The following is a 56,808-nucleotide window of genomic DNA, read 5'->3' on the forward strand; positions in this document are numbered from 1 at the left end:
CCTTTGCTGTTCACTTACACAGTGACCACACAAGAGAGAAACTCGGTTTATCGATTGTGTGTAGTGGTGATACTCGTAAAAGTGTTTGTGCACGTTTATTGAAACCTGTATAGCTGGAGTGGGTTTGTGCTTCAGCCCTTGATCATTTCTTAATAGGCCCATGGCTTCTGGAAATTAAAAGATACTCTACACAGAAAGTGTGTATGGTTATCTTGCCCAACTTACTAGTGGCTTTCTTAACATTCTTGTCCCAGCATTAACACCCGGCTTTACAAATGGTCATCTAAAACAATGTAAACATATAAAATACACAAAACATACATACACAACAGATACTAAAGTACTAAGACTTCCCATAACATTGACTTTGTGGTATCTTCTCCATCTACCTTGAGAACATTAATTTTCAACAATCTCTCACTCATAGTATTGTGTACAGTACTGGAGACCGTATCTCCAGAAGGACATAGATATGTTGGAGAAAGTTCAGAGAAGGGCTACTAAAATGGTTTATGCATTAAAGGATAAACCTTACCAGGACAGGTTAAATGATCTTCACCTATATAGCCTGGAAAAAAGACGTGACAGGGGGATATGATGGAAACATTAAAATACTTAAATATCAACAAGAGAAATGCTTTTGACTTGATAAAGGGAGGACTCTCGAAAGCTTGTCTATTATTTTAAACAGTTAGTCCAATAACAAAGGTATTACTAGATTCTGTAACGTTCAGTTTCTTTTTGCATTCTTATACACTGGACTAATACGGCTACTCCAAACTACAGTATCTGTGTCTGTAAACTCATGCGCTTCATAGTGTACCGCTGAATGGAAGAAATAAAACATGCATGTTAAGGGCAGAGTACTGAAGTTCAGCAAAGGATCGCCCAGCTCTTTTATGGGCACGCTTACAACAGCAATTGCTCGAAATAGCCCTCTTCACTTGGTCACCGGACCGGTCTATTTTGTGGCCCTCAGAATTGTTACTTTAAATCTGGCATAATGTTCAACCGCTCCACAGGGTATATTTTCATTTGACAAATAACCCCACCAAGTACACTGAATACTGTTCCTCAAGCCTGCTTGTGGTGCGCTGTATGGTTATCTTATCTCTCCCTCCCAGCTTAGTCTGGGCCTTAAATCTGTCCCTCTTGTATGAGTTGTGGCTGAGTTACACCCCCCCACACACACTTTCTACCTTTGGCGCACTCCAGTTGTATCCCTCCTCAATTCTTAGTCCTGGCATTAGTGCACTCCAGTTCTAGCTTTTTCTACTCCCTACTCCTGGCTTTTGTGCACTTCAGTGTTATCCCTCACTTACTCCATAGCCCTAGCTATACTATACTCTAGTGTTATCCCTCACTCACTCCTTAGTCCTACCTAACTATACTATAGTCTAGTGTTATCCCTCACTCACTCCTTGGTCCTAACTATACTCTAGTGTTGTCCCTCACTCACCCACTCCTTAGCCCTGGATTTGGTGTGCTCTAGTGTTATCCCTCCCCTCTCCTTAGCCCTAAGTATACTACACTCCAGCGTTATCCCTCCCCACTCCATAGCCCCTCTCCGCGTTATCTTCCTCACTCCCTAGCCCTGTATGCGTGCTCCGGTCTCTTTCGGTGTCCCCGGTGTCTTTCGTCTCCCATCACCGGCTTTAGGACATGACCCGGACCGCTGCCCCCTGCCTCTGGAGCACCCGGCTTTCCTCCACGCTCGCGGTCTCCAGCCCCCCCCCGGCCTCCTCGCAGCCAGCAGGCGCCTCCCCTCGGCCCCAGTGTGCTGTCTGTGTCTGCCTGGGCCTCCTCTCGTCATTCCTCACACGGCAGCTGCAGCAGCGGATGGGAGGACGCGGCGCGGATCCCGCAGCGCAGACCCCGCCGCACGGTGAGTAACGGGGGGACGCGAAATAAACTTCCCCTCACACTCCAGTTCATTACGAGGGGCCAAGCGAGCAGCTGCAGCGTTTAACCCCTTCAGCAGGGGAGGTAACGGACCGCGTACCTGTTACTCAAAGAGTTAATGAAGCGCTGGCATTGTCTTTCACCTTTAAGATGTACCGAGAAGCCGACATCAATGTATCTTGTGCTTTGGCATTTCAGGGGTTAATGAAGCAGCTCCTCGGCACGTTTTTCGTTGACATTACTTTTTGGGCAGCATAGGGGCCTCTATATGTCCCTCTATATGCGCCCTATTTACATGCTCTCCATTGTGAAGCCCGGGTGGGTTGGAGCGGGTCTGGTCTGCCCCCTGGGGCATTATCGGCCCTGCGGGACCCCCTTCCCCCGGGCCGGGCCGGTATTGGGTTCGGGTTCTCTGTGGAAGTTAAACGCGCCGTGAGGGAGGCTTTTCTGTTATTTCTTCACCCTTTGTGTGCCGGAGAAGAGTCGCATGAATGGGGTCAGAGCTCAGGACCTTTCAGACTCTGTATAATGATAATCGCAACATGGGTTTTCTAACAACCGGTTAGCCTTTTAAACTTGGATCAGCGAACACTACTTGATAAATCGAGTGAGTGATAAAGAGCCTCTGTACACCTATGAAGAGATTCCATTAAAAATCAGCTGTTTCCAGCTACACTACTCATTTACAACATTAATCCCATCTGCGCTGGATTTCTGATCCATTTCATGTTATTTTAATGGACAGAAATTAGCTTTTCTTTCAAAAACAAGAACATTTCTAATTTCAGCATTTACAACAAAAGTAGAATTTGGAGACTGACGGGTGAGTGTGTGTGCGCTTGTGTGTGTGTATATAATATATATATATATATAATTTACAGATAATATATATTGAGGGAGGTTGAGTTAGAAACCACACTGCACACTCAGTATAGAAGAGTGGCTGTTGAGTGTCACTAAATATAATCTGACAGCTCAGGGCTTCCTAATTTTAAAGTGCTACAGGTTTGAGGTTAACCCTTTGCGTGCCCACAGATGGGAATGTTGGTGTTTTTGTTAAATACCGTGTTGTACCACATTCCCCAATCCTATTTCAGGTGTCCTGATTTGTACGATGCTGTTAGAGAGGTTAATGTTTAACTAAGGCAACTTATATGCAAAGCAGCCTAATGCCTCACGTAGGAGACCCATATGAACTGGGATCTAGAGGTCAGTTGCAAGGACTTGACATGTTTCATTATATGCTGAATTTATAGCGCTTACATACTCTGTAGCAAAGTATTTTGTGTGGGTATCGCACTTCTGTCGTCTGATGCTAAGTCGCGTTTTGTTTCTTGAAGCAGAACAGCAGGGACTTTTTGGTAAAGCTCTGTGTGGTTGTCCAGTTTACCCGCGATAAATCCAGTTTTCGCTAGAGCCGAGGGTAACCTTTCCCAGCAGGGTTTTGGGCGCTAAGAGGAGGCACCAGCCTGAACTGACGTCAGAATCATTGCGTGTGAAGTCATCCGGTTATTGTTAATAGACACATTTCACTGTTTTTGCGATTGCGCTGTTCTTTGGTGCCGTTTGTTGCTTAAATGGTTCACGTGTGACGCGATCAGTGCCGTGTTCCGATCTCTGAGAGGCTTTCATGTCGTGTGACCGTGAGAAGATGAAATAAGTGACAAGGTTACTGTTTCATGAGACTTTTTTGTGACCGTTATATTTATAAATAGCTAAAGGCTATACAAGTTTGTATATATATATATATATATATATATATATATATAGCTCTTGTTTGATTAGCAGTTGAATAGATTGTACGCCTGGAAGAGCAGAGCCCTCTTCTACTTTTGTACCACTTTATTATTGTGTGATTTTTATTTTTTATTTTATAATTTCAGTGACTTTGTAGTAACAGCGCTACGGTGTCTGCTGGTGCTACATAAATAAACGTAATGTCGTTGGCCTTGCGGCTGCACTTAAAGGACGTTGGCGTCTTATGTCTCCAAGTATGCATCGTACCCACACGCGCAGAGCGATACATGGGCGATCCGACAACGAACAAAGCTGAACGATGGCTCAGAATCTGAAGGCCATGTGCACGTAGGATAGAGAGCGGGCCATATCCTTACTAAATGTTTTTGGAACTGCCCCTATTTACACTATGTTTTAAGAACCGGATCTCTATAGGGGGCTGTGGGATCGCCTGCAATGTCAAGGTGGTCCCCAGATATATAAAAAAAAAAAAAAAAAAAAAAAGAAGTCAAGAAACCACTGATCTGCAGCGGCGTTATATTGTCTTTCCAATGACTTTTTGGTCCTCTGTGTGTTTGTTGTTCTATACGTTTAAATGGATAAGGACAGAGAACGCCTTTTAACATCCGTTAGTGTTGCGCTGATTAGGCCTGGTGGCTGCTCACCCGCTCCCCATCATTATTTCCTTAATGCCGCGTGATGAATGGACTGATAATTTTGTACATGTGACTCTGGAATTTGGCCGAGTTCAGGGAGCTATAGCTCAGAGATTTCCATTCCCGGCGGACGGACGAGGGGTTTTAGTGTTTTAGCTTATTGTGTCTGAATGAAGGAAAATGGAGAAGTCAACTGATTTACGGGAACAGAACATGAAACACTTCTAAATGAACAGACAATTCTGATTTCAATCTGCTTTTTTTTAAAAAAATTGATTAGAGATTGTAACAAACTGACCCGATTTCTACAGTATAATTGTTTATTTTTGTTAATGTAAAAAAGAAGTTAATATTGGATTTTTATCCTGGACGACAGAAACAGATTTCTTGAATTGCTGATCCCAAAGGCTGCCAGCCAGATCTAAACAGATCTACTCAAGGGATATGCAGAGTAGGCCCTCTAGCTTCTGCGGAACTACAACTCCCAGCATGCTCTACCAAATGTATCCTGCTGAGACTTGCCTATACCTGGAGCGCGTGTGCCTTTAACCGTTTAGTTACTATATGTGTTGATTTGCCTCTGTCCCGAGACCCCGCGCTCTGCGTACATATGTTGTGTTGTATTAAAAGTGCATAGAGAGGCAGGAGTAAAACTCAATAGAGTCAGGATGTTGAATATTCTTTTTTAACCCCTTAATGACAACGCCTGTACATGTACGGGCTCAAAATGCATTGTTTTGAATGGGATTAGGGACCGCCCATTGTCCTTAAGAAATTAGCTGCACAGAGGGCTTGATATTATTACTTAAATTATACCATGGATCAAAACTCTTACAGGGACCAATCAATCTTTATATATAATAAAGGGTTAACTGGAATGACGTTTTACGATCGCTAAGTGCTTTGGGATGCCGATTCTCAGCAGGGTTAGTTTAGTTAATAGAGTGGCTGATGAGACTTCTGCAACAAACTATTATTAACCCTTTGCGGCCCTTGCACATGTAACTTTCTGTTTATTGGGAGTTTGTTAAAGCTGGTGCGCTCCGCGTACTTTGTCCATTTAAGTATTAATATAAGGAGGAACCCCCGTGTTTTGCTGTGTCGAATGAGCAAGCTGCTGTCTTGTAGATGTCACATGTTAAATGAGTGCCCGTAGCTTTAAGAAGGATCTGCACGCCGGAGCTAGCGGCTAAAACCGCGCATGCAGAGTCCAGGCAGCGGGGATAATTCAGTAAACTGTAGATCCTAGAAATCAATCTAGATGAGCCTGTGTTGCAGGAAGCACCTGCCTGGCCATGGATAATGTATAGTTTAATCATGAGATGTCTTCAACGTCTGGGAGCTCTGCGGATTTTGCCCCCCATCCCACCTACTTCCCCTCCTACAATGTCGTGTGTCTTGCAACATCAGCATCCTGCAAGCGTGAGCTCCAGCAAGTTCCCGCACCCATTGAATTATACACTATACAGGGCCAGCTGTCCGTGTCCACCCTTCTTAATGAGTAGTGCAGCGGGGGAGTTGGATCCACAGCTCTTCCTTTAGTGAATAGACCCTGGTGCTGTAAGGCTTTTTTCTTGGGCTTGTGAATCGGGGAAGAGGCGGAAAGTCCTAAAATCTTGATGCTTTAGTGAGCGTGGATATCTGGTGACTGTGTACGTGTAACACGTATGTGTTAAACCTGTGACTATTAACTATTGGTTTTCTTGGGCTAATAGGATTTCAGTGCGGGCTGAGGGGTCATGGGAAATAAAGGGCAAATATCCCATAAACAGGTAACTGAAAGTAGCTATAAAATGGCTTTTACGTGTTTTTGGCAGAGTAAAGGCTGCAGAGAGCAAAGGAAACCCAGACATATTTCCTTCCTTTTGTGTTTGCAGCATCAGCGTAACTTGTATTTTGCGGTAATTTGCAGCTCTCAGCACTCGGGCAGAATGTGTTAGAGGTGACAGGAGGCAGCCGTTTGTCTCGCGTCCGCTTTGGGGCCGAATCAGGGATTTGCACTACACCAGTTGGAAGTGAAATTTGGGGTGAAACCCTTTTAAATGTCTCGCCCTTCGCTTCTTTTCATGCTGGTATTAGATAACATGACAGCCGCACTTAACACAAAGACATATTGATCTAGAGGGAGACGAAGGCTCTTACAATCCTTTATGCATTTTTTTTTGTATTGTATATGAGCGTTGTATAAAGTATGAGCCCCATAGAAAATCCTTGGACACATGGAAGGTTGCAGTGTAGTAAATTGCCCCCCCGTCTATGTGGTGACCTACAGGCAAGATGCAATGCCCTGGGGGTTTTAATAGTCTGTACCCTTTCTGAAAAAGAGCAGCTTATTTACTTTTAAACCATGGTAGGTGATGGTATGTGTCACTTGACACGTGCTACGTGATGGTATATGTCACCAGACACGTGCTACGGGATGGTATATGTCACCCGACATGTGCTAAGGGATGTTTGGTAGGCCTCGTATTACACATTTGTATTATTTGAGCCTGTGACTAGCTTAGCGCACCGACATTTTTTCTTTTCCCTGTGCTAAGGGATGTGTCCGCCTTTGCTATATATCAGGCAGCCCATTGTGTTCATGATTCAAAAAACTCAAACCTAGTCTTTGGTCCTGTGGATATACACAGTAGCCTTGTCCCTGTCCCATGCATTTTTAAATGAACACAGATGCTACCCTGTACAACTTCTGCTGGGAGGCTGTTCCACATATCTATCACCCCCTCAGTCAAGTAAAACCTCCTTATGTTAAAGCGTATAACACTTAGTTTTATCTTATTGCCTTTTGAATATTCTCTGGGAATAGAACTTGATCCCTTATGCTGTTTTATATAAAATAAACTGTAAACTAATAGAAAATTATGATTTTAATCAACTTTTATTGATTACACCTAGGATCGGTTGATGAACTAGCCTGGTTTTAAAGTGTGTGTGTGTGTGTGTATATATATATATATATATATATACACATAATGTGTGTGTGTGTGTGTGTTATTTTATGTAAAAGCAGCTGCCAACAAAGGGGCACAGAAACTAAACAAAAATGGAGAAAGGAAATACCTAATTGGGGATTAATTAGAGTACAGAAGGTGCCGGAGATCCTTGATCTTCCGATACCGACGGCTGTCTTTTGTTTTGTTATAAACAGAAAGCTGAGGACACAAACACAGAAACCGCGAATAGCTTAAATCGGACAATAGGATGGTGTCGTCGCTGGCGTGCGTAGGAATTGCACATATTGATTAGGGTGACTGTGTGTGAGATTTGACCATTTGTCCCAGGAAGCGTCTACTGAAGTGTTAAGTGACCCAACGGTCAGGGGTGGAAGTCGCTACGCGGTGCTTTGGGGCTGGACGGAAATCTTTAGGAAGGACAGTGTGTAGCTGGGAGCGTTTCGGAACCATCGCACCTTGTCCTCGGCGCTTATTACAGGTGAGGGTATTTATTCTAACGGTATCGCTGCTCCTGTTACTGCCACTCTTCAGGTTCTAGGTCTCTCCTGTGATTATTCCTCAAAGTACCGTAATCCCGGCCAAGTCTGTATGTCTGATGAGTCCATGGCTTTGTGAAAGGCGCTTTTTAGAACAAATATGTTTTTTTTTTTTGGATGGAAATTCAAGACTTATTGGTATTTATCCCCATCCTGCAGTATAGGGCAGTCTAGGCGAATAATGCACGTTTTAGGTAGACGTTTGTTCTGTCGTCGTGAAAGTCGCCCACTTTGTTTCCTCTCTCAGAATGTCGGCCTTAGAGGTTTTGCAGAGAGCCGTGTTGTAATGAAGTGTAGTTACGTATATAGTGGTTTACATCTCCCACATAGATCATATGTGAGTGGTAGTTACGCGGTTGATAGATGCCCTCACACATTTATTTTACATAGACCTTTGGTCTGAAAGTGCAATGCTCTTGTGGCCATAATTGCGAAACGTGAGCACCGAGGTCCGGGGGGGGCTATGTATGTGAGTGCTCACTGTGTGAAGGCCGGTTGGGACACTCACCTCTGCCCTTATCTAGGTAATGTAAGTACATTCACTGAAATTGTGAGGTCGTCTGTCTGCCAGCAGACAAGCAACTTAACTTTTTGTTGTTGAAACAGTCACGCAGACAGGCTTTATCTATAGATCCCTGCAAATAAAGCTGGTGCCCGATTGCCCTTTTAAGGGGCACCCAGTATCCCAGACATGCTCGTCTCCAGTGAACGTTGTAACTACTTTAACATGCATTCATGAAGCCAGTAGAAAAAATAAATCACTTACCTTCAGCAGAAGCTGCAGCTCCAGAGCTGCACTGTACCGCCTCCTTATTGGTCAATAAGTGGCAGAAAAGCACTCTAAAATATAAAAGGGCCACTCGGCTATCGTATGCATTAAAGTGCATATGATTCCTGGGTTGTCCCTTTTAAGCCCGGCCTTGCAGATGCCTCCATTGCTGGTGGGGCCGCCCTCTGTCCTGATTACATCATAGTTTCAATGTCTTTTACAACAGTAAAAATGATGTATATTTTGTTGGAGCCAATAGGAATTACGCTCTATATCAGGACTTGATGAATAGGCTTCATGATATCTTGCAGTTAGTGTGGTGGTTATACATGCATGCGCCGTCTTGTGTAATTTATTTTTGGCGAAGAAGCCCTCGATTACAGGCTTAGATAACACGGACGCTCCGTAATGTAGACGAAACGCGCGGGGAAACCCGCTGAGAGAGCACCGGCGACAACCACCATGTAAAGATCTAAGAACTCGTGCCTGTGAAGCTCTTAACACAACTGCATTAAACTACCTATAGCAAATGTTTGGACATGGTCTTAACCCTTTCATGACCATATTGGTTTTTTGGTGGGGGTATTTTTTTTTGCTATTTTTACTATTTGTTTATTCAATCACAATTGCCCTTTGTCATGTTTTTTGTACTCATAGAAGTTATGTTGTTTTTCTGAAAAAGGCTTTCTTTTGATGCCATGTTTATGGCCTTAGGCCGTACTATTACATCTTTGGATTGGTTGGGCCACATTCCTTATGATGTAATAGTGAGCCCTAGGGGTATTAAGAAGTTACTTTAGGGAAGTGGAGGGGAAGCTTGTCTATCTGATACATTTCTAGTTCTAGACATTTGGCTGATGGAGCGTCACAATATCATTTTGTGTACTTGGCACTGTCTCTGCGTTCTAAAAGTTTCCGTCCTAAATCTTAATCCGCCTGGCGGTGGTTGGCACAAGGTTCTTACGGCAAATTTTAGCTGGTAACACTCCACCCTGTTTCAAACCACAACTCCCAGCCGTGTGTGTCTACGGACCGGCTAGGAATAATGGGAGTTATATTTTATGAACTCTGTGTTACACATAATTGGCTTTTGCTGCTTTGGGAAACTGAAGAACTTTAACAAAAGAATAATAATTGAAACAAGAGGTTTGATGGTTAAATATCCAGTTGCAGCACCGACCCTTGTTTATGGCTTCATTCATTTATCGAAATCCAGTGTGTGTGTGTATATGTGTGTGTGTGTATATATATATATATATATATATATATATATATATATATAATGCGCCATAGCCTTTTGGCACAAATAAAAGAACGGCCACGACTTAGTGAGTCATTAATTACCGGAGAAATACTTCTATAAGGGTGGGATAGTCTGGTTGAAGTTTAGCTATTTGGCACATATACAATAAAAGTAACGTGAAGGGTATAAAAGGCAGTTTCATATCACAAATATCAGAAATCCCGATGAGACAATTGCTATAAATACAACATTACGCAACCGTAATGTACAGATACTTATTAACTGGATTACTTCCCAGGAGGTACTGTTACGCCACGAAGATCGTCTGCTAGGTGACAATGAGAACATAGTAGCCAAAAGTCTATTAAGACACCCAAAGGGATCTCTAGTTGAAAAGAAAAAAAAAAGATGCCAACCCCCCTTACCCCTCCAACAAAATTAGAAATTCTTCTGCCCCACATCCCGAAAGTTTTTAAAACTTGTTTGGTGCCCTTATCAACTTAAACAGAAAGAAAAGAAAAAACTATGAAGGTTATTATTTTCCTTGGAGGATGTTGCTGAACATAAATGGGTTTTTATCTCGTCAGTCTAACCTTTGGGAAAACCCTAAGTAAAATTCCAAGTGTGGGGGTTTTCTATTTTTCACATATGACTAAAACTAAATAATAATGGGCTATATTATATATATAAAAAAAAACAAAAAAAACCTATTTTTCTCTTGTAAAGGAAATATATAAATTGTATGTGTACGTTACACATTAAAAAGTGGAATTGTGGTTAGAAAATATAAGGCAAAAAATCTTTGCTTATGAATGGAATTAAGTGTTAAAGGGGGAAATCCCACCATTTTTTTTTTTTTACTACTATCAGATTTTTTTTCTCCAAACGTTTTTGAAACCGTTGTAGTTTTTATATAATATAATGTGTATTAGCCGTTTGTATGTGTTCTAGCTCCATTATCTTAGCCCAACCGACTCGATAACCACCCGGTTCCTTATCGCGCTGCTTGTGGGGCGCAATAGAATCGCTCGTTGTTAGTCCCCCAACCTGACTTATAAGTCCATGGAGCAGCAGACTTCATTAGCATTGCCATAAAGCATTAGCTCAGTGTGGTGTCCGAGCAGGGAAAGTCACCCGAAATGTCACATGACTGACACCTGTGGCAGCCTCCCGGTTTGCAGATAGAGGACATTTATTGGAAATAAAAACACAGATTGGTGAAAAACCAGGTTTTTGCTAACCTTAGGGCGTCCTCATTGGCCAGGTTTTCCAGGCCGCGTATAATTTTCCGGTATCCGCCCTGCAGTGTGGGGGGGTATGTAACGGAGTACTTGGCTTATTAAGTTGATCAGTCCCACCCACGGCAGGGCAGCGCTTTACGTGTGCTGGTCAGCAATACCGGAAAATGACCGTGGCCGCCGCGCTCCCCCTGGCTACCCTACGTCAGCGTACGTAACACTGTATTTAATGGTCAAGGAGGGGAATATTTGTTAACCGCGTGTTTATTCCATAGCAGACGTGATGTTTATACATCATGACAGGTCTAAGCATGCCCGATAATACTGTGAGCAGTCCTGCCGGGTGCTGCAGGAGCAGGCACAGCCGTCTCCAGAGAAAAGACTTCTAGAAAAGGGTGTTTTCTAAAGAGGATTTCCTCTGGAAAAAGAAATGCTTTATTTGATAATGCGGTTCAGCTTCACACACGTTGAGTTTCATTCTGTTTTCTTGCTATAAACGTCGCTTTCTCCGCTTTCCTGCCATTTACTAATTAATTTCATCTCTACCCATTGTGTATTAGCTTTACATTTTAACGGGGTACCCCTGTGTGCCAGGGAGCCCCCTAACCAAACAACACATATGGAAAGTACTCTTTAAGTACCTTCTTATGCATCTTTTAAATAGGAATACCACTGGTTAACTCAGGGAGAAGCTGCAGCTCCCCATCCTCCTCTGTGGCCACTGATTGGCTGCTTCGTGCTTTCGCCAAGCCTATGCTGGAGCTAATTGGAGGTAATTATATCACGCAGCTTGCTATTACTTCTGCTTTATAGTCTTTAATGCTGTAAATCAGCCATGATTGGATCCATTACTTGTGTCAGGGGGGACAATATTTTCTTCCCATCTTTGGAGAAGGACAACAAGAGGACCATAGAGGGGCAAAGGTTTAAAAGTAATATCAGGAAATGCCAGGAGGGGTGTTAATCTTACCATGTCACGGGGCTATGGTGATGGCGCAATTTATAATGCATTCATCTTTAAACAAATTCACTCTGTAAATCTGTCGACGGTGATAATCTGTGCTTGCGAATAGCCAGAAAACCTCTCGACGTAGATATACGTAGAATTCGATGGCCCATAAGATCCATTTGGCCCATCTATTCTGACCCATGAAACAAAATCAAATTGTTATGTGATCTACTCCGTGTTGTGACCCGTTTACACTTTGTACAGCGCTGCGGAATCTGATGGCGCTATATAAATAATAATTACGTTTGTGACGTTAACACTCAGCATCTGTAGGCTCTCCGTGGGATAACAGCTTTTCCACCCGCAAAGATCAGTCGTAGTTATTGTCCGTCGTGTTTCTGTGTAACAATGTTCCTTATTTGTATAGTGCCCTGCGGTTCTCTTCCGGCAGCTGGCTTCGGTGGAAGAGTTTTGGGCTCTGCCTGCGCATGCAGACGTTCACTTCTAATCTCGTGTGCATTGTTCTGCTAGTTACTTCTATTAATGTTTCACGATTTAAATACGCTTAAAGTAAGAATTATCACTAGCAGAATAAACGGTCTCCGCTGCTAATGAAACCGTTACCTTATTATTATGCAGACTGGATGCTGCGAGATGTTTGATAGGGAATCGTTTACAAAGAGATGCTCGAGTAGATCAGAAAACAAAGCTTCAATTACCTTTACTTTCTTCTAGCAACACAAAAAAAAACCAGAATCCAAATCATTGGCACGAACCCCATGAATGCAATGGGTTAATTCACTCCTATGCAAGAAAGACGTGGCTCGCTGGACAAATGTATACGAATCCCAGGGATTAGAGTTTTTCTATGGGATGTTTAAAAAAAGAGAACCCCCTTAACAAGTGTGTGTATCGGTAGGAGAATGTGTGTGTGTATATATATATATATGTGTATATGTGTGTGTGTGTGTGTGTGTGTATATATATATATATATTTATATACACACGCACACATACATACACTACTGTTCAAGACTTTGGGATCACTTGTTGATGTTTTTGAAAGAAAAGCACATTATGTCCATTAACATGAAATGGATGAGAAATACAGCACAGACGGGGTTAATGTTGTGACTATTGTAGTTTTATCACTCCCTTTATCACTTTTTTTATATTATCTAGATGTGAGAGGCAGGTTTCCCCATTATATGTATCATGCACTTGCTGTATTGCTGTATCTTTCAGCAGCGCTGCTAGCGATACGTTAAAGCTACAAACTCACGATTTAGTGAATACAATGTTAACAAATTTTACAAAAAGAATCCCCTGGAATGATTAAACGCAGCCTGGTTATTGTGGATCATTCGCACCCACGGCTCTGGCGTGTGGTGAGACAAAATCCCAAGGGGGCTCGTGTAATATTGCGGTCCGCGTATACTTATTTTATTTATGAAGGGCCGTCGGCTGGCGGTACAATAATCATGGAGATACAGAGAGAGAATAGGAGTAATGCTAGGTCTGTAATCATCTCCCTGTCACTTCTACATACTTAAATTACTGGATACCTTCCTTTTAATAATCATCTCTCTAAGGAGAAATAGTCAGTGTGTTCAGGCTGAAAGCTCGCTGCCGGGCCGGCAGCTTCCCCAGAGAATTCATTCGCATCAGCGCAGCCTGAGCAATCCATTCCCATACATGTGTGTGTTCCAGCACTGACGTAGGACTACATCTCCCACAATGCTCTTTCAGCTAAGGCAGAGGACTATGGGAGATGAAGTCCTGCAGCAGCTGGAGGGCTGCAGGTTGGACACCCCTGCCCTGTAATCCTCTTGCTTCTCACCTTCTCAGTGAAGGAAATAACTCTTAATGCCAAACTTTCACCTCCTAGCAGGCATGGGATGGCACCGAGTAGCAACTAGAGGGGGGGGGGTGTTATGTTCCCTTTATAAATCCACAAGATGAGAGTTCCCAAGAAGAATGCCTGCTCTGTATCCATGTAATAACTACGTGTGTGTCTGATATGTAAATATGTATATTGGCAGGGTGATATTTGCATATTTCATTTGTTCCCGAGTTGTTTGCTTTTTGTGTTGTAGTTTCGATCACTAAAGGTGAATTACATAATAGTCCTTTTTTCTTGAATTAATCTGAAGTGTTATCGTGGTTTGGCTCAGCTTTGATATTACATTTATTTATATTACATTTATTTATATAGCTCCAGCAGATTCCGTAGCGCTGTTACAATCTATGAAATAAATCAGTCACACAGAATAACAAGTTGCTACTAAAGCAGAAGAGGATCCGGTTCTTGTGAGTTTACAATCTAGTGGAGGAGGGAAGTGAAACACTAGGAGAGGACATCTTGGATGGGGTTTGAAGGAAGCCCAAATATAAAGCATTGAACGACATGCGCTGTGGGTTTCATATGAGATACTCAGGGTTTGTTTTTGTTTTTTTTTGTTTTTTTTTTATGTGTGAGTTATAAAGATGCTTCACAGTCCCCATAATTGACATGATACGTCACACGCGCATGTTTCTGGAAAGGGAATGGGCAGGCAGGTCAGGCCATGGATGTGTAAAGCATTGATAACCTGGCTATCACAGGGTTAATTTACTCAAGCAAAGGCAAATGGGCCCATTAGGCAGCTGCTCATATGTTGGGAAATGAGCGGATTCTTGACGTTGTCCTTCTCTTGTTGACATCTAAGAGCAGCACCACGGCAGAGGTTGGAGTTTCTCCTCGGGGAGACATCCGAGGAGGTTGTTTAGAAAGCCGTTTCCCGTGGGATTCCTTTGAACAGAAAGATGTTTTGAGACGGCTGCAGTCACTGAACGGGTCGCAGAGTTGTGAAAAGTTGGGCCGTGAACGATATACATCACATCCTTCCAAGGATATCGGCCCATTTGCTGCTGAACGTAATACTTGGTGCTCCTCACTTTGCAGCCCTTTAAATCTTACAAACGTATCTGTCCCCAGATTTTAGTACTCTGAATAAAGCTATGAGTAAAAAATAACCATTTTTACAAAAGCATAGAAATAGAGAATTTAACAGTATTCCATTATATGTATTTCATTATAATTATATTTTTTACAGCAGAAGAATAACGTGTTCTAGGGTTAGGATCAGGTCCGATCCTTAAAATGTGTAACTTGGGAGCATCTAAGACTAGATTTAAAGAGACAAATCACTTTTCATGTGTCCCCTTTAAATCACTGCACCCCTGAGCCCCCCACATTAACTGCTCTGTGGAGGGGCATGCACGCACACTCTACTCTGCGAGTGCCCGGGGGCCTAAAGCATGAACGCACCGAAAAGAAAGAACAGAGCCACGCAGGGGGGCACTGCAGCTCTGGAACTGCAACTGCACCTAAAGGAACCTAAAGCAGGTATATAATGTGTATTAAAGTTATATTTCTAAATTTTGGCTGGAATAACACACAGAAGCAAGACTCAAAGTGCCCTTTCTGTTGGCTGAGACATGAGCTCATGATTTACTAAGTAATCTGACTTCTCGGGTACTCGGTAATGAGAGTCCGAAACAGACGACGTTAATCTTTCAGCAGCTGAATGAAGTCTCTGTTCTGCATGCAGGGACTGAGCAAACAATATCAATTACACCCTCTCCTCCACACCTAACCGTTTATACGGGACAGAGGGGGGGTATTAATTCACTCTCCTCCACACCTAACCGTTTATACGGGACAGGGGGGGATTAATTCACTCTCCTCCACACCTAACCATTTATACGGGGGTGGGGGGATTAATTCGCTCTCCTCCACACCTAACCGTTTATACGGGACAGAGGGGGGGTATTAATTCACGCTCCTCCACACCTAACCATTTATACGGGACAGAGGGGGGGGGATTAATTTTCTCCCCTCCACACCTAACCATTTATACAGGGGGGGGATTAATTTGCTCTTCTCCACACCTAACCATTTATACGGGGGGGGGGGCGGGAGATTAATTCACTCTCCTCCACACCTAACCGTTTATACGGGACAGAGGGGGGATTAATTCGCTCTCCTCCACACCTAACCGTTTATACGGGACGGGGGGGGGGATTAATTCGCTCTCCTCCACACCTAACCGTTTATACGGGACGGGGGGGGATTAATTCGCTCTCCTCCACACCTAACCGTTTATACGGGACAGAGGGGGGATTCATTCGCTCCCCTCCACACCTAGCCATTTATATGGGGGGGGAGATTCATTCGCTCTCCTCCACACCTAACCATTTATAAGGGGGGGGATTAATTTGCTCTTCTCCACACCTAACCATTTATACGGGGAGGGGGAGATTAATTTGCTCTCCTCCACACCTAACCATTTATACGGGGGGGGGATTAATTTGCTCTTCTCCACACCTAACCATTTATACGGGGAGGGGGAGATTAATTTGCTCTCCTCCACACCTAGCCATTTATATGGGGGGGGAGATTAATTCGCTCTCCTCCACACCTAACCATTTATACGGGACAGAGGGGGGGATTAATTCACTCTCCTCCACACCTAACCATTTATACGGGGGTGGGGGGATTAATTCACTCTCCTCCACACCTAACCATTTATACGGGACAGAGGGGGGATTAATTCGCTCCCCTCCACACCTAGCCATTTATACGGGACGGGGGGGCGATTAATTCACTCGTCAGGGGTTTATAATTCTTTTTTTTTTTTTTTTTTTTTTAATGATGAAGCAGGAACACCTCTACCTTCCCTGTGTTACAATAAAATATCACAGAACTAAAAAGTTTGAAGTTGCTCTTTACGTTAAGGATACTTGGCTCTGGCGCTTACGATATGCCACGACTACATCTGATTTTATCTGTGTTTGCAGAACAAAAGGGCGCCTGGATTTACACAGCCTTTTAAATAATGTGATCTCTGTCACACGGATCCGGTCCTCCTGGCACTCTTTAAATGTGAAGCTTTCGCCTCCCGCAGCGTCCTCTCGCTGTATTGTGCTCCGTGGAGAAAAGAGGACGCAGCGTAGATACGAGGATCCTTTGGCTTCTGAGGTTTTCACGGTTGAACTTTTTGAGCTTGTTAGAATTATTATGTTTGAATTATTTGGAGGGAATTTATTTGCCTCCATTCAAGATCAACTACTGTTTATCTAAAACTACCTTGTCTCGGACATTATAGGTTAATATGCTGTGCCTTTGGTATACTTATATATAAGAATTATAATGTGTATATATAATATGTTGTAGCTATACAAGGAAGGCATTCTGGAGTACAGATTTCCATATGGAAATGCTGAAAATTTGTATATCCAATATCACAAAAACTATATGTAAAGTAGTGTCATTTTAATGCAAATTTCAGCATTCGTTGCTATTATCTCTGTGAGCAGCTACACGTTAAATGCTACTTTCTGCATCACAAACAGGCTTCGATTTACTCTCTACATGACTGCAAAAGGAAAAATGGGAAATAACGGGAAAGTGTCTCTGCATTAATTACTGCAGCGATAGAAAAACTGCATTAATAAAAGAAAAATAAAATAGGGGATTTCTCCTTTAAGAATGCAGCCAGTCATACAGACAGAACGGGTACGATGCAAACATAAATTACTGTAATGTTTATCTACAAACAAGATTGCGCTTATTTACAGCCGGCATCCTGTCCAAACGCTCTGCTTAGTCGATCTGTTTGATTTGGTACTTGTCTGTCCGTCATTTTGTTAAACTTGTCATATAATTAGGGTGCTGGATTTATATCCGCTGTTAAATGTTCCAGACCAAAGTACACTGTGCATACTTCAAAATATCTTCTTACACACACACACATGCATACATCTACACACACACACACGTACACACATGCATACATCTACACACACACACACGTACACACATCTACACACACACACGTACACACGCATTACACACATTACACATACATGCATACATCTACACACACACATGCATACATATGCACACGCATATGCACATACATACATGCATACACACACAAATATATACATTAAACTCCAACACACTAGAGGCTGCCCCCTCCTTCATGGAATATTCTTGCTACTGATTTGAGCAGCCAGTCGCTTGCAGGAAAGTGCTGTCCGTGAAATCAATGGCAGCCTTTTCCGCATACGCACAAAGTAGTCTGAACACTCCCTGTTCCCCAAGGCAGCGCAAGGAGATGGCATCTAGCTGGGGAGTGAGGGGTTAAAGGGGCAAATGCGTATGGGGCGTTGGGCAGAATCCCCTCCTGCATTGGAAGAGAGGAGAGACGGCAGAGCTGTCCATGCATTAAAGTGCATACGGTGGCCTCTGTCCCTTTAAACGCGTTTTCCCTGTTAGTACACCAGCGTCACGGGTCTGTTTTCTGTCTGCTTTGCCAGGTGAACGTTTTGGAAAAACGCTGTAATATCCGTATTTTAAAAAACCTAATTTTCCCATTTCGGTTTTCTTGTGAACGAGCGCATTTTATCAGCGTTCAGCAGGTTATAGTTCTGCTAAATGTCACGTGTGTGCGTGTCATATCCATGGAGGAGAGAAAACATATGAAAAAGACGAGAAACCCGTTCTGGTCACCCCATTTGTAAGCAGCTCTGTTGTGCCCAATATACTATTTTCATTGATATTATATTATTTTAGATATATAATGTTTTTATTAAACAAACTATACATAGCGTTTCAGCAAGGTGTGTTATGACGTGTTTTTTGATCACATCGGGAGAGCAAAAACAATTTCTATTTTGTTGCAAGCCCGTTGCAGTTGGCAAAAACATGAAGCCACTAAAATACATGTAAAAAGAGGGATAGATGTGTTTTAACTGTTGAGGTTAAGAACAAGAAGCAAATGTAACACATTTATAATTAAACCAACACATGGAACGGCACCGGCAGATCTGTTCTGTTCCACGTAATTCTCCCATTAACTGTCCATTTCATAATGTTTGGTGTCGCGTTGGCGTCGGGGGAATGCGCTTGCTTAATACTTAGAACCTGCTTTGCTGTTTGAAAAAGGGCTGAGTGGTTTCTACGCAAATATTCTTTTCAAGGAAAACTCATCAAAATCGCGTAGTCTTTGGTTGAGGCCGATACTTTTTTTTTTTGAGGCGGCCCTAAAAGCTTTTAGCACTTAACTTTTTTGGGTCAATCGTGGAAATTGCCTTCAAGAGCTGGGCTTATTCCTTTTCCTTTCTGTAATGTCTTTTTAAATTTCTTTTCAGGCTCTTTTCTCTTATTATTCCATTTCCCATCATCGCACGGCGTCTCCATTGTACATGTTACGTATTGTATGAACTTCAAATGCCTCCTCTGCCGAGGGGTAGAATTGGTTACAATTTGGGATCTTTTTTTTTGTTAATAAAAAAAATATTTTGTCCTTTTAGCAAAAAGGTATTACCTTCGACAAGCAACCCCCATCTTCTCTCAGCGCAATACGACTAAATAAAAAAATCGTATATAAGGGGGAATTTTCCCAACTCTTAGCTCTTTCCATAAAAGACTATTACTTATTCTATTTCTCTCTTTTTTTTCTAGGATTCTAGAACATTGGGCTGTAGTGGAAAAGAATGAGGAGTGTTTTGGGGATTTCTCTATTGAGGTATTTTCTTTAGGAATATAAAATACTCCTCCTATGTTGTTAAAGTAAAGCTTTTGAAATGTAGTCAAGTCGTAAAGTAAGCATATTAGAACGATTGGTTGACTTAGTAGATGTATCCCTATTTTGTGTGTGCGATCAGTTAATAGAATAGCTTCATAAAAAAACATATAAGAGATTGTAAGCTCTTTCCAGCAGGGCCCTCCCCACCTCTTGTCGAATTATTATATTATACACTACTGTTTACCCACTGTACAGCGCTACGGAATATGATGGCACTACACAAAACCATAAATAGAAAAGCATTTCTGATATAAAGACTCGGACGTTAATCGATCTTTGGTCTCTTCATAGATTCAGAAAAGCTTTATGCCTATCCTATGCAAGTTTAAATTCCACGGATTAGCTTTTACCACATTTGCTGAGAGGCAGCTCCAATTATCCACCACCCTCTCAGGAAAGAAAACATCCTAACATAGCATCTAAGCGTAATTTTTATTCATTTTTCATCTGCAATACATTTTTAAGTACTTTTTGACAGTACCTTAGCGCAGGAGAATGCCTAGCGTATAGATGCAGAGGCTGTATGGACGGACGTAGGATCGTTTCATATGCCTGGCTGATTTTCCTACATGCACGCTATACTAGGAACAGGGAAACCTTGTTCTTTCTTTGATTAAATGGCTTTTTCTTATGTTTTTTGATTGATTTTCTTTGCTTTTTTTCTTCAGCTATGTAGTAAAATGAGCCAGACTAACGCATTCAGTTACCTCTGCATGCAATGTAAATGTTATCTATACTTCTGTGCAAATAAGTGCCTGTTTTTATTGCTTCGCACAATAGATTTTTATGGCATGAAACAGATAAGCAAGTTATAGCATGAGTTTGCTTTCGATTATATTATCTTCTTAAAGTTTGTGTTCCCTTAAAGGGCAGCATAACATACTTATAGATCCCTTTTTGTTGCCCTGTGGTTGTGAGAAAAAAAAAAGAGAAGTAATAATTTTATTTCTGCATTTTGCAGTGTACTTTTTTTAACCGTTATAATAATATTAAATTCAATTTATGGTGAAATAACAGACATATTTCTATTTCTACCAATATACCCAGTGAGAGCAAAAAAAGAGTTAAACTTTTTTTTATTACCTAGTATTCTTTGAATTAATTGTTCTTGTGAGAGCATCATGTAATAATGTCCCATTTGTAATAATGTACACATATAATATTTTGTGTCCAAGCGAAAGCCATTCACTAAACACTTTGTGAATTAATATTAAAATAATTTATTATGAGCTTGCAATTGAATGTCGCCAATTTATTTTTTAGGAGTTTAAAGGGACAGTTCAATGTGGTTATTTCAATCTCCGAAACGCAGACCCCCACATTTCTGTGAATGTTTGATCGTTTCGGGTTTTGTTCTGTTCTGGTACCGGTAGGCAGTACCATGTATCAAGGTAAGATCTGCTACAAGTTTTCGCAGGATAACTACTAATAGTCAAGAAACCTCATAGTCCTGATGAGCCAAACTTACAATATATTCTTAGGTCCCAAACCGTCCGCTTTCCCTTGAAAGAAAAGTATGACTTTGAATATTTTCATATTTTTTTTTTCAATTAAATAACACATATCATTAAATATGTATCACTATTGTTTTTCAATAACTTTATTGACTCAGGACACAAATTTAGTTACAGGGCAGTTGACAGCTTGGCAGATATCTAATATGTGATGGTATCTGTAGCAATAATAATAGTATATGTTCGTTATATTGGGTGCTACTCTTGTGCCAGAGCTTCTGTGAATACTAATATTCAGTATGTTTTTGGAAAGATTATAGAATACTCTTTTGTGTAATATTATATGTAACCCCAGGTAAGTAATGAAAAAAGAATGAATGTTTGTGTAAGAGAGTAGAGAAGCAGGGCATTGGGAGTGAGTGAGTGAGTGTGAGTGTGTGTGTGTTTTATACCCATTTCAGTTGGTGCTCCTTTGACCAAGAATAATGAAGGGAACAAACGCACCATTTTCTGCAACAATACTTGCCTCCTGTGGCTTTTAGTAGGAAATTACAGCAGGGTATATGTTACCCCCTCTATATAGTAGAGTCTTTATTTTTGGTCTCTTGATAAATCCCTGTGAGATGGTAGAACTCTGCCCCTTCTTAAAATTGTTATTATTATTATTGTTTTATATAGTGCCATCATATTCCATAGCGCTGTACAGTGGGTAGACAGGACGTAGTATATACCATCATTTGACTTACGGAAACAACTGGTGGTGAAAGAAGCTGTAAATCTGTCTCTTCTGTATTTAGTGGTGTTTCTGTCCTGGCTATAGTTATAGATGATGTTTGGCGCACATCATCTGGGTTGGCCTTTGCAGGTGGAGTCTGAGACTTGAAGTCCCGGTTTGACAATGATATTTATCATCATATGATTAGCTGCACACGTTGCGTGTATAGACTGTAAGCTTGCAGGACCAGGGCCCTCCTCTCCTATATCCGTATGTCTTATGTTAATGTTACTGGTATAGGAAATACCTATTTGACTTATAAATATTTCTCTTTTTTTGAGGGGGAGGGTGTCAAAGAAACACATAGATGACACTTTGTATAACCTGAACATTAACAATACAATAAACTGCTATTCTATCAAAAATAACCTTCTAACTACCAATATAGTTTACAGCAATCTGCTACAAAAAGGACATGGCAGCCGCGCATTAAACCCCGAGGGATTACCCCTATTGCCTGTTGGGATCTGTGACTCCGGGAAGGAGATCGGCAGTCATTGTAAGCCTTTATCGACGTCTCTGTGCCGATCGGGTTCCCCTTAAGAGTCTTATGCAGCTGGGGCCTGGTCTGTTCAGAACAGGGACTGCTGATCATCCGGGGGGCTCGGTCCTGCCTGGTCCCTCCATAGAGAGGATCGTTTAAATACATTGCTGACTCTAGGGTGGTCACCGTGCAATACGACCACCCGACTCCTTATTTCACTATCCAACTAGTTGTTATAAAACAATTTCCAAATGTCATTATCCGGGTTCTTGTTCTCGCTGTAACCATTTATGTGTCTTTTGATGCCATGGATGGTCTCTCCGCTGTGGCTCTGTAGACCGCTTTGTTCTATGGGCGTTGGGTCTGACGGCTCAACGTTTTGTATTTTTCTGTAATCAGTAGCAGAGTTTGTCTATAAGGTCAGTTTTTCGGTTATTCTTTAACCAGGGACCTTGGTGTCCTGCTTGTTTACTTTTTTCCCTGCTGGCCCCAGCAGATCTTTATGTATTTACATGCGGGTTGTTTTGGGTCCTTTTATCAGGGAATCCACAAGAAGGTGTTGCTTGTCCGTATGGCTGGACAGGTAGGTGAACGTCTTCTATAAAGAGAAGCCCAGCAGGGTAATTGTGGACACTTAGTGAGTGGCAGTTAATTGCTTGTATTATTATTGTTGTGCTGATTGTTCTTGCTTTGTCCCGTATGGGTATACATATTACACGCAGGCAAATAAAATATCCAAACAGTGCGTACTCTGAAAATACCCGGCAATTAATGGGTTAATGATAAATAAAAGGTCACAAATGGCTCTGATGTCTTGGCCAATCTTTTATAACACACTCTGTGTTTCTGATACATAAGATAATTAAACCCTGATGGGAGTTGTAGTATTTTTGATGAATGTAGAATAAACATCCCCTGAGCTTATGCAAAACGGAGCATTTAAATGTTTGTATGGGGGGGGGGTTAAGATTAAAAGAAAAACACAGTTGTTAATTAGTTTGGTGACCAGATGACTCCCCATCCTTAAGATTGATTACCATCTAAACTTCCCTACCCTGTGCTTTAACTAACAGATGTCTCCATCTTTAATTATACGTCCTCTTCTGCAAAAAGGGAGGATGCGATGCCTTGAACGAGTTCTTGTGAACGGTATTTATTTTAAGACCACAGATAAATAAGGAGGTAAACCATTGAAAGAGTGTTTGTGACCCCAAATTACGTAATTCATTCCTGCTGTGCTGTAATAAGCATAACCTTTTAGTTTTTGTTTAATTAAAGGGACACTGCCGGCGTCGGGCTCTTTACGACATATGATGGCCGTGTAACCCCTTTGAATTTTTGTGGTCTTGCTTTGGCCGCTAATGAGGCAGGACCTAAGAAATATGAGGATTTCCCAGCCGGACATTATATATCGTTATTATTATGTACGTTTGCACGTTTTCAACAGATAGCCCCCGGTTTTTGTACCACGTATCGATGTGATGATTAAAAAACCTGCCGCACAAGTTATAGCTGTCTTAAATAGATGGTTTTAGTAATGAGACGCTGACTGTCCTCCGGATCGCTCCTAATGAAGCTATTTATTCCATAACTTTGTTTGATAAATTGAGATCTTGTAGCAAACATGGGAGCGGGGCGGCCGTGCGCTCGATTTCAGCTCTGCCTAGTGGCGGCTCGCTAGTGCGAAGCTATCAGGGAGTCAAGTCTTGGGCAGCGGAAGCCGCCTGTAAATCTACCATGGAAAGGAAGGGCCGCTTCCCGTTTGCTTCCTTTTAGAGCTGGGATATGATGGAAACATTTAAATTCGTAAACAGGATTTAGCAAAGAAAAAGATAGAAATGTATTTCAAAGGAAGAGAAGTGTTACGGTAAGCGGTCGTCGGCTAAAATTAGAGGGTCAAGGGCTGAAAAGTTTTACTTAACTGATTATATATAAATAAAATACACTCACATGTGTATATGTGTGTGTATACAAACAAAAGAAGTATGCTAAAGCATTTAAAACGGGTCCAAGGGAGCGTAAAGAGGAAAAAACAGAAGGAGCAACTGAAAGTGCTTGTCCGCATGTGATTGGCATCTCCATATTTTAAACGTTACTTTTGTAACAAAAGAATAAAAATGTGCATACTAACAATAATTTTGGCTTGCCCCCATTGATTTTACTGCTCCTTGGACTGGCGGGGGCGATCAGATAATCTCCCCACCTGGCCCATGATCCTTTCTGCCTGCAGAGTAGAAAGCTACTCAGGACTGTTTTGTATAAAAAGGGACACTTAAGAGGTATGGTTTTAGTAGGATATCTGATCAGTGCAAAAAACGGTTGGTGACAGGTGTGTTTAATTTTGGTGTCTTGTAGAAGGTAATGTCATATATAATGCTAGAGGTGCATTGTACAGTCTGGTACAGAGCAAACAGAGTTATTACTGAATCATAATTTATTAATACAGCTGGGGGCAGAATCCAGGGCGGTTTTCACTTATGGATCAACCTAAATTTGCATATATATATATATATATCTCTATAAATGTGATGTCATAGTTGGAAAATATAAATTTGAAGATTTTTTTAATTAAAAAAAAATGAATAAAACACTAGTCATAGATGGTTTACGGTGTTGTTCCAATACGCATTATTTCGGACCATTTATCTGTTTAATGTCCAGGAGGCCCCCACTTTAGAAGAATGCATGTTAAAGTACTCGGGGAGTAACCCCAGCCATCTGAGAATATTTTAATAGACATTCTTCTAAAATGAAAAAAACACAAAACACCGATCGCAATGACCGCCTCCTCCGTGGCCGACTATTCTTGCTCGACCGAGCACATCTCCCACAGGGCAATTAGCCGGGGGATGGGGCAAAATGCATATTAGTGGATTCTGCACGATCCCCCGTGAGTATGCAAAAAGGAAAGCACGAACATTATAAAGGGATCATGTAACTATCTTATGCATTAAAGTGTGAATGATGGCTGGGGTGAACCTCTCGAGACATTTGTCATCATCTAAATATCTAAGGCAGCGGCAGGTCTGTCTCCCCCACAGCTGCCAAACGCAAGATTTTATAGCCGCTCTTTCTATTATGGGCTGCAGTAATTTCCTTAAGAGTTAGGCTAACCACCTTCATGCTCAGCGGTCCTGACAAGTTCCAGGGCCACAAAAAACATCACAAATTAGGTAAAGAAACATGTAGAATTGGAGACTTCTTAGAACGTTTATGTGGACGTGAGATCTCTATTCATGGAAGCAAGAGGTGCGAATGAAACCTTTTTTGTTTTTTCCTATTACGAGACTCATGACAATGATTTAATGCTTTATCTGACAAGACGTTATGTAGCGTCACCTGGATTGAACTGCCATAAATTCCTCTCGATAGAAGGGAAAACACTACAACCGTAAGCTAGTAATTAGTGATTGTATACAGGTACTCGATGTGTGGGTCATGTTGGTTTTTGTGGTTTTAGTAGAATTCTGTCTTTTGTATTTTGCTGCACGTTTGTTGTGACGTCCCCGGCTCGTGCATGACGTCCCCGACTCGTTTCATTTAAAAACATCCGTCAGCGTCCAGTTGTTTGGCAGTTGGCACCGGCTGCCTCCACGCTTTAAAACTCACAAAGATTTCAGGGCTGTTTCACAGCTGCGGCAAACATTGGCAGGCCCAGGCGAACAGAATAGGACGTTATTTACTTTTCCCCTGATAATTTTGGGAGGATACTCTGTTGCTTCAGGTGGCATAGACAGCTATATAAGTATGTCTTACATCAGAAGCTATTCCAACATGTTCCTCGGTGAAGTGGAACAGACAGTACGTCAGCAGGTTCTCAGGTAATGCCAATTCCCCGCTTAAGTGACACTCCAGCTGTGATTTTTGCATTTCCGTGTGGTCCCTCGCATTGCATCCCCCCCCCCAGCAGGTACTCGGCTTGCACGAGATGTGTTCAGCTGAACACATCCCCTTCTGCCTATATACCCGCTGCCAGTCATGGGAGTGCTTCAATGCCACCGCTGGGCTACTTGAAGCAGCCATTTAGTTGTGCAGAAACTTGGAGCTGCACCTTCTCCTAAAGCGAAGTGCCTTTTTGTAAAGGTTGGAGAATGCAAGTACTGACATAGACTTTCTTTGTCGGTGAATCCGCTTGGGACACTGGAGCGTCCCGTTAACGGGGCAGGATTTCATCACCTCCTTAATTGAAAATGTGAAACCGCCACCTGCTCTTATGTGAGGAATCAGCACACAAAGTATCCATTATATCAGTTTACTTTTTTTTTTATCTGAATTCTAGCATGTTCTGCCAAAACGCTAGCAAACATCGTCCTAATATTTGTTGCTGACATCTTGATTGTATCTGAAAAGCGTCATTATTGTGCAACATGCCGCGTGAAACTTTTTCCAAGTGTTTTATGTTTTTTTTTTTAGCAATTCCCTCAAGGTGTATTTTTCCTTTAAACCTAAATAACTTTAATAAAACATAAGTCATGTGTGCTGGAAAACATACACTTGTCTTAGCTTCATTATAACGTGTCGTTAGCAGTGACTAATATGTAGTAATAGTCTGTATCACGTGGCTCATGGGCTGGGCAAAGATAAAACCCACTCTGCAACCTGAAACAGAACAGCAGAGACGTTGGCAGAAATCCTAAGGAATCGTTGCGTTCTCACGGGTAATTTCTTGCGGAAGATAGAAGGTGGAACTTCGATAGTGGTGCAGAAAAGAGAGAGGGGGGTTGGAAGAGCTCCTCAGCCAGCATATTCAGTTGGCAGCGTTCTCCGTCTCATCTAATGGAGCGGGGCTTACAAATCCATTCCTGCCTCTTGCATTAAGTCTCAAGCGTTCCTTACAAACTGCCCCGCGGCAAACATTTCGGATCCTGATGTGTTTTGTGTGCCTGGTTATACCGTTGCATTGGGAAATACATTATGCCTGCAGAGGAACACATTTCTTATTGTGCTACGTAATTCCAGAAGCCTTTTGTCTGTCAGAAGACTTCAGGTAAACCGGTGGGATTTCCTAAGGTAATGCATTATTTAGCATGTTTAATGTTGGGACATTTCTTATTGATCCCTTCCCCATTTAATATGTTAAAAAGCTAAACTGTTACCCCCCCAAAAAAACTCCCACATAATTCGGTTTAATTTTACTTATCTAGTTTGTTGATTCTGGAATAGTGGAGATATTATTAATCCATCAACCTGACACACTTTTTCATCCAAATATAACTGACATTTCTCTGTGTGTAGATGAATGATATGATGGGAAAAGCATAGCGGCTTGAAATAGCATTAAATACTTAGTCTTCACACGTGTATTGCTTCATATTAGACTTGTATCTGACTTATACATTGTCCCCGCTTCTATCATGAAAGGAAGAGACATGGCACAGCTAGTATATGGTTCGTGTAAGGAGCTTCCATGCAGTGACCTTGTTCTGCATAGTTGAAGTTGATATCTTTAATTGGGTCAGCATAGAAGATTTGGGACCTTGGAGGTCTGCATAACATAAAGAAGAGACCCCCCTGCAGCGGTACATTTTCTTTTCCTATGTGGACTGATAAAAGATAATGACTTCAACTAAAGACTATCTCATGGGCTAATACAGCTCTGTCTATTGTACTTACAGGCCTGCATGGCTTTATCTGTACTGATTGCAAACCCCGGTTAGGTTTTCCTTCTAATTGTCCTAGTGGAAACAAACCATATAGTTTTAAATTAATTGTAACTTTTTCTAACTATTGTGAGCATGGATCGAAGAACCACACAGCCTTAGGGTTGGAAATACCACACACGGTTGTATTAATTTAAGAATTATAGTCCTTTTTATTAAAAGGTCCTGTCAACAAAACATACATATAAAAGAAACAAAAGAAAAGCCTTGCTCACTGAGCACTAACAGTTGAAGCTGACTATAGTTGGATGGCTCACCCGCTGCCAACGAAACAAAAATGTATCACAGAGCTTTTTCTTCTTTAGGGCTATTCCTGTATATTTATTCGAGAAAATGATTCAGTCCCAGCTGAGAAATGACACGTGTATAAACACATCTTTATGAAACCTGCCAGGTGGGTTATCTGGAAATGGGATTGGGAAAGTTCTTAAGTCCTCGAAGTGATCTCATGAGTATGTATGTAGAAACGTGTCACATCCTGTGAACGTATTGTGCGGCGCACGCTGCCTTGATTGTGAAAAAGCCTTCGATGAGGTCACCGAGACTTGAAACTCATGCATTGTGCATCCTTGGAGCAGATCAGTCCCTTTTCAAAAATATTACATTTCACTGATATGTCGGTAACTCATCTCACCACTGGAGCTTCCTGTTAGCTTTCCTGTTCCTTTCTTAGCTTCCTGTTATTGAGATTTATGTAAATTTGTCCCCCCATGTCAGTGGCACTGTGGCCAGTGGCACTGATTTGGACACTAAAACTTATACATTATAGGGCAATTTTAAAAACAATATTGAATTATGCTAAAAGGTGTGATGGTGATTTTGAAAGGACAGCTTCATGACCCTGACACCCCACCGTGGAATAATGCATATTGAAGTACCTTAACCCTCTGTGAGTACTTTAATATACATTCTTTGAAAACAATTATAAAGCACTTACCTGACACAGAAGAGGCTGCCCTGCTGCTGCAGCTGCCCTCTTCTTCCATGGCCCCTTTTCTCTGAACCAACGCTGGAGCGTCTCATGAGCCAAGCACATCTCCTGCACCGCGTTTAGGTGCTGGTGGTGGGATGAGTGCAAATTATTGAGGGACAACACAGCTATCCTATGCATTAAAATGTATACCTGATGGCTGGATTGCCCCTTTAATGTTTTGGTATCTAATGAATGACGACCGGTAGTATTGCATCCTATGGAGTCTATTGATTTTTTTTTTTTTTTTTTTTTGCATATGTACTTTGTGCTTTAGAGGCATTTGCCCTGTCATGGCTGCTCCTTGCACTGACTCGTCGGGTCTAATATTAAGTAGGGCTTTGGGTGCATCGTTCATTCATGCAGAACCATACTGCAGGGAATTGCATTATTAATAACTATTTAAGTTTGATGCCCCCCCCCAAGTGCATGATTTAAATCAAATTAACTTGTTGTTGGGATCAAATACACTATATTGTTTGTTTTTGCTTTTTGAACAAATGTTCCTAAAATGATCTCCATGCAATGTACTGAATCACACTATAGTGCGGTTTGTTTTTGTTCAAAATACACCAATTTACGGTTTTGTATCTATGTATGTATGTGTATATATATATATATATATATATATATATATATATATATATATATATATATATATAGTGCTGCGAAAAAGTATTTCTATGGGCATCTGAAACATGCAACAAATTAGCAAAAATAGAAGAAATCAAAAAGGAGCGGTAACTTTTTTTCACAGCACTATATAAAAGGAGATTATATGTTTGTTACACGCTCACGTGGGTGAGATTTGTCTGCTGTTGACTGTCATTCTTTACTTTTGTCTTTTAGGTTTTATAGTCATGCGAAAGTTCCTTTTAATTGGTATAGTTGTTGCTGCCGTGCTTCATTTTCTGCTACATATCTTAATCCAGAAGTGGACCGTTGCCATGTGAGTGTTTCTATACAATGTCTGCGGGAACTTGTTAATGCAAAGATTATGCGCTGAATAATGTAGGCGATTCTAAGCATTAGATTGAGACCTAGTTTTTTTTTTTTTTTTCCTTCCCAAATAGTATCCCTTTTTTGCATCTTAAAGGGACACTCCAGCCATAATATCTGAGTGTCCCCTTTTAGGTAATATGGTTATTTAGGAAGCGGGAAATACACCCGTTAATCTTCTGAACACAGAAAAGTTGCTAAAAGATGACATCCTACGTCAGTAGACATGTAGTTTGTTTTCTTAACAACTCATCTCGTTGCCCCTCTTTCAGAATACCAACGGACTCCATGAAAGAGTTCAAGACTTGCTACAATGAAAACTTTAGATTCATCTTAAAGTAAGTAATCCTTTTGATTAATGGGACTGAGCTATCTTTGAGGCTTTTTGTGGGGAGCAAACAATCCTTTATAAATATACACAAAGTATTTTTCACTGCAGGGGGTGCAAGCTGCTCATGACAGCGTTATAATAAATCACCTTTCAGCTAAAAGCAAAAGCCAATCTCGCTTATATGGACACTACTGTAATATGTAACTTTTTATATTTTTAATGATGTTTGTTAAATGAATTGAATATACCATGCATATATTTAACCCCTTAAGGAACAGGCTGTTTTTTGGGGGTTGTTTTTTTTTTACGCTTTTGCGGTGCCCGTGTTTAGTGGTTATTTACTCATATTGTTTTTTCAGGACAAGAAGGCCTTTCTTCTGATACATTTTTTTGATCATATCATCTAATTTCCTATTAAAATAAATAAGTAAAAGCTGATAAAAAATTGAAAGAAACCCCACCTTTTCTCACTTTTATTTACTCATCTAAAAAAAAATCTAATGGAAAAACCTGCTAAATAGATTCTACTATTTGTCCTGAATTTAGAAAATTTAGAAATATCCAATGTTTTCATCAAATCATTCCTTTTTTTTTTTTTTTTTTTTTTTGTAGAGACCCTTGGGTATTTGAAATGCTTTTATTTTAACTCTTTAAATGAATAGGGGAGTTGTCTGCTGAATCCCCTATTAGCATTTTACCCTTTTCCCCACCCCCAGCTATTTTCTGTGTGTGAGATGTACTCGGCCGATCACACCTCCATGCGTGTGATTTACTTACCTTAAGTCACCTCTGAAAGCAGTCCCATCGATTTCAGTGGAGCCGCTTTCCTTCAACTAATTGGACGTTTCCTTCCTAAAGAATAAAGATTTAGCCCTTAACACCCCTATGGCTGTACAGTTATGTCTACAAAAAAAAGGAACGATGACCCTTGGCATGTACCTGTACATCTTGAATTATTGCAGCGGCAGGTACATCGGCTGTCCATTTACAGCCTGGACTCTACCCTGTCGGGAAAAGCAAGCATTGCTTGCTTCCTGATGACTGCTTGTGCGTAGCAGCGCTGGTGCACCATTGCATAAGAAATGCTATCGGCTTTCCCTTCCGGTGGGTCTCAGTGTTGACACCCGCCAGAAGGTCCCTGCAGGACAGTGCAGCGATATCTGATTGCTCCCCCTGCTGGCTGATTACACACATTGCCCATGGAGCCATAACTTTTTTAAAAGTGCCCCAATATCCCCTAGCCCAAGCAACATCTATAATATAGAGTGATATATAAGGGATGAGGGTATCCGTCTAAAATGTGGAAAAAAACGATGTATGTATGATTCAACTGAACATAAATTGGGTCATTGTTCAGCCGTGGGACTTACTGTTTAGAAGGAATTTGAAGCAAAATATTTTGTTTTCCCACTATTTTAGTATAGTTGTCACTAATAATTATTATGTTATGTGTTCTGTGGTTTTAAAGGAAAGCCTTACTTGTCCTTTTATCTGTAAGCACGCTATGCAGAGAGCCTAAATCACCTGGGTTTGTCTAGATTGGCTCCACGCCACCTTCATGGGCAGCGTGGACCCAGACACTGGCAGGTAATCTGCTGGGAGGACGTCTAAGTGTCAACGTATTGTCATTTTTTGGATAGGTATGAAAGCTCTCTTATAAGAAGTAGTTATTACTTGTTTATCATGGTGTTTCTTGCCTTAAGGATACTTCCAATCGGCAAAACCTGTTTGATACATTAGTTGTATTGTACATTAGTCTGTGTCCGCACCTGTATATATATATAATTATTCCTTCCGTAATATAACCATCGGCTCCATCATAATTAATTCACGATTCTCTTTCAGGCTGTGTGTTGAATAAGTACTTTTTAGGTTATTATTATTAGTATTGTTTTATATAGCTCGATCATATGCTGCAGCGCTGTATGAAGTAGTGCATAACAATTTGACTTATAGAACAAGAGGTAAGAAGGGCACTGCTAGAACACGCTTACAATCTAGAGGACTTCTCTCGTTCTGTACATGGAAGTAATAATTCACTGTGAATAAGCCGTGATTGTGCCCCACTTTCTTCTTACCTATGTGCGTTAGATGAAGGGGACATAATGTCACTTTCTGTTATTGCCCTTTATAAAAAAAAAAAATTAAAAAAAACTCCTAAAAGTTATGAAGTGAGACCTGAGTGTAGGTTTTTTGTAGACCAGAACCAAGCACGGATCACATGACTTGTTAGCTCCGGTCACATGACTTGTTGACGGGCTAAAGCAGAGTGGTTTAATACCAACAAAACCCAAATTACTCTTCTACTTATGTTTACACAAATCATTATACTGTTTTTTTAACTCCTCGTGATTCTGTTCATTTAAAAAAAACGGGTTCAGCACTTCTTAATATAATTTTACAGTCAATTGTTTACCGACGGTGGACTCCTTTTGCTCCCACGGGTGGTAGTGAGGCTTTTTATCCTCTGCTAGTACACGGTAAATATAATAAAATCAGCTGGAGTATTTACACTTAAATGTCGTTCACCCCGCTGTTAGTTATTGATTATTTTCCATGGTACCAGGTTTGTCCATTTCAGAGAAATGCGATTGACTCGTCTGACTCATGTATACCGTATCCAGTGACCCTTATACCCATTTAAATAGCCTGGAGTCACTGGCTTCGTCGGCACGTTATTGAGCTGAAAGCTGGATACTCCACAATCAATGCAGTTCGATCCACTCTGGATTGTAGGGCCCTTTACTGGGTTAAATGAGTAATTAGCGTCTACATGATATGGATAGTACATCTGATTTTTCAAAAGCCTTCTCATTCCTTAAAATTTTACATTTATTTAGATTTCCTATGCTGTAGCTGCTAGTTCACGGAAGCTAAATAAATATTATAAATATTACAAGCGTTCTGCTATAAAAACGTTTAACGTATTTGAGAGCAGTGAAGTGATATACTGGTTTACAACCAGTCCCTAAAGTCCCAGTAAAGAGGAGATGGTAACATGCACAGAACACAGGCTTTAAAAAGGAAACCAGTGCTGGTATGTGATCCCACCTGATCAGTTGCTTTAATAGGGCAGGTAAGAAAGATTTACTGTGCTGGGACGGTGCTAGTTGAGTGGAACAGCCTAGCGGTAGAGACCAACACCATGAGGCAATTTAAACATTCATGGGATAGACAAAGCTATCTTGAATCTAAGACGAGGGCAAGACTAGATGGCCGAATGGTTCTTAACTGCCGTCAGATTCTTTCCTGGAGAAAAGATGTAGCCCCGTACGCAGTGAACCCTTTGGAATTATGTGGAGTTCTGCATATATTGGTCATTAAATTTGATCTGACCTTGAATGACGCCACGACAACAGACAAACAGAGTTTACTTATTACAGACAAATAATTATACATTTGCATGTCTTTGTTGAACACATGGTGCAAATGTTTCCTGTATTTGTCCAATGGTGGGGAGGAGTTCTGGACTCTTCTTCTTTACAAAACTCAGCTTTCGGTTCAGCGATATTCCTGGGATATCTAACATGGATCGGTCTCTCGGGATCATTCCACATCAGCTCAATGGAGTTACACTCCATCTAATGTCAAAGGGTTCACGTACTTTATCCTGGCAATGTAAACACATCCGAACTCCGAAGTCTCTTCTTCAGGTGGAATGCACTTCATTGTGGTGTACAGGGAGAAGGGATGGACTGTGTGTTTTTAGCTGTTGAGGTACCACCAGCTTGTGTTTAGCTATTTTGGCCTGACAGTAATAACTTTTGTTGTTCCATAATGGACCATTGAATACCACCCCTTTTTTTTTTTGTTTTGTACATGAAATTAACTTATGCTCGATAGCATGTTTGTAATTAGTGTGAAACCGTCTCTGATTACATTGTCAACGGTTATTATAATTATTATTATTGCGCAAATGTGACATTAATTCCTTTTAGAGGGATTTCTTAGATATCAGTAATGTCTTAATATAAATGCATTTTATATGAAATAGGTAGGTTATTCCAACCACGGACCTTATACTACCAAAGATATCTGAAGATTTTCTTATATGAATATCCTGCGTACACATTTTAAAGCACCTTTACTTATAACGTGTCTCCTGTCTCTGTCCTGTATAGCGCGTCTGAAATAGAACCCTTTATGTGTGGGGATTTTCGGAAGCAGTCGGTGGCTCTTGGTACCAACAGATTCGATCTTCCATACGGGATAAGAAAAGGAGGTAAGTTCTATATGTGTTCTCATCTTTTTCCACAACATATTCCACAGTGTATTATTAAATGATGCCATTATCTTTCAGATGACATTTCAGTGGAATGGACTTGTTTCCATAGGGGGGCATATCTAGTAAATTAGTTGCACTGCCCTCCTAAAGACACTTGGCATTAATTGTATAAAAGATTTACATTTTTAACCCTTGTGCAAACGATGATGTATCACTGCATGCACCTGACTTTCCGGGCAATTGCTTGGTCCGAGAATCTTCACAAAGGGCCGGTCATTTGTGTAGGATTTTGAACCATCTTGGAAAGGCAGGAACGCAGCAGGGTCATATAGCACAGTGTTACATGACCCCCGGTAAAAGTGAGGCTTCTCGCAGACTTGGCCAGAAAGATAAGGCGGTGAGGAAGGGTAAGGTGTACGTATAAGGTGGTGTGTGTTAGTATGAATGTGTACGTTTGTGTGAGAGGGGGAGGACCTGTGGCCGACGACACTGTTGTTTACAATAACATTGATATCACGTGGATTTGGTCTCTCAGTGATTATCCACCCATTTTGAAATGAGGGCCATTTCCAGTAGGTTTTTTGCAGTGAGCATAAACAGGGTCAGATTTTAAGTAAGGTTGGAATATATTGTCTCGACCTGTATTTTGTCCAAGACAAGTGGTACAGCTGAAAAGGCAGCCCAAGTGAATCCATACTCTCCCTCAGAAAAAACACATGCCAAATGTTGTTTACAACTAGATTTCTGGTATGTAAGAATTATCATCCCTTCCATTGTGTCCGCGGTACCAAAAGCCTTATCTAGTGCTTGTTATGGAGGTGTCCAAATATTTCATCCAAAGACGAGATGAAATCTATTGCTGCCAATATCGCCAATGTTTTATGGCATGGTAAAATATTTTACGCAGTAGTTTTAGGGGTAGAAAACAGAGATTTTGTTTCTTAAGTTATTCCATGATGGATGTGGAACCGCAGGCACTATCGTTGGTCTGCCTTTGCTCACACCATTGAATTCTTCTTACCATCAGACATGTACCGCTGTCATTTATTTAGCCTTCATCATTTCTTTGCCCTGTTCCACCAGATGCCCCAGCTTCAGAAACGGACAATTAGGCTGTCCCGTGGATCATGCTACTACCGGGAACAGCCTGGTGTTGCCAAATGTAAACTAAATCCAATAATTTACCGCAAGCATTTTTTTTATAGGGGCATTTGATCCATTAAATGCTCTTATGTGCGTGATAGTTGGGTGTCCTGTTTAGTTTTTTCCCCCACTTGCAGATATATGGAGGGATTCCCTTCCATGCATTTTCTTTATTATTATTATCTTTAATTTATATAGCGCCAACAATTTACGCAGCGCTCACCACCCCATTAGCTGCCAGTAGATGTGATGGACTTAACACATCCCCGCATACACTCACCATCAGCCAGCTCCAGAGAGTCTTAATAAGAAAACATTCCCATTAATGTTAAAGGGAGCCCTTTCCCTCCAGTGATTGGCTTTCTCTCCTCTGCAGCTTCTCCTAAAAGTAAAGCCACGGGACAGCAACCCCATCATCTTTTGACCCTTTTGTTATTATATATTATTATTATATCTGCACGCTGTGTTACGGAACAAATATTATACTAATGCAACTCTGTGCTGATTTCCACCTCTTTTCTATGTTTTTAGTATTTATTTACTTTTATGCTTTTTGGCAGCCAAATTTTATGTAATATATAATATAATAGGGAGACAAAGCTACTTGAAAAGAATATAAAAACTCCCACCAATAATGTTTCAGTTATGTGTACTTGCAGTTCGGTGCTAATCTCTGATATCCATAAGCCGATTTATTGCATTCTTCTGCATTAACCCATGCAGTGCCAAAGTGAAAAAACCTTAACTGAAAAAAGGTTCAGTCTTAACTTTCCTTGTAAACACCATTTTTTTTGTTTTGTTAAATAATGCAGCAAAAAGTAGGTGGTTGAATCTGTCTGTCTTATTAAGAGGACAGTCCTGCCCTAGATTATCAAGTTCAAAGGTTTTAAACTGGATTTATACAGATACTCCAGTCTCATGAGTCCCCCTAAAAATGAGTGCGACAGTACTGTACTTTGTAATAGTATGGCAAGTCCATTACGTGTGAGGAGTTGTTTGGCCAAACACATCACCCACACAGCAAATAGGTGGGGTGAAGAAAGGGTTAAATGCATATTGGAGTAATATGGGAGTAGTCTGCAGAAATCTCCTATACATTTACAAAAGGGACAACATGGACCTCTCAGACATCGGACCTCTCAGCCATCGTACGCCGCTGAAGTGCATATTATGGCTGGAGTGTCCCTTTACATGAGACAATCAGTGGCTCTTTGCATGTAAGAGGAGGAATCCCACCCCGTAACAAACTCAGAGGAGGAATCCCACCCTGGTAACAAACTCAGAGGAGGAATCCCACCCTGGTAACAAACTCAAAGAGGAGGAATCCCACCCCGGTAACAAACTCAGAGGAGGAATCCCACCCCGGTAACAAACTCAGAGGAGGAATCCCACCCCGTAACAAACTCAGAGGAGGAATCCCACCCTGGTAACAAACTCAGAGGAGGAATCCCACCGCGGTAACAAACTCAGAGGAGGAATCCCACCCCGTAACAAACTCAGAGGAGGAATCCCACCCTGGTAACAAACTCAAAGAGGAGGAATCCCACCCCGGTAAAAAAACTCAAGGAGGAGGAATCCCACCCTGGTAACAAACTCAGAGGAGGAATCCCACCCCGGTAAAAAACTCAAGGAGGAGGAATCCCACCCTGGTAACAAACTCAGAGGAGGAATCCCACCCTGGTAACAAACTCAAAGAGGGTGAATCCCACCCTGAAAACAAACTCCCAATATCAGCGGTGTGACAGAAACAAGAACCAGCAACATTTCTGCTTTGTTACTAGATACAAAGATTCTATGTGGTCTTTGTGGTTAAGGGTTTTAATACACACCCTGCTTACTAAGGGTCTACTAAGCTGTATATTTAAACAGTTGGTGCATGAGCACAGGCTTCGAAAACACCCAAAAAATGTATGGACTCAGCGGGTGTCAGTGACAAAGACCTCATGTTTCAAAAAGCTGCATAGCTTTTCTAACGCTTTACAGTAATCAGATCCCACCTTCAGCTGAGAATGCCGGGTGTCATGCTGCATTCAAACCATCCGTGTTTACAGGTCCTATCCGGTTATTCTATTCAAGTGTGTTACATTTTCTTCACAAAGGTTGAGTTCGCTTGTCATTCGCTTCTTTACGCAGGAGATAAGAGAAACTTCCTTATCGCAGTTCTGTAGAAGGATCACACTTCAGTAAAACTCCAGTATTATGCGTATTTACCAAACATCTTGAGAGATGTTGCAGGGGTTCATCTTATGCATGTGTTATAGATTGGAAACCATGCTGAGTGTTGAGATATTATATTTTATACTTGCATTTCCAAATTGTTAAACATATTCAACTTGTTTAGCAACAAGTAGCGCAAGGAACGCTTGTTTCCTTTCTTAAATGTTCAGCCTTACCGTATTTGCCCGAATATAGGTCACACTTTTCCCCTCTACTTTAAGTCTTTAAAGTGGGGGTGCGGCCTATATTCTGGGTTTAGCACAGGAATGCGCAATTTGTATAGCCCAACGCCCAGGACATGCCGTAGGGTAGGGGGGCACAGAGGGGGGGGCAGAGTGGCAGCATATCTAATACACTTTAAATTAAAATTTTTCTTTTAAAAAGCACCTAACTTTTAGGGTGCGGCCTATACTCGGTTGCGGCCTATAATCGAGCCAATGCGGTAATTGGATCTACCAGAGTGTTGGAATAAACATATATACACGTAGGGATAATTATGTAGGTGAGGTCTAGATAGCTGACCTATAATGTGTGGGTCCAGGAAGGTGACATGTCCACTATGAGGTATGAGACGGCTTACCTGTCAGCTTGGAAGTAAAAACCGTGTTCTGGAGTCTGACGTGTATTTGACGTGTCAGGCGTGATATTCATTGCTCTACAGATCACCGACAGTTTAAAGGCTACGGTCTTTGTTTTGTGTCTTAATAATATAACCTCAATCACTTTCAGTGTTTCATATACATTCTGCTTTTTAATCCCTGTTGAGGAGAAGAGATGATCTTCATTAAGCCGCGCAACCTAATCTGATTGAAGACGCTGGTAGGATTCTAGACGAGGACGGGATGCATGAAAAGAAATTCCGAGTAACACGGGCGTCATTCAGACCTCTTTTAATTTCCTAATTTTTTACGTTATGTAACACCATGTAGGCCATGTGAATTGAGACACTTTGTAAGATAAGACTTGATTACGAAAGGAAAAAAGATACAAATTTATTTTAAAAAAATCAACATAATGAATTTGTAAGAGTAACTATGAGAAGAGCGGTATTATAGGAGAGTATTGTGAAACTGTAACTATAACCCTAGGCAGCAATGGACAAGTTCAGCAGCTATATCAAAATAATTACTCCTTAGACGACATGTTGTTTAATGACAGTACCGTGTGAACGTGTTTTTTATATTCGTAACATGCATCTGTGTCTTGGAAACTGTATCTATAGGCTTGAAGTTATTAGAATCAGTGGAAAGCTACTGATAAGAGGTATAGCAAGGTACGTAGACTGTTAAAATTCTAAACATAACTACCAGACCATAAAAAAAGAAATACACCCAAAGATTAGATGTCATGGAGACGCACTGCACATGCGCAAAGGGGACAAGGCAGTATATCTTATGAAAATTTTCAGCAATAGGCAAGATTTGAGTTAATTGAATCAGGTCTGTGTAGCATTTATTTGGTGTTCACTGATTCTCTGCCCTGTTCTATGTCTTGAACTGCCCAGGCAGGATAATAGCTATAAGGTAGGGTAGCCAACTGGAAGATCTCTGGCATTTGGAAAACTACAACTCCCATGATCCCATGCGGTAACGTAGACAATCCGTTTTTTGTTAGAATGTTGGCTCAGTAGGCTGGATGAAGCTGGAGAGTTCCTTGTTGGGTACACCTTTCCTAAGACTTGCTTATTTTTGCACCAGATACTTGGTCCTACTCTTGAAATGTCTTAAATATATCATGCTTGACCACGGTTGATGATGTGTGCTGCTTTAATGTATGTGTGCTGTATGCCCCTGTTTGCTACAACGGTCAAATCTTTAATTACATGTTTAGTGAAGATTTCCCCAACGTGCTGTATTTCACTTGCGGAATCGTGCTGTATATGCTAATTTTTGTTGGAATTTGTGTGATGATAATCTTTTTCAAGGTAGTTTCCAAACCTTACAAATGGACGTCCCCTAACATATGGGCAACTTCCCAAACTTTCTACCTTCTCTCTGTACTCGCATTCTTCTAATGTTGTGGCTTGATTGCTATTTTCCACTTTAACCATTTTAGCGCCATTTTCTGGGAGTAATTTTCCCCCAACTAGTTTTCGTTGTCAAAAAAGGATAATTCTTACATTTTACTCTGTGGAGGAAAATATCAGTATTTGTATTGATTAAAGCTTGCAAGAAACATAATATTAAGAAGGTATACCTTATCAGATACGTACTTGTATTCTTCCCTTTGTTTTTGGCCATGTGAAAATAACACAGAAGCGTTTAAGAAGCTTTGTGCTTTGCTATGGAGCATGGAGATGAAATCATTTTCTCAAAAGGGTTTTGGCCATTGGCATTGGGCTCTAAAAGCGGAAAGCAGGTGTTTTAAACAATAGCTCCGAAGATGTGCCTACGTGCTTTAGGAGATGAAGGATATTAATAGAACCAAACAATTAAAACATATCGGATACGTAACCTATTATGTTCTATTCAAGTATTTATATTATTATTTCAACATGGCCTTTAATTGAAACCTTTCCAGGCTAATCCTTAAGGTTCACAGTTTGTTCTGTAAATTGATCTTTACCTAAAGAATTGTAACCTCTGACTTTCAAATGCTAATGGGAACAGCGGAATAATAAAACTTAAGTACCGAAGTGGTCATTGATGCAGCTGCTCACTAAATGATATTGACTCAGTGCTTACAGCTCGTTCAAGTGCAAATAATGTAATTAGAGGCGCGCTTGGAACCTTAATCCGTTGGCTAACAGAAGTTCTCACGTGAGCAGCGTGCTACCTCGTATTACATGGGGTTACTGGGAGAGCAAGTCCCCACCCGGCCCTCTATCTGGAGAATCGCTTGATATCATTTAAGCTGTGACACATGACGCTCCTTTCTTCCATGCAATGATTAGATGAAGAAACATGCATCGCTCCCAGGGATAAGGTAATAATCCTAAACACTTAGCAAATCAGACCAAACTGGAACCATCGATGTAGACAAAAATGGCCGCCGCCTGGACTAAAGCAAACCTTTATCCTCTGCCCAGGTTTAATAAAACGGATACACTTTATAAAACGGATACACTTTATATGTGCATCAAATACACCAACCTTCAATTCATTCTCTTATACAGAGTCCCCGAATGTAATCCTGTACACACATTCCGGCGCAAATAATAGTATAATAGTAATAATTGTAACCAAACCCAGACTCCCAACACAGTAGGGCAGCAACAGAGCGCGTGTTAAAAACGTTTGGAAATTGGGTAACTGGTTGGCTTCCATCATCCAAAATTACCGTTTGTTGCCCGCGTGACTAACCAATAAATTGAATAAATCAAATGAACATACGGCCGCTGTTCTCTCTACTGAATGACTTTGCGCTCCTGTTATATATAATAATATATTTTAATACATTTTTATTGTGTTTGAAAAGCACCGAAATAGAAACAGCGGTTCATTGTCGTAAAGAGATGTGGATACAAGTGATTCACGTGATTGGTCTCTTCGTGTTCTCACTTCCAACACATATTAAAAAAATTGCTTTTCACAATGGGCTTTGTAATTTCTTTTTCTAAAGTACATATTAAATTAGAAAACTTATTGCACAATAGCATAATGGATTACACAAAACACATTGCACACAGCATATTGCATCAAACGAATTGCACAATAGCGCACAATATCGCACAAGACGCATTTCACAATCTGTCGATGAGTACACGAGTAATGCCTGCGCCGTTAGCCCGTTTTATTGCCTTTTGTATTGGTTTTTACCTGGCATCGCATCATTCCGGGAGCTTCCGATCCAAGTACCTCCCAAGTGTACCATTGTTTAGCAAAAAATGGAAATACTTTCCTTAGGATGAATCATCCATAAAAACGTATAATTTTCATCAGACTCATCAACCTGTTTAAATTCTTTAATACCGGGTGTTGCCCTCAGAAGACACAAAAAAAAAGATAAAAATGCAGCATAGTGTAACATATTAAAATATAGTGAAATGGGGAAAAAACGCATATGTGGAATCTTGCCTTTTGAGCAATTCCCTGCTGCTATGTGTTATGGCAGCTTGTTCCTCCGTATCTACAACGGTGAGGAGCGGAGGGATAGTGGCATCCCAGAAATAATAAAATGAAAACATTTTATTAAAAAACTTTAAGAAATATATATATATATATATATATATATATATATATATATATATATTGGTTTAACATGTAAAAGTAGAGCCACTAAAAAGTGTCAGAAATCGCTATTTTCCGTATCAGGCAATTTTAGCCTGTTATACCGATGTGTTTCTCTATGAAGGTCTGACCCTTTCTGAGACCCAAAAACACTCTGTCTAGGCGTTCCAGAATAGTTGGTAAGTATGGCTGTGCTGCAGCATTTTAAAGCTCTAAAGGAACGTGTGATCATAGAATAGTGTAAATAAACTTATTTTTTTCTAAATGCCTTACTTATTTCATAAAATAAGCTGCCTAAAATCTCCGGAAATCAATGCCATCTACCCATGCGCCGTGAAATAAGTGTCCGTCTATACAATGTTACAGCATATGGATACTGTATCTGTAATGCTTAAGGAATTGGCAAAATAAAATACACGTATGCTGATCGCCATACGCAAAGACGCGAGTACGCCACGTTTAAATTCCTTACCCGTGGTCACGTAGGCTCGTTTATTTGCATATGGCTGCTGTTTTATACATAAATTTGGGGACACCATAGGTTTACAGTGGTGGGAAAGGCTCTGCTTGGCCTGAGTGACCAAGTTCACCCCAAAATATTTGTCTGTAACATACATGTATATGTAAACGATCTCTGAAGTTGGGCAGGCAGTGGCACCGTTCCATGTAGGGCTGCAACTAACGATTATTTTAATAATCGATTAGTTGGCCGATTATTTTTTCGATTAATCGATTAATCGGATAAAAAAAAAACAATATGCAAATTTTTCGTTTATTTCAAATAATTTAATGAACTGGATGTTAAAAAACAACTTAAAATTTACATTAACATTCTTATTTTGTTATGATGTAATAAAAAACAATATTTTCAAAGTACAAGAACCCAAACATTTATGCACTTTGCACCCAGCACTTTGCACCCAACACTTTGCACCCAGCACTTTGCACCCAGCACTTTGCACTCAGCACTTTGCACCCAGCCCTGGCACTTTGCACCCAGCACTTTGCACCCAGCCCTGGCACTTTGCACCCAGCACTCAGCACTTTGCACCCAACACTGTGCCCCAGCCCTGGCACTTTGCACCCAGCACTTTGCACCCAGCACTAGCACTTTGCACCCAGCACTTTGCCCCAGCCCTGGCACTTTGCACCCAGCACTTTGCACCCAGCACTTTGCCCCAGCCCTGGCACTTTGCACCCAGCACTTTGCACCCAGCACTTTGCACCCAGCCCTGGCACTTTGCACCCAGCACTTTGCACTCAGCACTTTGCCCCAGCCCTGGCACTTTGCACCCGGCACTTTGCACCCAGCCCTGGCACTTTGCACCCGGCACTTTGCACCCAGCACTTTGCACTGTGCCCCTGCACCCAGTCTCCAACTCTGCCCTGCACCCACATTCTGCCCTGCACCCACTCTGCCCTGCACCCACTCTGCCCTGCACCCACACCCTGCCCTGCATCCCCACTCTGCCCTACCCCCCCCACCCCCACTCTCCCCTGCCCCCCCACCCCCACTCTGCCCTGCACCCAGTCTCCCACTCTGCCCTGCACCCAGCACTTTGCACTGTGCCCCTGCACCCAGTCTCCAACTCTGCCCTGCACCCACTCTGCCCTGCACCCACTCTGCCCTGCACCCACTCTGCCCTGCACCCACACCCTGCCCTGCATCCCCACCCCCACTCTGCCCTAACCCCCCACCCCCACTCTGCCCTGCACCCACACTCACACCCTGCATCCCCACCCCCCACTCTGCCCAGCACCCAGTCTCCTGCCCTGCACCCACACCCTGCCCTGCATCCCCACCCCCACTCTGCCCTGCACCCAGTCTCCTACCCTGGCCTGCCCCCCCACCCCCACTCTGCCCTGCACCCACACTCACACCCTGCACCCACACTCACACCCTGCCCTGCATCCCCTGAAACCCCACCCCCACCCCGCCGTGGACCCCCACCCCCGCGAATCGCTCTGTGCGAATGGAGCCACTCGCACAGAGCCACTCGCACAGAGCGAATCGCTCTGTGCGAATGGAGCCACTCAAACAGAGCGAATCGCTCTGTGCGATTGGGTGCAGGGCAGAATGGAGTGGGTGCAGGGCAGAATGGAGCCACTCAAACAGAGCGAATCGCTCTGTGCGAATGGAGCCACTCGCACAGAGCGATTCGCACATAGACATAAAGAATACTTACCTCCGCTACGGACTCGTTCCACTTCAAACTTTTAAAACTTTATTGAACTCTTGATTGAAGCGCGTCACATCCGTCACGTAGCTAAAAGAAGGCGGAGACTGCAGAGCGTGTAGCGGGGAACTCTCGCGGAGGTAAGTAAAAGGAGCCGAGTGCTCCAACAACGAATCGATCACTCGATTAATCGATAACGGAAATCGTCGACAACGATTTCCGTTATCGATTATTATCGATTTTATCGATTCGTTGTTTCAGCCCTAGTTCCATGTATGTTTGCTTCTTCGGTAGGATTTAATAGGGATTCTTTTCTTATCGGAATTATCTTTTTGGGAGGGGTTTGCATTTTTTTCTCTTAAATGTTTGCTTTTGGATTTTATGGCGGTTGCGACCGGTACATTGCAGGGTTCATCGCCACAGCCCCGTTTTGTTAAGTTCTTCCAGAAATACAAAGTTTTATTGTGTATGTGTGATACGTCTGACATCGCAATTGTCCTGAACTCCAACAACAGAACACTTTGTGACTAATTGAAAACAAGTAATGAAACCATTGTGGATAAAATCCTGTTTATGGCTGAGGCCAAAGAACACAAATCGTATCTGCCAATTGAGAGAATAGATTGCATTGACACACATTATTTATTTTAATGACTAATTTGTATTATCATGCGTATTGAATGCTTCAGCTTTTTATCTGCCGTGCCCTGTGGTTTGGAGGGTGAATGATTGGAAAATGATCTGCTCGTTTTCACCGGCCCACAATAAGCAATCATTTCAAACGGGCAGCCGTATATAAATCTTTCCATTGTACAGCGCTGTGGTATATAATGGCGCTGTATAAAGAGTAACCAGTGGAGTAAGAGTTATTGTCTATAACTGGTACTTGCTCGTATCCCATCTTTTATTCCTCCGACATGTTTTAAGTACATTTCTTGTGAAGCCCGATGCTTTGTGTTGCAGAAGTCATTGCTGGTTGCGTGGCAGCGCTTTCTTTAGTAACGATATAATAATAACATCTTGTAATGCTTTTGTCTGCTTAGAGCACGAAAATACCCTTAATGTTGTCTTGTCTTCAACAGAAAGATATTTTGATCTGGCCCTTAAAAACCTCCCGCATTGTAGCCTTCCGGATGAAATCAGGAAGTAAGTATTCGTATCGTTCATCACGGCAGCAGAACTGGGGCAGTTTTATATACGGCCGTAAACGAGGCATGGGGGGTGAGATTTGAACAGACAAGTAGGGTTCTCCCCTCTCTTTGGGTGGCAAGAAGTGCGTAGAGTTGAACATTTCACCTCCCTGATGTCGCTATACGATATGCCGGTCCAGCCTGGTTCTTCTTGCAGGAGAAGCACACGGATTGACTTTTTATTATGCGTAAAAGGACTCCCGAGTTAATGAATACACCGTATATTGTGTTTAAGCACTCTGCTAATTCCCATCCATTAATGGACATTTGGGGGGTTATGTTGGGAATTGCACCTTAAACACTTTGCATATCTTTATTTATTTTTTTATTCCCAGCATTTCCTGCAAGAAATGTGTTGTGGTAGGCAACGGCGGAGTTCTTCGAAACAGCACGTTGGGGAAGAAAATTGATTCCTATGATGTGGTAATAAGGTACGTTGTTTCAATTGTTATCAGGCCTGAGCTGTAATTAAGACATTTAACAGCATCCGTGCCCTTTCCAGTAGCAACGTAATAAAGATCATTTAGGTGCGTATTTTGTCTGTCAGTAATGTAGTGAGTATATATCCGCTTAGGGGCGCTCGTGGCAAGACCAGAAAGAGAGAGAGAGACAAAAACAATAGTGTAGTATAAAAAAACAAATGTATAGTTATGTGGTGGTTATCACACTCACAATATGTCTGTGATTTTCAAGCTCCTTTAGGTTTCTTTCAATAAACTGGTGAACACGCTAGATTGCATGTTAGTGTGTGCTGTGAGTCAAACAACATCTGCAGCTTCCTGACAATCCAAAGGAGACCGGGTGATCTTCAAATAATGTTATTTGTTGACGTGATTCAGTGACAGAATCCACAAATAAAAAGACTCTCCAATAAAGTGCTAAAACATCTATTTATTTATTTATGAATTTCGTTTTTTGATAAATATTTGAGGGCATGTCCCATAATGTATAAATCACGGCGCACTAACACGCAATTTAGCGTGTTCACCAGTTTATTGAAAGAAACCTAGTGTGATCACCACTACATAACTATACCTTTGTTTTTTTTATACTACACTTGCTGTTTTGTTTTTATCTTTTTTCTCTCTTTCTGGTCTTGCCGCGAGCGCCCCTAAGTGGATATATATTTTAGGCTTTCGACATCCGCAGAGTGTTGTTTTAGGGTTGCAGCTGTGGGAGTATTGATTTGATAAATATTATTTATTCACAATCACTGGTACCTTCACCCCACTTTCTTAACATAGTAATGTAGTGAGTGGCCGAGATTGGTCCGTGTGTTCACTGGTCTTACTAGCAAATGTAGAGCTCAAAACATCTCCGCTATCTAAATCTAAGACCGGTGCACCCAATTAGCGGAAGTTTATATCTTTTCCTATAAAACCTATTTTGTGACTACGACTCGCTATGTAATAAGATTTTAAGCTTGTCAGCCGGGCCATCTTTATCTAATGTGTCTGTCTTAGTCTGTCCTTAGTTTTGTTATACTCTTTGAATATATGTATTACAAGAAGTGTTGCGTAAATTATTGGCGCTATGTAACTAAACGTTAATATTAGTACATATTAAAATGAAAATATTACTGTCTACAGTAGAGGAAGATATCTGTTAACATAGACTAACCAGACATAATCTGTAAAGAGAAAGCTCCGAAGCAAACTTTATTTGCAGATAACATAAAGAAGCCCGCTACGTTGCCACTAGGTCCATGTCTTGAACACGTTCTCCGGTGGTTTTCAGTATCATCCTAGACCCCTTTCTTAATAAAAGAAAAGAATAAATTCAGTCTGCAACCAAGAGAGCAGAATTATAATATTAGGAGATGATATGCGTCATCCTGAAAATACAGTCCCACTCATCTTGCACTCCTTAAGGAATATATTAGTCATAAAAAAAAAAAAAAAAAAACTCTGTAAATCAGAAGCGGTATGTTTTTTTGTGTTGACCCCCACCCCCCAAATGCCATACCTTTTATACAAACTATCGCTTCTCTGTGTTCTACAGAAAATCCAGACTTTCAGCATGTAGATCCTGACCCCAGATTTTACATTTGGGAGGAAAATAGACATGAATATTAGACTTATTCAACCCAGGATGCAAGAAATTACCACGTTTCCTGGCATGCATGAGAAATCCTCATGCAATCACATATATTGCTTAACTTTAGACTTTTAAAAGTTATTGAAATATTTCACAAGATTCCTGAAAACCCCATCTTCCACCTTTCTTCACAATACAGTCTACAGGCTCTTACACGGGACATAAATTGTGCCAAAAATTACACAATATGTGGATATCGTCAAGCTGACACCCAAAGTGCCAACTAGAAAATACAGACATGCGCAGTTGCTTCTGGAGCTGATGATCACTACAGAGGTCATGGAAAAATGTCTTTAAACATATAAGAATCTCTGTACCCATACCGCTCCCAAAAAGCTCCTTTTAGGAACGTACAAGACGGTGACCTATCCAAAGGGAAACTAACAAAACTTTTGGACCAGTAGGCTAAAATACATATTAGGCATTTAAAAGGAATAAGCCCTGGACCCCAAATCTTTCTCTTTGGAAATGGAAGGGAGAGTGGATAGTTTTCCAAGAAATGGAATGAGATTTAATGGCGCATGATAACTTACTACTTGGCAGAAACCAACACTGGCCGATTACGGTAGTGTTTAGGCATACATGACGGTTTTACCCATGCAATGTACTGCTAAAAGGAATAAAACAGAGGAGACAGATGTCTGTAATAGCCAGTTGTGGCATGACCTTTATCTTGTGTCATTTAACCCAATCATTAAAGCTCTCTAACATTATGAAGCCAATACAGACACAAATATGTATTATGAGTAAGGTTGATATATGTTCTCCTGCAGTAAAGCAAAAGGAGATCAATTTCATGGACGACTAGGAAGTAGAGATCTTTTCCTTGTAATGATTTGTTCTTGCATCCCTCTACAGAATGAATGATGGCCCCGTCCTTGGCTATGAAGAAGACGTTGGCCAAAAGACCACATTTAGGTTGTGCTATCCAGAGTCTATCTTTTCAGACAGATCGCACTATGATCCCAATACTACAGTGGTCCTTATGATGTTTAAGCCGCATGATGTAAAGTGGTTGTCGGAGTTAATAACGCGCAAGAGAGTGGTGAGTGTAGAGCTGTACTATTGTGCCAGCTTTATCAAATATATTTCACGTTTTGCTGTAGATCCAAGTAAATAGTGCATTGAACAGGGCTAGGTAGCTCCAAGATGCAGCTATGGCTCCTTCAGGTTTTACGCACATAAAGTAGTGTTATCTTCCATCGATGGCAACTTATATTTTGTGCTTGAATTCAGTGTTACAGTCTTGCTCTGTAGACTATATTGCCAAAAAAGTGACGTTTGTGCGGCTTCACGCTACCCTCTTCTTTATGCAGCCGTTGACGGCACGCACCAAGAGACAGGATCTGCCGCTCAAATAGCAATAATTATATATGCAATGTGGCATTGGGTGTTTGGTCAGGCCTCTCGGACTATCTCAATGTCGCCAAAGAGTTGAAGCTGATTAGAGCCCAGTCTAGGCATTTAGACAAAAACAGCGAAGCCACAAAAAAAAAGAAGAAAGTAGTTCCTGAAAATTCTGGTTACCCAACTATTAGTTTAGTGATTCCAAAAACAATCTTGAAAACTTCTCAATAAAGCGCTGTATAAGTGGCTTATTTTCACCGCTTATTCTCCTTTATGTTTAACTTAGTTCCTCTTGAAACCTAAAAGACCACTAATCTGATGACTGCTGCAAGGCATTTATATTTAAATAACCTTTTAACTGTTTATTACAGAGCACTTATGGATTTTGGAGGAAGCCGGCCATGAATCTGATCTACCAGACTCACCAGCTAAGAGTACTCAATCCATTCATTCTTCAACAAGTGTCTCAAAATATACTGAATTTTCCCAAAAACTTTCCAAAGACAGAAGTAAGTGTGTGTGATATATATACAGAGCCGGCCTTAAGTGTTCTGGCGCCCTGTGCGGACTACTCCCCTGGTGCCCCCCCCTGCCCCTTCTCACTGCCCCCCCTATTTTTTTTAAATAAAGTTAAAAAAAGAACAAAACAAATAAACGATGCTTTAGTTTAAGTCCCGGGCAGGCGCCCCTGTTGCCATGGCGCCCTGTGAAAATGATAAATACACGAACAGCTAAGAGGAGCTGCTAGCGGAGGGGACTGTGTTAGCGGCTGTGCAGACCTCCATCACCCTGAGGGGCAGGAGAACTTGGAGAGGAGGCATTGAAGGGCCTGCGCTGAAGCTGGGATATCCGGAAATGATGGCCACTGCGTTAGTGTCTCCGCTTATCAAACACACTTCATCGCTTTCTTGTACGCAAGCGGCTACCACAGTTACCGATGATGACTTTTGGATTTTATTGCACATCCTTTGTGTGATTAGATACAAAGAACTAACTGGTCTTCTCAGAATAGTGTAGCATCCACCCGCTTTGTGAAGTACCTTTCTGTTTAGGAGCACTTGTTTAGTTTTGAGGCAAAGTTAAATGCATTAGATAGGGATGTAGATTATTTAAAAGCCTGCACTTTCAGAGGAAAGAATAAACTGACAAGTCTGCTTAGGTGTATTTGCTTGATTGTCGTAAACAATGTTTGTCTAAATGGCCGAGCACCCTTAACATTATTTCTCTTGTGACTCAGGCTGTAGAATCTTCCCTGCGCTCTGTCAGTGTTCTCTAGAAGTGCATTAGCCTTTAATCTGAAATATACACCACTGTTCAAAAGATTAAGATCACTTGTATTTGAGAAAGAATATCTTTAAAATAACATGAAATGGATGAGAAATACAGCACAGACGGGGTAAATGACTATTGTAGCTGGAAACGGCTGATATATCTTATCTTCATAGGCGCACAGAGGTCCTTTATCACTCCTGTGTTCGCTAATCCAATTTTAACTTTAAATTAATCGATCATTAGAAAACTCTTTTTATAATTGTATTACAGCTAAGTGACCCTAAACCTTTGAGTAGAAGTGTAGGTGTAAAGCGATGCTTTAAAAATGTTTGAAGATGATGGTCCCGCCAAGGATGAAAGTTCTGCGCACTCGAATACCTAAACGTTTGTTAACAGCGCCATCTGCTGTCAGTAGCTGTAATGAAACGATGGTTAATGCAGCACGAGGGAGAAGCGCGGTGTTATTTACATGATTCAGTGTTATTTAGAAGACTTCTAGAACTCTGACAGGATTGCAGCCTGTGAGTACTGGAGGTGGAGAAACTGAGTCTTTAACCCCTTGACGACAATTGATGTGCCAGGCGTGTCACGAAAATGCATCCCATTAATCACAATTGACGTGCCAGGCATCCAGCAACACAAAAAAAAAAAGTTAGGGACCCGTTCGATCGCTCCTAGGAGTGTTTCAGACGGCCTCCTGTTAGAGACATGCTGCCTCTAACAAGATGGTGGCGCCCTTGAAAAATAAGAGTTCCTAGAAGGTCTTTCCAACACCAAAAAATTTAGGGACCCCGTACAAACCTATGCATGGGGGTATCACCGTACTCAGGAGATGTTGCTGAACACATAGTGGGGTGTTGTGTGACAGCGACATACCAGGAGCTGTAAATTCATACCTACATAAAAATGTGTGTGAATAAAAATACACACAAAAATACTACTGCAAACTTTGACAAAGGCTGTTGGTAAACTGTGTGCATAGAAAGAGTTAAAATACCAGCATTTGAAATACCCTGGGGTGTCTAGTTTTCAAACATATATGGTTTGAATTAACTTTAACTGACTGGCTTATAAAATGGCCCAAATGGCATATGGGGCAGAATGATCAGTTTTGAAATAGTAAACTTGTACTTATTAACCCCAAAACTTGCAAAAAAAAAACAAACCCTAAACAACGTGAAAACATTGGGTATTTCTAAACTCAGGACAAATAGTACAATCTATTTAGCAGGTTTCTTCATTAGCTTTTGTAAATGCATAAAATATTTTTCAAATAAAAGTTAGAAAAAGTGCTTTTTTAAAAAGAAATTCACCATATTTTATAATTTCGTATAGTAAATTAGAAATGATCAAAATAATATGATCTCAAGAAATCCCTTCTTTCCCTTTTTTTTTTTTTTTTTTTTTATAGAAACCAAAGCATCCAACAACCGGCATTATTGCGATCACCCTAGCATTTCATATATGCAATGAAGTCCACGTCGCTGGCTTTAAATATAACTTGACGTCCCTGAATAGCTCCCTTCACTACTATGGGAACGAAACCATGTCAGTGATGGCTCAGGTAAAGCACCAATTTCATTAAATACGTGGGGTATATCTTGCATGCCGGTGCCACAGTGATACTCGCGGACCCCACTCCTGTGATAGTCTTGGCCATAGATTATAACAGCTGCCCGATGTAATCAACACCATCTCTTACCTGCTGAGGGCCAGCTTCCCAGATCATGGAAGGGGTGGGAGTCAAGCTGTCGTAAAGATAATATCTCATGGGGGGGGCTCCATATTTACCAAAAAGACACTTAAAAGCAGAATGGAAACCACCAGCTTTACTGCCATGAAATGTGCTCTTCCGATATTGCGAGAATTGTTCTCATTTCATTTTATTTCTCTTCCAGAATGAATATCACAATATATCAGCAGAACAGATATTCCTCAATGGCCTTGTTCAACGCAGAGAAATCACCAATTTAACGTAAACAATAGGAAAAAGGACCATTTCTTAAGATTCTTGTAAATATGTATTTTATTTTACCATAAAAAAGTATTTTTTGAAGAACTATTGGATGAGGCAGCAATAGAGAGAAAAAAATCCAAACCCTTTTGCCTTTTTTACGTCTTTATACTGATTCTGCGTTACGTTACGCATTTTTATCTTTGTTGCCGACATATCGGTGGAGCACGACGGGATGACCTGTACTGCGTGACATAACGTGACCGCTGGTCTCTAGCAAACGCAAAAGACTTCTTTATGTATGGACTTCACAGTATGATGCAAAGAGACTAGAAAGCGGGTTTTCTACAAAGAAACAACAGAGATGTTTTGTACATGAATATTTTTTTTCTTTGTAAGAAATGTAGAATATTTGGCCTGTTTTTTGTTAATTTTGTAATTAGTTTTGTTATTGATTTACTTAGGGTTAATATATTAAAAGAAAAGTATTGATTCTGTTCATTTCAGTGAGTGTATGTAGTGTCATTGTGTAACTGCCCCTTGGCAGTTCATTGTTGAGGTCACAACAACAAATGCAACACAAGTGCCACAAGGCCACGTTCCAGGGAAGTTTAATTACTGGACACCACGTGAATCCACCGTCCAACGACAAAAAACATATAAATAATCTGGGAAAAAGAAGCCTTGCAGGCATTGCTTGCGTCCTGCTAGCTCACAGCTCAACGGCACTGAAAGCAGAGGAAGAGGAGCCGCTGCAAGTGATGGATCTGGCTGTTTGTATGAACGCTGCTCCGCAGATAGGACACCAAGCAGCTGCATGGGGGTCAATTTATACATGAGTATTGTAAGTGGCAATGGCTCTTTTGGAGGGCATAAAAGCTGTTGCCCGCGAATTCTGATGAAATGCTGTAAATGTGTCTTTTGTGGGTTTTTTGGGCATCTCTGCTTTTTCTCCCTCAGTTGTGTATTTGGGATGCGCACGCTCACTCCCTTACTCTCTGATAGCATCTGTCTCTAGGGAAAATCCTGCTACCTGCTACGAAGAGACAAGAATCCCATGTTTACATCAGATATTGCAACAAAATTCAGTGGCATGCAATCAATTAACTGTAAATCTGTAAAATAACTACCATATATTTATTAAACAGAGATGAACAGATACAGTATCTCCCAAGAGTGAGTACACCTCTCACATGTTTGTAAATATTTTTATATCTTTTCATGTGACAACACTGAAGAAATGACGCTCTGCTACAATGTAAAGTAGTGAGTGTACAGCCTGTATAACAGTGTAAATATAACACAACACGTCTAAACCTCGGCAACAAAAGTGAGTACACCCCTAAGTGGAAATGTCCAAATTGGGCCCAATTTGCCAATTTCCCTCACCTGTGTCATGTGACTCGTTAGTGTTACAAGGTCTCAGGTGTGAATGTGGAGCAGGTGTGCTAAATTTGGTGTTATCGCTCTCACACTCTCTCATACTTGTCACTTGAAGTTCATCATGGCAAAGAACTCTCTGAGGATCTGAAAAAAAGAATTGTTGCTCTACATAAAGATGGCCGAGGCTATAAGAAGATTGCAAACACTCTGAAACTGAGCTGCAGCATTGTGGGTAAGACCATACAGCGGTTTCACAGGACAGCTTCCACTCAGAACAGGCCCCGCCATGGTGAACCAAAGAAGTTGAGTGCACGTGCTCGGCGTCATATCTAGAGGTTGTCTTTGGGAAATAGACGTATGAGTGCTTTCTTGATTTGATTCCATTGCTTCTATAATATACAGTGATCTCATTTCTGATCTTTTTAAAAATGATTCTGTTGTGAACAGGACCAAGGTTTGTCCTCTAAACAAGATTCATACATCTTCTGAATATACTTGCTAAATCTTAAAGGTCATAAAGGTATTTTTGTCTTGTTGCCAAAAAAATTAAATAAAAAAATTCTAATAGCATAGTGGTGCTATGACTGTATTCTAAATTGGGATGTTTTCAGGACATTCACAATTCTCAAAACTGTAATGTTAATACTTTAAGTGGAAAGGTTATAGGCACAGTTGCATATTTAAGTTTTTTAGAAACCAAATAGTAAAAAAAAAAAAAAAAAGTTTGGATGTTATTTGCCATGGTAATTTACAAAACATTAATAAAAAAAACAAACTCCTAAAGAGTATTATTTATAATGTTGAATCTCTTAGACACAATGTTCAAGGACAAACAAAAGTCATTGACTAAAACCAGAACCATTGTTTGACTTAAATCTGGTGTCGTTGCGTGTGGCGTGGTACTTTATTGAGTAAAGAGGATTTTTCGTGGGTAATTCAATCCTGAATGTTAGTGATTCTTTTATGTTTCAAATAGACTTATTGCAAAAGCAGCAAGTGGACTATTGCTACCGATTGGATGGTTTCATTTAATGTTGTGATGATACTTTTTAAACTTTGCATAGAATAGCTTTATTATATAAATTGATATATGTAAAAAATTATGCCTAATTGTCCCCTTGAAACCTTGCATCTTTAGCATTCAAGTCCTTTTTCATGAAAACTGTGCATTCTAAATGGTCAATAGTGGCATGTCCTGCAAATCAAGGGGGCAAATTACCCCTGTAACAACCACAGCAAAGACGTTTTAACACATGAAATAGGCATATGGCTATAATGAATGTAAGAAGAGACCGAGGTCTGATTAATGGGCAGAACGTTTATCTGTCGCCGGATTCCATGTTTCTGTTTCTATCTATTCAGTATACAGAGCCGGTGCAGCACTTATAATTCATGGCGGGATTATGACTTTAACTTTTCTTTTCTCAATTATTATTACATAAAACAAACACCAACCAAATAAATGAAATGAAGAAGAGTGCATTTTTTAACATTTATTTAGTTATTTTCCAAATCCGTACAAAAATTAAATACAAATGTATTTGCTGTTTTTCTTCTGGAAAATCATCACCTCAAATGGCCAGTGTATGGAAAAAAACATTCACGGTTCACCAGCTTTTGACAGAATACGTCTCTGCTACATTCATAACAGTATCTGGGATAATATATATTAAAAATAACAGCTTTGCCAGTTATATCCGTGCGCGAGTACTCATTCTGTTATGGGATACACAACATATTGTTACATTTTATTTTACTTGGACAAAACAAACAAAATTTAGCCATTTCTTTTTATTTTACATTTCTTTTAAATTAAACATCATTCATTTGATATGTTTAGCACCATTGCAAAAATACAGTATTGAGTTGTAGATCTGCGCAATTTCTTAGGGGGGAAAAAAAAGAAGAGGAGGCTTGTACGATTTTACACTTTTTTTTTTTTTCTTCCATTAAATCAAAAATAAATTACTGATACTTCATTTGATAGAGAACTATGAAGACAAACTGCCCTGCAATACCTATGAATTATCCTATTTTGTTGCAGTCAGTACGGTACTGTTGTAAAAATTCAAAATCTTGATATACCCACCACTATTTTTGTATATATTAAAGCGTTAAGTATAAAGATTTGCATCAAATAGTTTTGCTTCATGTAAAAACCTAGTATGTTACAAGTATATTTCGGAGCAGATTCACGTAAGCTATAGATATAAGTGAGTATGGAAACTGTATTAAATAATTTTTATTGCGTATATTGTTGGATGCAGTAGCGAATAAACCTGGTAAAACGTTCATTTTTCTTTATAGACGGGTACGGACAGCAGCATTTCTATTGCAAATCTCTAAATTTCATATTATAATCGTCTTGGCAATTATAGATGCAGCATAGACAGTGTAAATAATACAAAACGAAAATCATGAATTCAGTTTGAAAGTAATGACTTGGCTGAACTCCTGAGCAGTGCACGTTAACATATCAAAAAGAAAATCTAAATTACGCCACTGGCTGCTAATAGGTGCGAGCGGATATTATTAAAATGCATTGGCTTGGGTTACACATAGCCACGATGTTCAGTGAAAAGTTCTACTGGACAATTATTGGTGACTGGTTTCCGGTCCACAGCAAAAAAAGAAAAAAAAACAACTAATAAGTCTAAAAAATGGATCTCATGTCATTTCTTATCATTTGGTGTTACGATGATTCTAAGCTTATACAGTTTTTGTTAATGACTTAAGTAGCCATATATAGATAGAAAAGGGGTTCCTATGTCTGGCTAGGTGGCTGCCCAGTGCTTGCCACTGTTAGGCTTTTAAAGTGGTCGGAAGTGGGCATGGAGTAGCTGGGAATGGGTATGGCCAAGCACCTCTTCCCCATCCTCCCTTTTAACAGGAGATGGGGCATTTCATTCCTAATTACTGTAATTGTTTCATATAAATTGGAAGTATTGCCTGGATTTTTTCTGAGATCAGTGAAGCAAACAATGCTTGGCTTCACTGATCCCTGTTTTCGCACCTTGTGAGCTGTATTATGATCTGCTGCTGCTGCTGCCTGCCTCCTATACATTAAGGTGAACTGGCATTGGGTAGAGACAGACATGTTTGCTTGCTTCAAATGCTTTCTTCCCTCTTAGCTCACATTTCAACACAAAATATCAATGTGTAGGTCATGACTTCATTAATTGAATGAAGCATTAAAAATAAAAATGGCATGACTTTACCTTTAATGCAGAAGTGTAATTTAGGCAGTACCCACATGATTTAAACTTTACAATGTTAAAAAAAATTGTCATTGTTATTAAAGATTGCCTGGTATTCATACTATAAAAATAATTAAAAC

The 56,808-nt window shown here is 40.8% G+C and overlaps 1 protein-coding gene across 6 annotated transcripts; it reads left to right on the plus strand.

The window, feature by feature from the left end:
* The first annotated feature begins 1,794 nt into the window (after positions 1–1,794).
* Positions 1,795–52,593, plus strand: ST3GAL6 (ST3 beta-galactoside alpha-2,3-sialyltransferase 6). Of its 6 annotated transcripts, none has more exons than XM_053456924.1 (12): positions 1,820–1,885; positions 19,501–19,564; positions 20,888–21,015; positions 29,817–29,916; positions 30,239–30,304; positions 34,419–34,519; positions 45,311–45,374; positions 45,754–45,849; positions 48,374–48,560; positions 49,234–49,371; positions 51,546–51,698; positions 52,033–52,593. In XM_053456924.1, the coding sequence occupies exons 3-12, from the start codon at positions 20,955–20,957 to the stop codon at positions 52,111–52,113; spliced, it is 1,047 nt and encodes a 348-aa protein (XP_053312899.1). In that variant the 5' UTR covers positions 1,820–1,885; positions 19,501–19,564; positions 20,888–20,954; the 3' UTR covers positions 52,114–52,593. The 6 variants fall into 6 exon arrangements, with proteins under 6 accessions (XP_053312902.1, XP_053312899.1, XP_053312903.1 ...); XM_053456925.1 differs by lacking the exon at positions 1,820–1,885 and adding an exon at positions 7,636–7,730; XM_053456928.1 differs by lacking the exon at positions 20,888–21,015 and having other exon boundaries at positions 1,829–1,885.
* Positions 52,594–56,808: the final 4,215 nt, after the last annotated feature.

Source organism: Spea bombifrons, chromosome 2 (genome assembly GCF_027358695.1).
Source record: "Spea bombifrons isolate aSpeBom1 chromosome 2, aSpeBom1.2.pri, whole genome shotgun sequence".
Classification (NCBI taxonomy): Eukaryota; Metazoa; Chordata; class Amphibia; order Anura; family Pelobatidae; genus Spea; species Spea bombifrons.

Excerpts from the sequence above, each read along its gene's own strand:
- ST3GAL6 (XM_053456924.1), top strand. The coding sequence starts at position 20,955 with ATGTTTGATCGTTTCGGGTTTTGTTCTGTTCTGGTACCGGTAGGCAGT. Across the intron at positions 34,520-45,310 it reads ATACGGGATAAGAAAAGGAG|AAAGATATTTTGATCTGGCC; the intron begins GTAAGTTCTATA and ends TGTCTTCAACAG. Across the intron at positions 51,699-52,032 it reads CCATGTCAGTGATGGCTCAG|AATGAATATCACAATATATC; the intron begins GTAAAGCACCAA and ends TTTCTCTTCCAG.